We start from the raw sequence: 71466 nt of genomic DNA on the forward strand, positions 1-71466 counted from the left end.
CCATTTACTAGTGTTCAATATTTATTTCTGCTTAGCCCATGGCCCCATTTTTTGAAGGTTAAATATACACAGAGTGAAATGTGTACGTTCTAAGTGTACCATTTAATGATCTCTGACACATCCACATGTCTGCATAACTCAAATAGCTGTCCACATTCAAACAGTGTTACTAGCTTGGGAAACTCCTAGGTGCTTTTTCCTAGTATTTCCTACCCTACCCCACCAAGGGCAATAACTGTTCTCATTTTGTTCCTTACAGTTTATTCTGTTCCTGGTATTAGGACAAAGAATTGGAAATCTATATTTTTGTATGAATTATCTAATTTCAAAAGTTGTTAACACAAATGACAGAAAGCGTTGTGTGACCAAATATAGCATACCTGCTAGCCTAATGGAATCAGCAGGCTACTGATTTGTGAATTCAGTACACTCCATGTTCCTACCTCTCTCTGTATCCTAACTTTCACCACATCCACTGCCATTCTGATGTAATTTTGGCTTGGCTGCTCTAGTGTCTCTTTACATTGTTGGGTTCCCCCACTCTGCTCCCGCAGCTGACTGTTGCGTCCGTCCCTATTTCTTGGCTCACTTTCTTGAAGGGGTCCACTTCACTTTTTATGCCAGACTGTGGCGTTGGTTGCTGGCCTGTTTGTGGGTTGGCTGGTCTTGCAGGTAGTGTTGGCCAGTCCAATCCACTGTGACCGTGGAGGTCTGTGATATAAAACATGGCTACCTCAGGCTGCCCTGACTGAGACCTTCTGTTCAGGGCATGACTGCTTAGGTGTGATTGTGGGTGGCACAGGCAAGGTGGTTGACTGATACAAAATGGGCATGAAACTGATGTCTAGTTTTGGCCTCTCTGAACCTGTTACCTCGTCTGTAAAATGGTGATGGTAAGGAGGAGTCAGAACATTGTTACGAAGGTTTAGTCTATGTTTACGTGAACATTTGCACATGTGTTTTGGGTGCTATAGTAAGTCAGTAAGGCCTGGGTGAGTTAAACCACAGCATTCGTTTCTTGCAGTTCTGGAAACTGAAAGTCTGAGCTCATGGTGCCAGCACAGTCAGGTTCTACCGAGGACTCTCTTTTGGCTGCAGATGGCCGACACGCTGTGTCCACAGTGCAAACTTACTCTCTAGCTTCTTTGTATAAGGACACTAAGCTTATACATGAGGGCTCCACCCTCTTGACCCAGTCACCTCCGAGTGCCATCACATGGGCAATTTCATTTTAACATAGGAATTCTAAGGAGACACAAACATTCTATCAATCACAGTTTGTTGTATGTATTGCTGCTCTTTCGTTTATAAATTCATAAATATGCAAGGAGATATTTTTGGTTTGCCTTTCCAGACCCTGTGTGTACTCCCTGGGATGCACACCTGCATCAAAGGGTTTTCTTCCTTCTGGTGTTTGGTTGAGGTTGGCTCATAGCGATCCACAGCTGGAGACTGGAGAGGGGAATGAGCATGAGCCGTGGGGCCAGGGTGTCCCCGGACCCACCCCTGCAGGATTGGCCAGGGATGGCTGCCTTCCTGGACTAAAGAGTGAAATGAATCAGTGTTGTAGCCTCTCCACCCAAAGTGCTCCTCCCAGGGTTCTATGACTGCTCTCGCCCCAGGCTCCTTCAGGCCTGCAGGGGGCGCCTGGCACCTGGTCTAGAGCCAGGGCGTTACCCTTGTGAGGACCCTAACTTTTGCATCTGGGTCTTTAATTATCATTGTCTCTTCCAATCTTCAATTTGAGCATTCCTGGACCCTGTATATGATACCCTTATCTTTCTTTTTTATGAAAACGGCTTCCCTTCTCTCACCAAAGCCTTATACATTTATAAATGAGATCACTTTCTTATGTGACATTTCACATTTTAATTATTTTTCCAGGGAGCTGCATTTCATGGACAATGAGTGCTGGCTAAGCAAACAACAGGTTTCAGAGGAAGTATCTCATCGGCAGCCACTTAATTAGAACAAGATCTCATTTTCTTCCTAGCCAGCCAGTGCTGAGAAGAAATTCCTTCCCCTCCATGTCAATGTGTGTGGAAGAAATAGCAGAGTTCTTTGGGGGAAGACAACGATGACACTTCCTAGGCTGAGGCATGGTCATCTTGATTACCCAATGACAGCAGTGATTGGTTATTGAAGTCCTGCATGCCAGATACCGTGCTAAGCCACTCACAAATATTTATCTCAGTTGATTCATGTAAGAACTTTGTGAAGCTGGTGACAGTCTCTCCATTTTACAGATGAGGAAACAAGCTTTTGGGAGGTTAAGGGGTTTGCCGATGGTTGCACAGCTGTGAAGGTAAGGATGAGGAAGTTTACTAGTCAAGTCTCTGGGATGTAGAGCTGAGCTCTTGACTGGTGAGTGTTGCTTCCTAGGACAGAGAGGAGCAAGCAGTGGGTCATACATGTGCTAGCCTGGAAGGCTCCAGGTCACCACAGATTGAGCAGGCAGAGGGGAAAAGGAGAGGACCTGCCAGGGGAGGTGGCTGTGCCATGTCACCTAGGACCTCCCTTTGGGACTGTTTCCCCATCTGCAAAAAAGAAAAAAAAAAAAAACGATGGAAATGCTAAATGAAAATGCCCTTCAGCATCTACTATTTTGGATTTTACCCTTGAATTCAAGTCCTCCTTGTAGGTGTCTTTATCTACTTCTGGGTTCACAAGCCCAAGAAGGATCCTTCTATCTGTCCTGCTTTGTCTTCAACTGTTTTCCCTGTAATTCCACGCTTCAGCTTGTAAGTGGTAAATCTACCAAAAGCATCTAGAAAATAGCCCCTTAGTTTTACTCTTATCAGAATATGATGCATGCTTATTTTTAGGAAATTTGAGAAATAAACAAAAGCATAAAGATGGGGCTTTATGGTGTAGTGGGTAAGGCTGCTGCCTGTGCCGCTGGCATTCCATATGGGCAGTGATTTGAGTCCCAGAGGCTACACTTCTTCTTCTTCTTTTTTTTTTTTTTTTGACAGGCAGAGTGGACAGTGAGAGAGAGAGAGAGAGACAGAGAGAAAGGTTTTCCTTTTCCGTTGGTTCACCCCCAATGGCTGCTGCGGCCGGTGCACTGCGGCTGGCACACCGCGCTGATCTGAAGCCAGGAGCCAGGTGCTTCTCCTGGTCTCCCATGCGGGTACAGGGACCAAGCACTTGAGTCATCCTCCACTACACTTCTGGGCCACAGCAGAGAGCTGGACTGGAAGAGGAGCAACTGGGACAGAATCTGGCGCCCCGACAGGGACTAGAACATGGGGTACTGGTGCCGCAGGTGGAGGATTAGCCTACTGAGCTGCGGCGCTGGCCAGAGGCTACATTTCTGATCCAGCTCCCTGCTAATGTGCCTGGAAAAGCAATGGAAGATGTCCCATGGGTCCGAAGTGGAGCAGCTGGGACACAAATTGGCACCCATACGGGATGCTGGTATCACAGGTGCCAGCTCTACCCACTGCACCACAATACTAATCCCTAGATTTAATTAAAAAAAATTTTTTTTGACAGGCAGAGTGGACAGTGAGAGAGAGAGACAGAGAGAAAGGTCTTCCTTTGCCGTTGGTTCACCCTCCAATGGCCGCCGCAGCCGGCGCGCTGCGGCTGGCGCACCGCGCTGATCCGATGGCAGGAGCCAGGAGCCAGGTGCTTCTCCTGGTCTCCCATGGGGTGCAGGGCCCAAGCACCTGGGCCATCCTCCACTGCACTCCCGGGCCACAGCAGAGAGCTGGCCTGGAAGAGGGGCAACCGGGACAGAATCCGGCGCCCCAACTGGGACTAGAACCCGGTGTGCCGGCGCCGCAAGGCGGAGGATTAGCCTGTTGAGCCACGGCGCCGGCCTAATTTTAAATTTAATGATTATTAATACAACTGAGCCACCTAACACAAATTCATTATAAAATATGAGAAATAATTACAGGGTATCAAAAGTAGCATTTCACTGGGCTGTCTCTCTGACAAAGATGAGTCAGGCTTTAAAAACATGGCCTTTCAAAAGGAAGAAATTGCTTATTGCTCAAATGACACAGGGTTCAGCATTAATTCTGTTCTTAATTTTCATTTTTTATAGATGTAAATGCTCAGAAACTTCGTTCACACATGAATAACTTGAGGGAAATCAAAGAGTTTTGTTACAGTAATGTCATTCAATTAAGGTCCTTCTGAGTTATGTCAAAAATCAGATGATGATTTGCCATAAAAGTCTACTTTTAATGATGTATGAGTCAATTAAGCATGGCTGTGATATGTCAGAGGCAAAGGATTGGAAGTTATTGAGATGTAGGAAGATTTACCCCGTACATTTCAGGGTCCTTTATTTTCTCCACGCTTGCTCCAGTGCTTAGAATGCTCCTCTTGGGCGATGTCTCTGGAGTTCTTGTGCTTGGGGACAATGCATTAAAGAGTATTCACTCAGGATGGGAAGAAGTAGGGAGGAGAGGGTGATTGTGTGAGGGAGGAGGGAAGAAGAGAGTGTATGGGAGGCTCAGAGCATCCCTGGGCAGAGCATTTTCTTGGATATGAGATTTGAGAACCTGTGCATTGATTTTTTTCCCCCAAAATCATTCTGAAAGGCTGAACTTGAGTGTTCATGGTACACCCACTCCAGGTAGAAGATTGTTGTAGGAGACAATGATGTGAGGTCAGAGCTGAGCAGGTGGGGGCAGGGAGTTGGGGGTTTGCCAAGGTAGCTGGACTTTGCTGAGACCCAGGTGAAAGGGGTGCAGTTTGGATAGTGAGGAGAGGGAGAAAAATATGAGCTTTGCAGTTAAAACCCAGCTAAAATCCCAGCCCCTCCAAGTGGGGATAGATTTTTGGAAAGTTCCTGGCCCTGGTCAGTCTCTCTCACTTGCCAAGAGGGGACAAAATGAGGTTCACAGCTGTAGGCTCCTTGCAAAGCCTGACCGAGATAATGGAAGACAAGTGAGTTCAGACTAGCATAGTCCTGAGACCCTGGCGAGAGTGGTGGCAGTGCCCAGCAAGATTCTCCTATCTCTGGCAGTTGGATCTACTCTGGTCCTCTTTTGACTGATTTGGGGCATAAGAGCCGTGACTACCCTGGCCCAGACCCTGTCTCCTTCACAATCTTTGGGTATCAAAACCTGGAAGGAATTCTGAGTTTGTAGGTCTCCAAACCTTCTTCCAAGGCCTCAAACCTCTTCTCTGGTCCACTTCCCTCAAATGTATCATTGCTGGGTTCCTGCAATAGCAGGACAGGTGGCTGAGGCCCTTCAGGGTTGCAGAATTGAGCCTGGAGAGGGAAGAACAGGGGGCAAGCTCAGGAGTCTTGTCAGTGGGGCTGTGGGCCTGGGCGCCTAGTGGGCAGAAGGTTCTAGTCTTGCATGCTGTATGCACTTCCACGTAACTGTATAGTGAGGGAGTTGGGGAGCAGATGAGCAGATGAGGGGAGGGGTAAGAAACTTCCCTTCTCAAACAGAGGAAAAGGAAAATGGCCTCTGGGTTTCATGAGTGAAAGGAGGCTGAGGGAGCAGAAAGCATTGGCAACCTCATCCATCTTCCCATCCCAACCCTGCCCCAGGAGCAGATCACGGACTTTGGCAGAAGACAAACCTTATTCTGAATTTGTTCTATTCATAGTCCTTTTTACACTGTGTTGTTAGGTGGGTATATTTGCCCAGTCTGGAGGATGAGACTCATTCTATTTAACAGTTTGTTGCTGTAAACAATAACTTCTACGTTTACAGAGCTCAGTTTGTATCTTGTCCCAGGTTCTGCCAATGCTGGGGTCAGAACGATTTCTTGTGTAATACGTATTTTCTTCAAAAAAACTAACAAAAAGAGGAGGTGGGCAGCTTGTATTAAAATATAAATCACCCCCAAGTGGAGGCCAGTCACCACTGTACAGGGAGCAGGCAGGCTCCAGCTGCTTGTCAATCCTGGAGACCTTTGGTAATGACTGACGCTTGGATCCTACCCCGAGACTTGGGTTCATCCCTCTAGGACGAGAGCAGGGCATCTGGAGATTTACAGGCTGCCCAGTGGTTACAGTTTACAGTCAGGCTGAGAACCAGGGGCTAGAGAGCCTCAGTGGGCTTCAGATGAGATGAGGCAAGGCTTACGTTTCTGAGGTGGGCCGTGTTAGAATGTGGACATTCTGAGCAGTGTGCAGCTGCCTTTGGAGCAGCCTCCTCCTGGCTATGTGTTTGACCTCTGTGAACTTCAGTCTGCCCATCCCTTCGGTGGGGGATAGTAATAGTTGTTTACCTTTTAGGGTTGTCCTGGGGATTAATGAGAGATTTTTTAAACCGTTTAGAACAGTTGCTGGTACTGTGCAAGGGCTGCTCAGTGCTTTTTCCGTAACAGGCAATTTGTTCCCAATGCACTCAGCATGAATCATTCCTCTGCAACTCGCGGGTCTGTGGCAGATCTCCAGGCCTGGGTTCATGGACCAGTCTCCTTTAGCAAACTTCCCTGTCAGAGGTACACCAGGTAGCTTGATTTGTTTCTGAATGTTTACCTACAAGAAAACAGACACATGGCATAGTTCAATCTGTACCAGCTCGATGATGAGGGAGATAAAAGGAGCATTTAAGGCACAGAACCAAGTATAATGAGCCAGATAGGCAGCATTGTTGGGTTCAGCATTGGCTTTTATAGAGTTTTTATTTTTCTGTTTATTTCAGGTGACGACGATGGGATTGAAATATACAAAATAATATGGAGAATGTCTGCATCAACACAAAGAATGCTTTGTCTCCTGAAGTCAGGGACAGCTTCAGGGGCACAGGGTCTGTGCAGTTGCCCAGGTATCTGAGCTTAAAGGGGGACTGCATTGTGTCCGTATTCTGCCTTTGCTGTCTTGAAACCCTTAGCAGTTCTGTGTTTGCACTTGTGTTTCTTAAGTGTAGTCTGATGGGACAATGAATGTATGTGCGTGAGCAGGGGAGACCCCCACAATATGCATCTACATGGCAGTTCCTTACTTGCACAAAGCAGGCACAGTTCCTCCGAGCATGTCCCTCCAGCACGGCCTCCTCGCTGGGGAGTTCAGTGAGAATCAGACAGTGCAAGACTGGCGCCTGGCATCTACCACCAATAGATGAGAAACAAGTGACTAACATCTTTACCTTTCCTACCTCAGCCGATCACTTATGCTGAAAATCATGCCATGGGAGGACAGCAAAGGCCGGGCAGCCCTTTCTGCCTCATCAGTAAGCCGAAGGTGGACTGGGTTGGTGAAACATGTACCTATTAAGAAGGGAAACAAAAAGTCGAATTTGTTTTGTGAGAAAGAAATAATATGAACATATGAACTACACAATACAAACTGTGTAATTTGGTGATTCTGCATGAACTGGCGTTACATGATATAAAAATAAACAGCTGGTGGTATGGCATGGAGGGGTGAAATCGCCACGTTCAGCACTAGGATCCCATACGGGTGCTGGTTGCAGTCCCAGCCACTCCACTTCTGATCCAGCTCCTTGCTAATGCACCTGGATAGCAGCAGAAGACGGCCCAAGTGCTTGGGACCATGCACCCATGTGGGAGACCCAGATGAAGCTCCTGGCTTTGGCCTGGCCCAGCCATGGCCATTGCTGCCATCCAGGGAGTGAACCAGAGGGTGGAAGGTCTCTCTGCCTCTGTGTCTCTCTCTCTCTCTCTAACTCTGCCTTTCAAATAAATAAATAAATTTTTTTAAAAAGAGTAAAATTCATGCCAGTAATTTAACATTTAATTTGTTTTTACCCAGAACAACATTAAATAGTGAATGCAAGACACCAGGGCAAATTGAGAGAGCACAAAGAAAGGAAAACATTTTCTAATTTAGTACTTTGAACAGCGTGTCCCTTCTACTCTTTGAACAAAGCAGCTCGCATTTTTATTTTGCACAGCCGGCCTTCTCTGAATTATGAGGCAAGAACCTGTCAGTGATTGGCAGAGGTGTGTCTTTCTGTACTGGCTTCACAGCTGTTAAGCTCCTCTTAGGTGGGCATGCAAAACAGGTTGCTGAGTGAGGGGTTTTGGAGGCATCTTGTGGTGAACACTGTTTGCCTTCTGAGCAACCATTTCTTCATTTTCCAACTTTGTTCTGGCCCTCTACTCTCATGTCTTCGCTGGTAGGACCACAACCACAGTTCAGAGGTAGAGCACATGACCTAGCGATCAGGCTATCATAATTTCTTGGCCATAGTGATTGGCTCAGAAGTAGGCATGTGATCCAGTCAGAGCCAATGACATGCAAGGGGTCTCAGGCTGGGAATCCTGGGAAAGAGACTCACTCATATTTGAACCTGGAAGTGAGTTGGCTACAGGCTGCTGCCATCTTGCCACAGTGGATAACCTGAGAAAGAGGCCAATTTATGGAGATGGAGGAAAGCCAATTTCTGTGACAACGTCTGCCTTATTAGAAAACTTCACCTAAAGCTAGAAGTGGCCTTCTCAGGCACACAAGCAACGAACTCTCTGGGCATTAGCTGTTTTCTTCTGCTACATGAAAAGTAGATGCTATGTTATTCAGTTAATTGAATTTCTAGAACTTGTAGCAATAAGACAATATAGATTACAATTTAAACTTTTTCCCATTCAGGCAGGGACAACTTCTGCGTTTTCCTTTTCTGGGGAGGCTTTTGGTGGGTAGGAAGCTGACACTCCCAAAGGACCCTTCTCTCCATAGATTTTTTTTTCCAAAGCCTAAAATACCAGGGTCACAAACTGGGAATCACAGGGCCTGTTACGACCTACAGGATATTTTTAATTGACTTGAAAAATATTTTAAAAATTGCACAACTTTATCTAAACATCTAGATTTCTTTGATCTTCAGGAAAACCAGATTATCTGGCAGCTCCAGATAGCTCTTGTCTGGTGCTGGGAAGTGGCGCCATACCCTGTGTGGCCTTCAGGTTGCCCTCCATTCTCTTTTACTTATTCCCTAATGATTCCACTCATTTTCAAGCTCACGTGGGCCCTGAAGGGGTTTGACACTATGCCAAGCCCCTGAAAATGAATGAGCTTGATAGGAGAGAGGGAAGGCTGAGAGGGGCAACACGAAGCCAGGTGAACAGATTCTGCAGATTTGAGAAGCTGGGGCAGAGAAAGCAATCCTTGGGCCTCAGAGTCCTGGGATTCTGAGCCTGCTCCCTGGAGTTGAACCCCAATGTGGCAGGACCTTACAGAGGATTTTTTTCCCCAAAGAAATATCTGATTTAATGAGTATAAATTTCAAAAGTACAACTTTAGGAATATAATGATTCTTCCCACCATACCCACCTTCCCTCCCCCACTCCCACCCCACCTCCTCTTCCCTCAAATTCTGTCTCATTCTCCATTAAGATTCATTTTCAATTAACTTTATACATAGAAGACCAACTCTATACTAAGTAAAGATTTCAACAATTTGCACACACACACACACACACACTATATATATATATATATAACTGAAAACAAGTTTTACAGTTAATTCTCATACAACTCATTGAGAAAAGAGGTCCTGCATGGGGAGTAGGTACACAGTGAATCCTGTTGTTAATTTAACAATTAACACTCTTATGTATGATGTCAGTGATCACCTGAGGCTCTTGACATGAACTGCCAAGGCTATGGAAGCCTTTTAAATCTACAATCTACTTCCATATTTAGTTAAGGCCATAAGCAAAGTAGAAGTTCTCTCCTCCCTTCAGAGAAAAGTACATCCTTCTTTGATGGCCCCTTCTTTCCACTGGTGTCTCTGTCACAGAGATCCTTCATGTAGGACAATTTTTGCCACAGTGTCTTGGCTTTCCATGCCTGAAATGCTCTCATGGGCTTTTGAGCCAGACCAGAGTGCCTTAAGGGCTGATTCTGAGGTCAGAGTGCTACTTAAAGCAATTGTCATTCTGTGAGTCTGCTGTGTGGGCTGCTTCCCATGCTGGAACATTCTCTTCTTTTAAATTCTATCTATGATTAATACCAAGCATTTGATCTTATTTATATGATCCATTTAACAGTTAATCCTATTTATAGGATCACTTTAACACCTGATATTGTCATTTTAATACTTAGGAAGGCATTTTTACCACCCAGCTTAATAGAATTTGGGGTCCCATGGCAAGTTGTTAAACTGTACCTATAGAACTAAGTCCGTAGGAATGTATGCAGAACTATACAGTTTTACAGTTACAACTTACAGAGGATCTTAGAGAAGGTGGCTGTGTTTACCCCAGGGGCTCCATCTTAGACGGGAGCCAGAAATTCCCATCCTCACCCTTGACATGGACCTCGTAGATGCAGAACCTGAAGATAGCGGGGCCAGGAATGGCCGTCTCAGCTGCAGCTACTATGCACTACCAGGCCCTCTGCAGCTTCCCCATTGGTGCAGGTAATTTCCCGCACCTGTGTCTTGTGGGAGACTGGTGATGTCCGTGAAATGCCAAGAACCATCAGGGCTGAATTTCTCACCAGCTCAGCAGAATGAGGGCTTGGATTCCAAATCCATTTGTGGAAAATAAAGAACTCCACTATTGTTTTTGCATATGTGGGTCTTTGGAGAATGAGAATCATTCTTGAAATGATACAACCCTTTCTGTTTCAGCTTTTTTTTTTTTTTTTTCAGTGTTGAAGTCTCCAGCTGCTGTTTGGGAACAAGCTACGAAGGGTTAGTTTTGAATTTCTTTGTGATTCAGTCTCCTCACATGAACTGGAGTTTGTAGCCCTGAGTTAGCATGTGCTAATTCTGAGGACTAAATATCAATGAAAATGAAAGCACTTATCTCAGGGTCTAGCACATAGACACCCAGTAAACAGGACTACTTCCTCCTAGTCTTTATTCCTACATATGTTTTTTTTTGAAGCAAATATCTCATAGTTACACTTTTAGGGTTTGTATTTTTCCATTTAGTATACAAAATTTTCAAAGTTGCTGCCTAGTCTGATTTAACACAATTAATGTTTGCACAATGCTTCTCAGTTCTCAATGAGCTGCACACTATAAATTAATTAGTTAATTAAACAGCCAGCTCTCACCTACCATTCTCTCCCCAAATGACTACAACAGTTGGGGCTGGGCCAGGCTGAAGACAGGAAGCTGAAACTCAATCCCAGTGTCCTGCATGGGTGGCAGGAACCCAACCTGAGCCATCAACTGCTGCCTCCCTGGGTGTATTTTAGCAGGAATTTGTACTGGGAGTGGAGCTGGACTTGAACCCAGGTACTCTGATATGGAAGTACCAGGCTTCCTAGGTGAAATTTAACCGTTGCATTGAACACTCCAGATTTTTTTTTTTACTTTAAAAACATACTCAAAATTTTAAAGTCAGTTTTAAGACGGGTTATATACTGATGTGGTAATCAGTATGAAGGTAGTAAAAGATAACTTGGCATGGATAGGCTTAATGGGTAATAACAGACGGCCAAGGGAGACTTGGCTTTAGGGTTGATTTGGGTTGTCTGCAGCTTGTGTTTGTTCAAGCTGGCTGTGGGATTCTGGGAGCTAGTGGGAATTTCCAAGAACCGAATCTGGTTCTGGGTGTGAGGAGGGAGTGGAAGCTGCAGGTGGCATCCTGACAGAATGCGACTGTGCTGGAGATCCCCAGGAGAAGTGTTGGATGGGTCGGTTTATGTGTGATTCTTGGCCAGGTCTTCCAGACAGCCCTCTACGGGGCTCTTCTGTTATCCCTGCAAAACTGTGCTTGACAAACTCATGAATGCAGGGGAAAAGCTGTTCTCCCAAATGCCAGCACCCAGAAGGTGCTTATATGCCTCGTTGTTGGAACCGCAGGTGGTCATGGAGGCATCTGTGAACTTGTGAGTTCTGGTTGTGGGAGATGTGGGCAAACACTACACCCACTCGCCTGTTGGGCTGCTTGCTGTGTGGCATCCTCTCCTACCATAATTGTTTTGGGTGAATCATGTCCACTTGCGTAAGTTTTAGCCAAGTTGCCGTAGGTAATTTTTATATATTTATGGGACCTTCCTGTAATTGTGACTCACGGTCATGCTTCTACTCAGAATTTTGTTAAAGCTGAGCATTGCAGGGAGAAAAATGCCTGAGTGATGCTAAAGGTTTTCAGAGAACTCAATTAAGGAAGGGATGATGGTCAAGGCCCTCATATGCTGCAAGTGCCCTTAGCCACTAAAGCTCCAGGGGCACCGCTGCTAATTACGGCTCTTTTATAGTCCCCTTCATTTTTTCTGGGATCAAAAAACAATAACACACATTTGTCAGAATACTCAAATGTTACATAAATGTGTAAAGCAAATAGTGTATGTTTTCTTACTTCTTCTCTCCCAGATATTTCCAATCTGTAGAAGTAACCACAGACAACTCTTTAGTAAATATCTTTCTAGAACTTTCCGTGTGAGCACATACTTAAAACAATTTCTTCAGCAATTATGTTTTTCCTTAAGTGATACATGTATGAGAGGAATATAGAATAACATTTTAAAAAACATCTTTCCACATTTGGGACAGGATATGTGCTCTTAGAAAGTGGTGTCATACAATGACCCTGTGGGTGGTAGTACTTTGATACATCTTCCAGATGAAGATGCTTAGAGATAGTGAACACCTCGCCCCAGGTCACACAGCCACAGGTAACTCAGGCCTGACTTCCAAAACTCTGTCTGATAACAATGCCATACTATCGGCTTTTCCATGTTAACAAAGAGGATCTACCTGCTTTTTTCCCCCCAATTATTTATGGTTTGAGAGCAAGAGAGGGAGAGGGAGAGGGAGCTCCTATCTGCTGGCTCATTTGTTGAGTAGCCAGGACTGGGTTTGGCCAAGCTGGGAGTTGGTGACTCCATCCAGGTCTCCCGCATGGGAGGCGGGGACCGCACCACTTGAGTCATCACCTGCACCTCCTGGATCTGCATTAGCAGGAAGCTGGTGTCAGGAGCAGAGCTGGGAATTGAACCAGGCACTCTGACATGAGATGCAAATGTTTTAACCAGCATCTTAACTACTAGGTCGAGTGCCCCCCTGCCCCAGTTTTAATGGTTCCAGAGAATTGTCTGGTATAAATACACCACTTTAAATTTTTTTTTCACTTGGCTAGGCATTTGCCCTAGTGGTTGAGATGCATGCATTCCATATTGCAGTGCCTGGGTTTGAGTCCTGGCTCTGCTCCCGACTCCACCTTCCTGCTAATGCACACTCTGGGAGGCAGCAGGTGATGGATCGAGTACTTGGGCCCCTGCCCTCAATCTGAGTGACTTGTATTGAGTTCCCAGCCCAGGCCTGACTGTTGCAGGCATTTTGAGAGTGAACCAGCAGATAGGAAATTCCTCTCTCTCTGACTTTCAAATATAAATAAAATAAAATAAAATAAAATGAAATACTGTTGATTGCTTTTCAGATGAACTGAACAGGACTGTTTCTGGGTTTGCAGGAAGAGCCCTGGTGATCTGGTGTGCAGTGTCCCCACGGCTCAAGGTAAGAGGCCGTCTCAGCTGCTGCCAGTCAACTGCTGTTCCCCTGTGCTCTGCAGAGCCCTGTGCAGCTGCAAAGGAAACAGTGGCAAACTGCACTGTGACGCTCACACTGGAGAATGGGGGCCTCGACGTCCTGATCCCCATGTGTGGTTTTCTCCTCACTTACCTTATGTTCCTCCCTCTGTCCTGTTTTCCTACTTCATTTCTATCCTCCCTCTTCTGCTCACTATGCGGGAAGTTATTTTTAGTAAAAGGCCTATGGTTCAGAAGCTGTCACCTGCAGTTCCACCATCCCATATGAGCCCCAGTTGGAGTCCCAGCTGCTCCTCTTCTGATCCAGCTCTCTGCTAATCACTTGGAGAAGAAGTGGAAGATGGTCCAAGTGGTTGGGCCCCTGCTAACCACGTGGGAGATCAGGATGAAGGTCTTGGCTCCTGGCTTCAGCCTGACCCAGCTCCAGCTGTTGGAGTCATTTGGGGAGTGAACCAGCAGATGGACGATAGATCTCTTTCCTCTTCTCTTTCCTCCTCTGTCTCCACCCCTCTCTCTGTAGCTCAGCCTTTCAAATAAATAATAAAGCAACAAAATAAGTAAGAAGCCTATGGACTGGGGTCACCAGTGGCCATGTTTAACATGTAGTGACTGGAGAATTTCATCTCTCTGCCTTCTGCTTTGGTTTTGTGTGTGGTACAATTTCATTTGTTGACTTGGCTGGATTCTGGTGGCCACATATTTGAAGGGATTTTAGGATGATATTTGAATTGGTAAATTCTGAGTAAACCAGGTGACCTCTCCCCTGCTCCCTAGTGTGGGTGGATCTCATCCTGTCAGTTGAAGGTGAGGAGAGAAGGCTGCCTTTGAACTTGATCTGCAGCTCTGCCGGCCCACTCCATGGAGCTTGCACTTGCTAGGCCTCTCCAGTCGTGTGAGACAATTCCTTAAAATAAATCTCTTTCTCTGTATACACAACTTCCATTGGCCCTGCTTATCTCGGGAATCCTGCTTAATACATATGGTGACTGCAGACTTTACTCTCCATTCTGGGCCACTTAGCTTAATCACCTATTAAATACTTTTGATTTGATCTTTAATAGAATCCATATTTTAGTCTTGCCAACTGACCCAATAAAGCCCTTTGCTGCATTCTTTCCCCATATGATATAAACGTTTGTTTTCTTTCTTTTTTTAAAAAGATTTATTTTATTTATTTGAAAGACAGAGTTACAGGGAGAGGTAGAGACAGAGAGAGAGGTCTTCCATCCGATGGTTCATTCCCCAGATGGCCACAATGGCCGGAGCTGCGCCAATCCGAAGCCAGGAGCCAGGAGCTTCTTCCAGGTCTCCCATGCAGGTGCAGGGGCCCAAGGACTTGGGCCATCTTCCACTGCTTTCCCAGGCCATAGCAAGAGCTGGATCAGAAGAGGAGCAGCCGGGACTAGAACTGGCGCCAATATGGGATGCCAGCACTTCAGGTCAGGGCGTTAACCCACTGTGTCACAGCGCCAGCCCCCAGAGGTTTGTTTTCATGCCTCCCTTTTAATGGTTACTTATTTGGGTTTTTCTGAGATTTCCTTGTAAATAAATACAGGTTTGTGTCTCTGCAGCCAGGATACTACATAGTGATATCTCCTTCTCAGGTTTTACCGTCTAGAGACACTTGATGTCCATCTGCCCCTCATTAGAGATGTCAGTCTTTATCTCCTAGTTGAAGTGTTATCTGATTCCTCTGCTGTGCAGGATAGATCTTACCTTCCCTTTGCATTTAAAAGGTACCCCTTCTGATCACACAGGTGTCCTGTGTCCCATCACAGTCCCCGAGGGCCAGCGTTCTTGGATGGGTTTTGTCTGAACTAGTCTCTAATTTGATGGTTGCAACACAATGATTTTGCAAATCTGCTACTTCCCCCACATTTACCGGGGGTAGTTAACATCCTATCATAGATTAGAAACCAGTATTTCCTTTTATCTTATTTTTGTGTTTGCTTATTTCTCTGTTTCTCAGCAAAATGGTCCCGTGGATCCCTGTCTTCCCCATGGCTTATACTTCACTGCTGTCCTTAATCATTTGGGGCTCAAGCCATCCTGGATTTAACTTAGTGGGAACGACTCCTTTGACATGTTCCCATCAAGCACTTTCTGTTTTCTGGCATAATAAGATGTTCCAGATTTACCTTGTACTCTCCCTGCTCCAGCCCTGAAGTCAGCCACTTTTTCAAAGGGCTCTTGTTCCTTCTGGTGGGAACACACACACACACACATTTTAGTGATACCTCCATTCCAGCGCATCCCTAAAGTTGATCCTTGCCTTTCCTCACTTGGTACTTATGTCTCACACTTTTCAGAGTGACAGAAGGCACTGTCAGTCATTCCACAGGTACAGGTGGCAAGGAGGATCCCAGAGCTGGGTGTGAAGCATTTGCCAGCTTACCACTACCTCCACCCTAGTCACTCTCAGGGATAGAAACTGGTTTCTCTCTTAACTCTTGGTAATATTTTTGCTGACTTATTTGGTTGTATAGGATCCATGGAGTTGAAACATTTTTCTGGCTTCTTCCTGCTCTGTAGCCTGCACCTGTCACAGTAATTGATGTGAATAGGAGCTAAAAAAAATCATTTAACAAAAGATCTAAGAGTTACATATAATCAATGCCAAAGTCATGATCACCAGTTCTACTGACATCAGCCAAGACTTCCTTTTGAGGGGGGCTTTCAGTTAAAAAGTTCTTAATTAAGAAAGATAGGGTATTTGTCACAGTGGTTAAGATGCTGCCTGGAACACACACATCCCACATTGGGGTGCCTGAGTTCAAGTCTGGCTCCGCTTGGGATGCCAGCATAATGCATGTGCACCCGAGGGGGCAGCAGGTGATGCTGCAAGTAACTGCTCCCCTGCTGCTCACATGGGAGACCTGGATTTGATTTGGAGAGTGAACTAGCAGATGGGAGCCCACGCTCTCCTCTCCTCAAATAAAAATAAACAAATTTAAAAAAGAAGGAATGGGGCTGTTTGTGGTCCAAAATCACCTCTGAGCTCCCAGGGAAATGCAAGGCCTTTGTAAATGTTGTTTGGTTTTCAAGGCAGATTTGATTTTTCACTCACTCTCTTGAGAGGGATTTGATGTGTTAAGCAGTAGGATTTCAATTTTCCATTAAGGCACAAATGCCAATAATTATAAATAGAAACATTTTTAAAATATGGCCTTTTCCTACACCTATTGAACACTGTTTTCTGGTTAGCACATAAAAGCATTTTGCTGCTTCCATTTCAGACATTAAGGGACACTGAGGGGGTTGCTAAGTGAATCATCATCTTCCTTATCCCAGGGTCTGGAGCTGTGACTTTATAACAGAAAACATCAGTGGTTATGCAGGGGCGAGAGGAGGTGGTTCATTTCCTTACCCATCCTGAGGGTCCTGCTCGCCAGTCCTAAACAGAAGCTTTGCAGGTTAACAAGAGAAAAGCCGGATAAATTTACCTTCTCAAAGCTTGCGTGACATGGAAGGCTTCAGAGAATAAGACCCCAGAAACCCGGAGAAAACTGTATTTTTATGCTCGGGTTTGATGAAACATGGTCAGCCCTGCAGGGTTGTGACTGGATGGAAGAGTGCAACTGAACGGTAATACCTTGGGGTGGGGGGCAGCAAGGCCTGGGAATTCAGCTCCTTTGCAGCCTCTCTGCATAGCATTTCTTCTCCCAGGTGTTGAGTAGGACCTCTCTGGAATAAGGGCCTTCAAGGGAGAGGACAGAAGGAAGAGAGGGACCTTTCTAGGTTTGGGGGCTGACTTTGGGGAGAGGAGTTCTAGTTGCTGTGACACACCTTGAGGAAGAGGAATTCTTTTTTTTTTTTCCAATGATCTAAAATTGGATTTTTTAAAATTTGAAAAAGCCTGCAAGAGATTTCTAATCATATTAAAGTGATAATTCACATTTACAAGTCTCTTTTTTTTATCAGCTTAAACAAATTGTTTTTTCTAGCACTCAAACACTAAATTCAATTTTATTCTAAATATTAACCTTTACAGATGTATTATGGAGCATTGTTATAGTCAGAGGATTATTATATTCATTATGACAAGTGGAAAAAATTCAAGTGTATAACAAGTTGGTAATATTTTCTTTTTTTTTAAAGATGTATTTATTTATTTGAAAGTTACAGTTATACAGAGAGAGAAGGAAAGAGAGGGAGGGAGGGAGAGAGAGAGAGAGAGAGAGAGAGAGAATCGGTCTTCCATCTGGTGGTGCACTCTTCAATTGGCCACAACGGCCGGAGCTGAGCCCATCCAAAGCCAGGAGCCAGGAGCTTCCTCTGGTTCTCCCATGAGAATGCAGGGGTCCAAGGACTTCTACTGCTTTCCCAGTCCATAGCAGAGAGCTGGATTGGAAGTGGAGCAGCCAGGACTCCAAATGACACTCATACGGGATGCCTTTACCCACTACGCCACAACACCGACCCAGGCAATATTTTCATAATTTTTATCTGGTCGGACTTAATGAAAGTTAAGAACACACTAGATATTATTGAAAATATTTTGTTTTGCCTGCCTCAATGTAATCCTCTAACATTTTGAAATTTATCTGCTTGATTAGTTAAGGCCAATAACTCATACATAACCCAGTGGTGCTATCCCTATGTACTTCTATTGTTTAAAATAAAGAGCTAAAGGGTCAGTTACACAAATCTGTGGTTGAGTTAAGATGCTAGCCATTATATGCTGTATTTACTCTTGAAAGTAGCAAACTTCTCAAGCCATAGACAAAAATTTATGTGATAAATTTATGGTGCACAAGTTTGTGATAGGGACGGGCATTTGACTGTGGCTAAGATGAGTGTTAGACAGCCTGTGTCCCATGTCATACTGTCCATGTTTAATCCTGGCTCTGCCCCCTGATTCCAGCTTCCTGCCAGTGCATGGGAGGCAGCAGATTATAGCTCAAGCAGTTGGGTCCCTGCCACCCATGAGGGAGACCTGGGTTGAATTCTTGCCTCAGTACTGGCTGTTAAAGGCATTTGGGTAGTGAAGCAGGAGATGGGAGCCTTCTCTGATAAATTAAAAAAATTTAATTTTAATTAGTTTTTCTTTAATGGATTTAATGTGATTTGTAGATATAATTCTTTTTTTTTGGTGCTGAATTTTTAAAAAAATTTATTTTGGTTATATAAATTTCATATATTTCATATATGCATATTTAGGAACAAAATGGGGCTTCCCCTCCCTTCTGCCCACATTCCACTCCCTCCCCTCAGATTCCCATTCTTAATTTTTACAATGATCTATTATCAGTTTATTTAGTGGTCATATAGTTAACCCTTCTCTAAGTAAAGGTGTTCAGCAAATAATATGAAGAGAAAGAAAACAAAACAAAATAAAACTAAACAAAATATTGTTCCTTAATGGAAGAGACAAGGGCTATAAACAACCATCCATTCTCCGAATACATTACATTCAGGTATTAGTTGCATCGGATTAGGGAGAACATATGATATTTGTCTTTTTGGGATTGGCTTATTTCACTAAGTATAATGGTTTCCAGATGTGACCATCTTGTTGCAAAATACAGGATTTTGTTTTATTTTTTTTTTTACAGCTGCGTAGTACCGTAATGTATATAGACCATAATTTCTTTATCCAGTCAGTAGTTGATGGATGTCTGGGTTGATTCCTTATCTTGCTATTGTGAATTATGCTGCAATGGGGGTACAGATAACTCTTTGATATACTGATTTCTTTTGGTTTGGGTAAATTCCCAGGAGTGGGATGGCTGGATCATTTGGTAGGTCTATATTCAGATTCTGAGGTATCTCCATACTGTTTTCCACAGTGGTTGCATCAGTTTATATCCCACCAGCAGTGGGTCAGAGTACCTTTTTCCCCACACCCTCACCAGCAATTATTGTTTGTTAATTTCTGTATGTGAGCCATTCTAATTGGAGTGAGGTGAAACCCCATTGTGATTTTGATTTGCATTTCCCTGATGGCTAGTGATCCTGAGCATTTTTGCAAGTGTTGGTCATTTGAATTTCCTCTCTTGAAAAATTCCTGTTTAAGTCCTTTGCCCATTTCTTTACTGGATTGTTTGTTTTGTTGTTGTTGAATTTCTTGAGCTCTTTATATATTCTGGAGGTTAACCCTTTATCAGGTGCATAGTTTGCAAATATTTTCTCCCATTCTGTTGGTTGCCTCTTCATTTTGCTGGATGTTTCTTTTGCAGTGCAGAAGCTTCTCAGTTTGATGTAATTCCATTTGTCAATTTTGGCTTTGACTGCCTGTGCTTCTGAGGTCTTTTCCAAGAAGTCTTCTTCTTTTTTTTTTTTTGTTGAAGATTTATTTATTTATTTGGAAGAGTTACGCAGAGAGAGAAGGAGAGGCAGAGAGAAAGAGAGAGAGGGAGAGAGGTCTTCTATCTGCTGGTTCACTCCACAGTTGGCCGCAGTGGTTGGAGCTGAGCTGATCTGAAGCCAGGAGCCAGGAGCTTCTTGTGGGTCTCCCACATGGGTGCAAGGAGTTGAGCCATCTTCCACTACTTTCCCAGGCCACAGCAGAGTGCTGGATCAGAAGTGGAACAGCCGGGACTCCAACTGGTACCCATATGGAATGCCGGCACTGCAGGCAGTGGCTTTACCTGCTATGCCACAGCGCCAACCTCCCAAGAAGTCTTTGCCTATGCCAATGTTTTGTAGAGTTTCCTCCATGTTCTCCAATAATTTGATGATATTGGGTTGTAGATTTAGGCCCTTTATCCTTTTTGAGTGGATTTTTGTGTAGGGTGTAAGGCAGGGGTCTAATTTCATACTTCTGCACGTGGAGATCCAATTTTTCCAGCACCGTTTGTTAAAAAAGAGATCGTCTCTTCTCCATGGATTGATTTTAGCTCCTTTATCAATTATAAGTTGGCTGTAGGTGCATGGATTGATTTCTGGAGTTTCCATTCTGTTCCATTGGTCTATAAGTCTGTTTTTGCTCCAGTAACAGGCTGTTTTGATCGTAACTGTCCGGTAGTATGTCTTAAAATCAGGTATTGTGATGCCTCCAGCTTTGTTTTTGTTGTATAAGATTGCTTTAGCTATTCCAAGTCTCTTGTGTTTCCATATGAATTTCAGTATAGTTTTCTCTAGATGTGTGAAGAATGTCATTGGTATTTTGATTGGGATTGCATTGAATCTGTAAATTGCTTTTGGTAATACGGACATTTTGATGATTTTAATTCTTCCAATCTGTGAACATGGAAGATTTTGAGGAAGAGGGATTCTGATCTCTCTGACTTGTTTAGGGGAAGAAGGAGGGGCAGAGACAAAAGGCTGGGCAGTGAGAAGGACTTTGCTTCTGATGCCCCCAACTTCTTCAGTTCAAGGTACTCAGTCCACCTTGGGGATTCGTGCGGTGAGCCCCGAGAACTGTCCCAGCCCAAGATCAGAGTGGAGGCTTTCATTGCCTTGAAACTCGTTATTCAGCTGTCGTTGTCTCGTGCTCTCCCCTTTAGTGGAGTTTGCAGTGTGCCGCAGCTCCTCTTAAATCAGCCTTGTCTCGCACCTCTGCTTCAGACTCCACCTTTCGTTCCTCTTCATCCCTTTGGGTTTAGGGCCTTGAGTTACTCCCATATCTCTTGTGGTTCCCCTGAACTTGTAGTTTGCAGACAGTGCTTCTGTGAATCAGTCCTGTTTGAGCTGTCTTCACCTAAGATGCCGGTCTGTTTTCTGCGAGGGCCCTGACTGCGGCACCGAGAGACGTGTATCGTTCCTGTAGTGGGGTTTCCCTCATTCAGCAGATTCACCAGGGTCCTCTTCTGTCTGAAATCTATGGTGGAATCTAATAGGGGTGAATCACAGTAAGGTTTCTGCGTGTTGATTGCGTCCATGAAGATTCCCCTGGACGAGCTCTCTGCTGCGCAGTGAAGTGTGCATCGTTTTGGAGTTTCTCACCCAGATGGCTTCACAAGGCTTCTTCCCTGTATGAGTTTTATGACCCCCAGAGAGATGTGATTTCTGGCTGTAGGCTTTCCTGCTTTGACTACACTCACAGGGCTTGTTGCTCTGGTAAAACTTCCTTTCTTGATGGGAAATGTGCCATCAATAATCTTCTCTCTCAGATGGCGGTTTTCTCTGTTATGGATTCTAAAGTGAATGATGAAGTCTGGTTTTGATGGAGGGCTGATTACCTTCCTGAGGGCCTGACTGTAATGTTGGAGGAGCTGCAGCAGGATCGTTTTCCACCTCCGTGGCCGATGACTCCACCTTTGCACAATTTCCCTCATGATTTACCAAGTCTAAATTATGTTTCAAATTCAGTCTAAATGAATCTCATGGATGGGATTTTAGTTCTTGGGGTGATTGGAAATTAAACCAAAATGTTTTCCAGCACTGTTACACTCACTGCGAGTCCCCTTAGCCTGGACTTTCCTGTAGGTGGATGCTGCTTGTATGGAAGGCCTGCCTGTTTCCTGTTGCCAATCTGTTAGGCTGTCGTCTTTGTGTGCAGCTTTTTCTAAAGTAGAGTAGAATAAGTTGTTCCTTTTGAATCTTTCCACTTCCATGAGGAATAGACACATCTTGAAAAACGCTTTGCTGTGGTTGGCTTCTTAGTTTATACTTACTCGTTAGCCTTACAGTGATCTGAAAAGCAGATCACCTACCTCCACCCCTCATTCAGAGAAGGAATGTGTGGGATAGGGTCTTCTTGGATTTCTCCCTTTCTTTTTCTTTTTTCTTAAAGATTTATTTATCTATTTGAAAGGCAGGTTTACAGACAGAGAGAGAGAGAGAGAGGCAGAGACAGAGAGAAAGAAAGATCTTTCATCTGCTGGTTCACTCCCCAAATGGCCGCCAAGAGCCAGAGCTGGGCTGGTCCAGAGCTAGGAGCTTCTTTTGGGTCTCCCACGTGGGTGCAGGGGCCCAGTGACTTGGACCATCTTCTACTGCTTTTTCAGGCCATAGCAGAGAGCTGGATCAGAAGTGGAGCAGCTGGGACTCGAACAGGCGCCCATATGGGATGCCAGCACTGCAGGCAGCGGCTTTACCCACTGTGCCACAGCACCAGCTGCTGATTTCTCCTTTTTTCAAACTTTTTTAAAAAAGTTTTTCTACCACCCTGGTTTTTTTTTTTTTTTGAGTCTTTTTACAAAAACTACACTAACACAAATACTGTAGACTTCTATATTCAAAGAGCAATTAGCTCAATATGGACAACATCCATGTGCTATAGCTAATTTTAGACACAAACCGATGGCTTCAAACATGCTCTTTTAAAATAAGAATATGCCACTTTTCAAAATTTTAATTTGGTTAGGTTTTCTTTTAAAATAAATTAAAATATATGTAATGTGCATATGTATATACAACATTAGAAGAGTGTATGTTGCATATACACTTACTTGTTACACACATGCATGCACGCACACAAGTATCTACAGCAATCACTGAAGAGGATGCAAATGTTCCCTCCCGGATTTAAAAGGCCATTCCCTACTTCAGTATTACATTCAACACCATTATAATCGCCCTTCTGCTAGAGGTAACTTGCTACACTTATGCTGGATGCTATTAGAGTCATGAACCAAGAATTAAACAGTAATTCCTAACTCAATGTAAATGAAATAGTCCAATTTAACATTCTACTGAAAATTACAATAGTGCCAATGTAAAAATGAGCAAATTTGGGGAGATTTATCAAAGAAATTCTTTCCTCTTTCCTACTCAGTGTTTAGGTAAAAGTATATTTTATAAGTGGGAAAAAAACTCCATCTGGACAAATTATTATACTCTATCCAGTTAACACTAAATTGATGGATCTGAAAGGTCGCAAGGCACAACTTGCTGTCTTACTCCACCAACTGTTGTTCAGCATTGAGTGAATTTTGCTTTTAAACAACCTCTAAGATCTTTTGCAGCCTTATTTTCTAAAATTTCTTTTGTAAAACCTCCCTATGTTCAAATTAATGGTAGGAGGATAGCAAAAAAAATTGAGGTAGTATATTAAAAGTTGAGATGAGTCACTCTGAATAAAATATAAAAGGTAGACAAAAGTGACCCCTTTGACAAATTCTGCTTTAAAAAATATGCTAGAGCACTGAAGGAATAATTTACAAAAACAATAATTTTTATTTATTTATTTACTTGGAAGGGAGGGAGTGAGAGATGGAACAAGGGGAAAGACATATTCCTTTCCATTTGGTTCACTCCCCAAATGCCCATAACAGCCTGAGCAGGCCAGGCTGAAGCCAGGAGCCTGGGTCTGGGTCTCCCAAGAGAGTGGCAGGGACTCAAGTACTCGAGCCGTCACCTGCTCCCCTCCAGGGTGCACATTAGTGGGAAGATGGCACTGGGAGTGGAGCTGGGAGTCCAACCCAGGCACTCTGGTAAGGGATGTGGACACCGCAAGCAGTGGCCTTTGTGCCAGACACCTGCCCCGATTTTCCTCCCTGTTTCTGCTTCAGTTCACATCAGTTTTCTGACTTAATACCTCATGGAGACAAGGCTCCATCAGCTGCAGCATCTGGCCTCTGTCTCTGGGCTTTCCCCACCCCCATCAGGTGGAATCCATAGCTGCATTTGTGAGTGTAATGGGTACCTGGTTCTTCGTCCTTTCAAAGTCTCCTTGGGAAAGAGAAGAATCCAGTGAAGATGGAGCTGGCTTGTCCAACATTTGGGTTAAACTCTCTGCATTGCCTTGTTGTGGAGACCTCATGGGAGCCTTCCTTTCTTTGAACATCAAAGACAAAGGCAAGATCAGACCCCTGAACCTTGGGATACTTCTTGAAACTCTAGGCTCTGTCTTGAAGTCTTGCTGCAGGTATCGGGGCCAAGAGGGTCTCCTCTCCAGAAAGGTTCCTGCTAAGAGTCCTGGTTTTTGGGTTGTTCTCCCAGCACTCCCTTCCAGCGAGTTCAGTATTGGAGCTTGCCTTCAGCCCACTCTACAGTCCCGCTGCCTGTGCCATGCAGTGCTTTTCTGCCACGAGGCCAGATAGCAGTGACCCTGGGTTCGTTGTCTATGTATTCTCATTCACTACTTAAGTGGTTCCTAAAAACATGTATTTATTTATTGCTCATGCATCTGAAAACTGGATTCTGTCTAACTTTCAACCTGTCTCCATTTATCTTCTCATTCCTGGACCCAGGCTGAAGGAGCAGCCCCTATTTATGAAATACTGTTCTGTCAGAGATAAAAGTCCAAGAAAGTGGGGTTCAACTATGATAAAAAACTTAACGCTTATCTTTGGATATGAAAAATGTATCTGCTCACATCCCTTGGCTAAAGCGTGACACATGCCAGAACCAGAGTCCAAGGGCTGGAGAATCTGTTCTCTTCCTATGGGGTGCATGAGCAGGTCATACACCAGTAGTAGGGCTATGTAAGCTTATTACAGAGAGGGAGACAGTAGTTACAAACATAAATCTGATACGAATACATACCAGTTTAAATTTTTTTTTAAGATCTCCATCTTGGGGACTTTCATCCTCCCAATCCGGTTTTAGCCTGCATAGCTGTCATCCTGAGAGCTCCCTCATGGAAGGCGGAGACTCAACCCCTTGAGCTGTCACCTGCTTCCCAGGGAATCAGAAAGGGGCTGGGACCTGAGCCCAGGCTCTGCACTATGGCATGTGTGCATCCTGACCAGCACCTTAGCAGCTGGGCCCAAACGCCCGCCCTGTCATCACTTACGTTACTCACAGTTTTAAAGCAACCCCAGCCTCTGGGTGCTGTGCGTTGGAACCACCTCTGTCCACTGGCTGCCTCTTTGGCAGGCCCTCGGGTTTCAGTTCTCACCGCCTACTGAGCCACCAGTTACCTGGTTGACTGCCTTTTGGCCCCCTGAATTGAGTTGAAATCTCTAGTGTGCTATGTTCTCTTCCTCCCTTTTCTTCCCTTGTGGCTTCTACATCCTGCCCGCCTTTCCTTTTTTTCTTTTTTGAGAGGCAGAAAGAAAGAGCTCCTAACTGCTGTTCACTCCCCCCTCAAACACCTGCAATGGCTGCAGCTGGACTGGCCAAAGCCAGGAGCTGGGGACTCAATCTGGGTCCCCCACATGGTTGGCAGGAGCCCTGTCATTGAACCCTGTCTATCACCTGCCGCCTGCCGCCTCTCAGTTCACATTTATGGAAAGCTGGAATCAGGTGCTGGGAATGCAACCCAAGCAGTCTGATATGGGATGCACGTGTGCTGGACCTTCCCGTCACTAAGGGAGGTTTCAGGCGAGGGGGTGGGGAACACAGTTGCTTGTGATCCAGGTACTGGATTTTTTTTATTTTTTATTTTTAGAGATTGATTATATATTTGAAAGGTAAAGTATCAGAGGGAGAGACAGGGATATTCCATCTGCTGTTTCACTATGCAAATAGCTGCAACAGCCAGGGCTGGGCCAGGCGAAGCCCGGATCCTGGAACTCCATCAGAGTTTCCCACATGAGTGCAAGGGCCCACGTAGTTGGGCCATTTTCTGTTGCTTTCCCAGGTGCATTAGCAGAGAGCTGGATTGGAAAGAGGGCAGCTGGGACACGAACCAGTACCTATAGGGGATGCCGACGCTGCAGGTGGTAGCTTAACCACAATACTGGCTCCAAGGGCTGGTTTATTTGAGGCTTCTCTCTTGGATTGCAGATGGCACCTTCTCCCTGTCTTTACTTGTCCACCTTCCTGGGGGTATGTCCTATTCACCTCCTAATAAGGGCATCAGTCATACTGAATTAGGGCCACCTGTTAATCTCATTTAACCTAGTTACCTCTTTAAGGGTCTCCAAATACATCTGAGGTACTGGCAGTAGGACGTCAGCACTGAATTTGAGGACACGTGATTTCATCCATAATGTGAGTATGGGGGAAGAATTCCAAACTGATTTGGTGACTCCCAGGGTAGACCTGATTCAGTGCTCATCTTAGTGTTCTGGAGTCTGTTTGTCTACATGTTCACCCTATGGGAGGTCACTCTTTTCCTCCCCGGAGAGGGTCCTCGTCCAGGGTGCTCTGAGGATCCCTGGTCTGAGTGGACCCTGGGGATCTGTTTTTGCTCTCCTGAGTATGCCCGGATCCCATGGCAGGCACTCGGTTCAGGGGACTGACCGGGGATCCCTAATGTGTACACACGCGCCCTCCTCACAGCCATGGCGTCCACAACAGCCTGTGTCTGCTGACCGAGGTTATCCAGAATTGTGTTTTTGAGCAGTTTGTGTGTGTTTTGTGACTTCAGGTAAAGTCACATAACCTTAGTGGCTTTCACCTGCTGTGGAGCGGTGTCGTGAAACCTCAGGGGCATGCAGTGAGCGTCACTGAGACCAGCACCCTTGCCTCTTGGTGCCCACACTGTGGAGCTGCTGATAGTGGGAGCTGTGCGACCGTCAGGTGGCCTCGTGTTCGTTTTCATTAAAATCACGGCAATCACACAGGCAGATGCAGTTATAAAGCTTCCTGAGATTTGGGCAACATGGAGCGAATGATGATGTGAAAGCCCCCTCTTGCCCACCTCCGGGCAGGGGAAGTTCATTGCCAAAGTGTAGATTTTTAGACCCCTTTTGACTAATTTTCATATTCATGAAAATATACAAAGTATTGGGTTTCCTTTGTATGTATTTAATGCAAGTACTATGGACCTTTTTGTGCAATTCAGTTTTTTTTTGTCACTTAACTTGGAGTTCTGCTCGTGTCAGTTTGTAGTTCTTGTCAATGACCAAGCCATGTTTCCTAGTACTGGGGTGTTAGTGTTCATGGACGCACTGCCCTGGTGGCTCCCGTTGGTGGTGGTCCTGAATTTTCACTGCAGTGGGCACTGCTGGAATGAATTTCGCCCCTGTGCCTCCTTGCACACTGTCGCTCCCCCTCTTCGTGGAGGAACGACACAGGACCCTGCGCTGTTCTTTTGTCTTCTCGGCCCTTCCCGGGTTGGCTGCTGTCCCTCCACCTCCGTGGAAGGGCGGTTCCCCCTGCCACTTTCCCCACTTCCGCGGGGGAGCGGCACACCGCCGGCCAGCTCTCTCGGGGGCTGCACAGGTGTTCCTCTTAGATGTTCCTGGTGCATGTTGTCTCTCTCCTCCTTTATAGTCCTCTTCCACCAATCCCAACTCTGCTACCCACACGCAGAGCACGCTGCTCTCCTCCAATCAGGAGCAGGTCCTGCTGTTTATTGGTTGAACTGGAGGCAGCTGCGTAGAAGCTGTTTCCTCCTCTCCCAGCGCCATATTGTGGGAGAGCAGATGCATAGAATAAGTCTTAATTCCAGTAACTTAGTCTAGTCTCAGTTGCTCCCCACAGCACACGTGGGTTGGTGGCCACACTTCAGCTTCAGCAGGAGCTGAGCTCTTCTCCCTGCAGTTCATGCTGCCCTGGACAGAGGGCCCCTGTGCCCGCCTCCCATCCACTCTGCAGCCTCACACATCCCCCAGCTGTTCAGATGGGCCCAGTGTCGGGGTGGAGGATGGTGTTTTGTTGTGCCTCATTCAGCAGTTTGTTTTCTTAAGAGCTGATACAAACTTTTCTTCAAGGGAGGGAGAGGCAGAGTAGCACTGGCTGAGAGAGGCTGCTCCCATTCTTATGCCAACTCCCCATCCCCTCACTGGTTTAAAAAGCTCTTTTGCCCTTGTGTGTGGAGCAAAAACACCTGAGAGTAAATACTCGGAAAGCCCTTGGGACTGTGCCTGACTCTGGTAAGGGCTATGCAGTTGTGAAATTGTTTTTCTAGCAGGATAAGGAGGGCCTCACCTTTGGGGTGTCTGGGATGTCTTAGCTTCAAAGCCCAAGAAATGCCTAATCCTTTTCACTTTCCGGAACCCGTGAAGGTCAGCCACCCTCCTACCCAAGGTCACACATCGTCGTTGGTCACTGCCAGACCCTGCCACCTAATTCCGAGCCCTGTGTCTGTCTCCCCTCATTCCTGACATCCCTCAACTCAACCAGGTTTGTTTGTGGTATAGTCCCAGGAGAGGAATCCTTGCTGCCAGTGACTCAGGACTTGGCTGAGGGTTTTCAGGACAAAGCTCATGTGAGGATCTGCTCAGTGGAAGCCCAGGGATCCCCAGGAGTGCCTCCTGTCTGGGACTGCAGAGGGCCTGCCAGTGGGATGACTCGGATCAATGGGTTTTCCTTTGGGACAGGTGTCTGAGTACTGGGTGAGGTGGGCAGGGGGAGAAGAAGCCACAGTGTCTCTGGGGTAGCCTCTTTGCTCTTACGACACTGTCTGATCCTGGGGTTTGTTCTTGTCCAGTGTGTGGCTCTGTTCCCTGCACAGCCTGTTCAGGACACGGGAGATGAAGGCACTAGAGCACAGAGTGGCTTTCAGAATCCATCAAAACACCAAAGCCAGACCTTGGCTGCTGGAATGGCTAATGACTCGTGTGACGATTTCACTGGGGTGGACAGTCTGACCTTTCTTTTTGAATGTGTAATTACTAAGTTTTTTTTCTCCCCGGCACGTCTTGTTCCATTTAATTTAATCCGTTGGTTTGATGGGTGTACTGAACATCTACTCATTATCCAGTAACAGAAGTGTAAAGCCAGATGAGTTTTGCTCTTTTTCTCTCCGAAAGTCTCGATTTACCTATCAAAAAGACGTACCCAGGCAATCAGAATCGCTCCTGGGTACGAGGCCGACATTTTAGATTTTGAGGTTTGGGATTGTCTTTCCTGAAAACATGATTGTTTTCTCTTTGTAAACAGTCTCGGCTTTCCGACCCCTTGTCTGTATTTTACGGTAAAGCCGCGGTGATCCCTCCCTAGCTGGGTCTCGCCGGCCACGCCCTTGTGCCCCTATGGGAACGGCTGTGGCTTCGGGCTCAGACCCGTGTGTCCTGGCTGTGTGGCTTTCCAGCTGTGTGGCTACGTTGCTTGCCTCTCTGAACCTCAGTGTCTGCATTGGGGAAATGCTGATGATTTCTGTATTTTTGTTGTCTTGAAGATGAGGCAAAATGAAAAGGGGACATGACATGGTGGCTTCAGGTCTGTGCAGGTGGCAGCACGGTGAGTGCCACGGAAGCAGGGACTGTTGTGGGTGGTGCTGAGCCGCTGCTCCATGGAGGAGCCCTCTCCTAGCTTCCTGCTTGGCCTCCCTGCAGGCCCCCACCTCCTCCCTGCCAGTCTCTCTCCCACTTTTCTAGCATGGTCATGGGGATGTCTTCTCTCTATGCCGTCACCTGCATGAGTCTCCTGGGGCTTCCCTGACCCGCTGGCTGCAGTCAGCAGCAGGTTCTCCTCTCAGAGTTCAGAGGCTGGGCATCTCTGGTGAGGAGCTTGGCAAGGCTGAGCTTGCCTCTCCCAGCCGTGGGTGCTGGCGGCCGTCCTTGGCGTACCTCGGCTTATGGCTGCAGCACTCCAGTCTGTGTCTTCACATGACCTCCTCCCCATGGGTCTCTGGGTCCACACTTCCCTGTCCTTTCTCTTATAAAGACTCCAGCCATTCCATAAAGCACCATCCCTAACCCCACTTCACTTCAAGGTCCTTGTCATGCTCACCTCTGCAAATGCCTTTCTTATACATTTGGAGGTTCCAGATAGATGGGGACTTTGGGGGTGACACTGTTTATCCCAGCACCCACCCAGGTACGGCTGACAGTGAGGAGAGCCGGGGTGCAGAAGGCCTCCAGTGTGGGGCCAGGGCTCCAGGACTGGGGTTTATGTGCATCTGACTGGTTTAATATAAAAGTGAAAATCCTCCCTCCCCCATCTCATATTTCAGTCGCATCAAAACTACCAAAAGCCATAGCAAATTTGTCCTGTGAGCTTTGTGGTGTGAAGAGTGCGGGGTCAGTAGGTTAGTGCCTAATGGTGCTCACGAAAGGACAAGGACCCTGTGGGGAGCCTGCTTTGGACTATCCCCAGATGGGAAGATTTCGGTCCTGGGGTGATTGCCAGACCACAGCTGCAGTGAAGAGCAAACAGATTGGCTGGTTTCTCAGTTGTTCTGCAGGAGGCTTGGAGACACAGGGTGGAGTGCGGGTGTAGGGGGTGGGGTGGGGGGGTTTGGGCACTTGGTGAAGCATGGACTATTCTGGATCTCTTCTTCTGCCCTGGCTGGCTCTCACTAAGGGCTCTCAGGAGTTGCATTCATTCTCTGTGTTTGGAGGAGTGTTTCCCACACTCCTTGGATAGCACAGTCTTGGATTGTGGATCTTACAGTTCCGCCACTCCATTCTGTGATTTCAGAAGTGAGGCCCAGACCCAGAGGCTGGGTTTGTGCTTTATTTATGGAAACCCCACTCTGTGGATCACAGCTGCCTCCTATGGGCGTCTCCTGTGTGCCAAGCCCCTGTAGGCACTTACCTCAAAAGGTCGTGGAGAAAAGGGGTTAAAGGATGAGTTTGTTTTGAAATCCATGTATATGAGGGGTCTTTAAAAAGTTCATAGAAAATGAATATCTTAAAAAAAGCTTTATTGGCTATAAAAATATTTTGTACCAAAACAAGCTTATCTTTCAATTCCATTTCCATGAATGCTTAGAAGTTCTCTTGTATTTAATCCTCACAGCAATCTGAGGGCATAGACATCGTAGTTATGTGCAGTTTAAAGGAAACAGCGGTGAGTCGCTTGCCCAGATCAGCCAGGTAGTGGGCGGGGGACTCACGGTTGAAATGCCCCATACTCCTGGGCTGGGTTCCCATAAATCAGTGGCTGATTCTCAGAACTTGTGGTCAAGAGTGTGGCCACCCACTGTTTCCTGTCTTTGGCACAGATCCATAACCACTCTGTGCCTCAGTTTCCTTATTTGTAAAAGAGGTACAGTAACGACTTTTTGCCTCCTGGGATGTGTAGGGGACTTAACTAAGCATGAAACTGGACAAGTTAGCACAGGTAAAGCCTTGGAATGTGTCTGGTGCACAGGAGGCCCTCTGGAAATGTTAGTTCTCTCTATAGTTAATGTTGTTGCTGTTCCTTGTGGCCTCTGACCTCGACACAGAGTGAGATCTCAGAATCATGCCTCCCTGGTTTCTGTGACTTTCTGAGTCTTGATCTTCCTGTCTGTAGAACGGGAACGGTATACCCACTTTGCAAGGTGGCCATTGGGATTAGAAGTGACACCCAGTCCCAGCCCGGCACCATGGCACACGTCTAATGCTTTAGAAACCGCAAGCATTTGTGCTGGCCAGTATTCTCTGAGCAGACAGAATGTACGTCAGAGGATTTTGTTTGTGTGTTCTCCCTCAGCAAGGGAGGCTTCCAGACTCTATTCTTTGAAGCGCCTTTTAGGTAAAGCAGTGCAAGGAGCTGTGGCTTGCTCAGCGGAAAAAGAGAAAATGGCATCTTTGCTGGATTTGTTCCTCTCTTGGCAGGGTTGAGCTTGGGGGAGGGAGGACCACTGAACCTAGGGAGCCCTGGAATCTTCTGGAAGGGCAGAGCTGATAACACCATGGTTTCTCCCTGCGAATTTAAATTAGGGAGACTTACCCTGCTTTGGGGTTGGAAAGAGAAAGAGTCATGGGAAATGAAACAGCTGTGGGAGTAGTGTGCCAGGGCCAACAAGTAAAAACATGTTTACATCATCTTTTTTTTTTAAGAATTATTTTATTATTTGAAAGAGTCACACACAAAGAGAAGGAGAGGCAGAGAGGCAGAGGGGCAGAGAGAGAAAGACAGAGAGAGAGAGAGAGAGAGAGAGAGATCGAGAGAGATCGAGAGATCTTCCATTCTGCTGGTTCACTCCCCAAATGACTGCAATGGTCAGAGCTGAGCTGATCCGAAGCCAGGAGCTGGGAGCTTCTTCCAGGTCTCCCACGCAGGTGCAAGGGTCCAAGGACTTGGGCCATTCTCTGTTGCTATCCCAGGCCATAGCAGAGAGCTGGATTGGAAGAGGAGCAGCTGGGACTAGAACTGGCACCCATACGATGCCGGCGCTGCAGGCTGGGGCTTTAACCTGCTACACCACAGCGCCGGCCCCTGTTCACATAATCTTATTCATTTCCGTTGTCGGGTTTCCAGGTAAAATAAATGACAAAGAGTTGTTTAATATAAGTGTTCCCTGTGCAATATTTGGAAAATATTTATTCTGAAATAGATTGGTTATCTGCAATTCCAGTTTGACTGGGCACACTCTGTTTTATCTGGCAACCTACAGAAGGGGTGAACGAAATGACCCCCAGGAGTTGGATCTGACACAGACCTGGGATAAATCCAAGTGGCCAAAAAGGAGGACTGAGGAAGGTCAGGGCCCAGGGAGTTGGCCATGTGCATAGGTGGAGGAGCCTGAGTAACAGTGCCTGGGGCCCTGGGCTGCTTTGGGGGTGGCCTATGACACTGGGGCAGTGGGGTTCCACACTGGTTGTCCCTTACCTCTTTGAGCTTGCGGCTGATTTGTCCTTGAGTTAGGTTGTAAGCAGAACTGAGCTCTTCCTCCCTGGGATGCTGATGCAGGAGTTGGAGTATCTGGAAGGTGGTCTGATCTTGCTGCTCACAGGGACAGGTGGGGCCCTGACTGTAGCTTTCTGGGGCAGCACCTCATTTGTCCATTTCTTCTATAGGTTTGCCTTTTCAAACAACTTTACTGAGGTATCACTTATGACCATAAAATCACCCATTGAAAGAGTGCAATCAATAGTTTTTGACAACATCACTGAGTTGTGCTGCCAGCCCCACATTCCAATTTTAGGCCAGGCCCATCACCTTCGTAAGATTCCTTGTACCCATTTACAGTCATTCTCTGTTCACACCCCTAGTCCCAACCCCAACCCACACCCATAGGCCCAACCCCAGGGGACCACCCACCTACTTTTTGTTCCCACGTGTTTGTCTTTTCTGGGTGTTTCATGGAATCATATGACACCTTGCTCTTTGTATCTGGCTTCTTGCCCTTAGCGTTGATGCTTCTGGGTTTGTCTGTGCTGTCAGCGGCACTCAGCCCTGTTCATGGCTGAACGTTATTTCTTTGCACCAACATTCTGTTTTCGTTTATCACTTCACCTGCTGATGGACACCTGGGTTTCCCAGTTTTGCAGTTATGAATAATTCTGCTAGGGCATTTGCATGCATGACTTATTTTTATTAAGTAACTACATGAGTTGGAGGGGAGAAGATTTTTTTTAACTTTTATTTAATGAATATAAATTTCCAAAGTACAGTTTATGGATTACAATGGCTTTTTCCCCCCATAACTTCCCTCCCACCCGCACCCCTCCCATCTCCCGCTCCCTCTCCCCTTCCATTCACATCAAGATTCATTTTCAATTCTCTTTATATACAGAAGATCAGTTTAGCATATATTAAGTAAAGCTTTCAACAGTTTGCACCCACACAGAAACACAAAGTGAAAAATACTGTTTGAGTACTAGTTATAGCATTAAATCATAATGTACAGCACATTGAGGACAGAGATCCTACATGAGGAGTAAGTGCACAGTGACTCCTGTTGTTGACTTAACCAATTGACACTCTTGTTTATGTCGTCAGTAATCCCCCTAGGCTATTGTCATGAGTTTCCAAGGCTATGGAGGCCTTTTGAGTTCTCCGACTCTGATCTTATTTAGACAAGGTCCATAGTTAAAGTGGAGGTTCTCTCCTCCCTTTAGAGAAAGGTACCTCCTTCTTTGATGGCCTGTTCTTTCTACTGGGATCTCACTTGCAGAGATCTTTCATTTAGGTGTTTGTTGTTGTTGTTGTTGTTGTGTTTTTTTTTTTTTTTTTTTTTTTTTTTGCCAGAGTGTCTTGGCTTTCCATGCCCAAAATACTCTCATGGGCTCTTCAGCCAGATTCAAATGCCTTAAGGGCTGATTCTGAGGCCAGAGTGCTGTTTAGGACATCTGCCATTCTATGAGTCTGCCTGCTGTGTATCCTGCTTCCCATGTTGGATCATTCTCTCCCTTTTTTATTCTATCAGTTAGTATTAGAAGACACTAGTCTTGTTTATGTGCTCCCTTTGATTCTTAGTCCTATCATTATGATCAATTGTGAACAGAAATTGATCACTTGGACTAGTGAGATGGCATTGGTACATGCCACCTTAATGGGATTGAATTGGAATCCCCTGGCAAGTTTCTAACTCTACCATTTGGGGAAGTCTTATTGAGCATGTCCCAAATTGTACATCTCCTCCCTCTCTTATTCTCACTCTTATATTTAACAGGGATCACTTTTCAGTTAAATTTCAACACTTAAGAATAATTGTGTATTAATTACAGAGTTCAACCAATAGTATTAAGTAGAACAAAGGCCGGTTCCATGGCTCAATAGGCTAATCTTCTGCCTGCAGCGCCAGCACACCGGGTTCTAGTCCCGGTCGGGGTGCTGGATTCTGTCCCGGTTGCCCCTCTTCCAGGGCAGCTCTCTGCTGTGGCCCAGGAGTGCAGTGGAAGATGGCCCAAGTTCTTGGGCCCTGCACCCGCATGGGAGACCAGGAGAAGCACCTGGCTCCTGGCTTTGGATCAGCGCGGTGCACCGGCTGTAGCACGCCGGCTGCGGCGGCCATTGGAGGGTGAACCAATGGCAAAGGAAGACCTTTCTCTCTCTGTCTCTCTGTCACTGTCCACTCTGTCTGTCAAAAAAAAAAAAAAAAGTAGAACAAAAAAATACTAAAAGGGATAAAGTATTAAGTTGTTCTCAACAGTCAGGGCAAGGGCTGATTAAGTCACTGTTTCTCATAGTGTCCATTTCACCTCAACAGGTTTCCTTTTTGGTGCTTGGTTAGTTGTCATCGATCAGGGAGAACATATGATATTTGTCTCTTTGGGACTGGCTTATTTCACTCAGCATGATGTTTTCCAGATTCCTCCATTTTGTTGCAAATGACCAGATTTCAATGTTTTTGACTGCTGTATAGTATTCTGTAGAGTACATGTCCCATAATTTCTTTATCTAGTCTACTGTTGATGGGCATTTGGGTTGATTCCAGGTCTTAGCTATTGTGAATTGAGCTGCAATAAACATTAAGGTGCAGACCGCTTTTTTGTTTGCCAATTTAATTTCCTTTGGGTAAATTCCAAGGAGTGGGATGGCTGGGTTGTGTGGTAGGGTTATATTCAGGTTTCTGAGGAATCTCCAGATTGAGTTCCATAGTGGCTTTACCAGTTTGCATTCCCACCAGCAGTGGGTTAGTGTTCCTTTTTAGGGGAGAAGATTTTTAAGATGGACGTCACCTTAACTCATGGTATTGTGAAACCGAGGACAAGACTGGCAATGAGGAAGACACCACTGAGCAAACTACCTTATGCCAGCCCTAGGTGTGGGAAACAACTGGAAGCCAAATGTGTAGGAATAGCCCACTAGAGCGAGGCATCTTCTCTGTCATGTACATTTATGGTTTTGTACACAATCTTTTAAAGACATTTCTGTGTTTTGAATGGAAGCACTGGATAGCTACCTAGAAATTACCAGATGATTTAGGGGAAGACAAAGAACGCCTGCAGCCTGCAAGAACGAGTGGATTGTGCAGCTCGGGCCCCCAGAGCCGTCCTAGCGTGACTGGGAAAGAGAGAGGAGGAGGTGTGGCTGAGGTTTGTTGCCTTCCTCTTGGGCGGAGGGTGGAGGGTGGGAAGGGAACTATCAGGATAGAGCAGCAAGTTTCTCTGAGGTTCCTGAGCACGTGGCACGGAAGCCCCACACTGTTGGGTATGCTGTGCACAAAGAACGGGCTTAAGAGAGAAGCGGTGCAGAGGCAATTCGGGGCAAGCGTTTGCCCTAGCCGTTGAGACACTCTTTAGGACGCCAGTTGGTGTACTTGGTTTGCTTTCCAGCTCTGGCTGCAGATTCTAGCTTCCTGCTAATGTGGACCCTGGCTCAAGTGGTTGTGTCCCTGCCGCCCATGTGGGAGATGAGACCCCACTGAACTGCTGGCTTCTGCCTGTGCCAGCCCTGGCCACTGTGGGTTGAAGTTGAAAGATTCTTGATTCTGCCTGTGTCTGAGATGAATCAAAGCCATCAGCATCTAATTTAAAGAGAGTGCCTCGATGCCTCTTGCTCCTAGTGGTGTGGAGCCTGCCTGGCTCAGGTGTGGCTTGCTGGCTGTTGGCATCCAGGAAAGGGTTCCTCCACCGTGGCCCTGAGTATTTTTTTCAAGATTTATTTATTTATTTGAAGGTCAGAGTTATGGGGGAGGGGAGAGATAGCTTCCATCCACTGGTTCACTCCCCAAGTGGACGGAGTGGCAGGGGCCTAGGTGGCAGGGACCAAAGCACTTGGGCCATCTTCCACTGCTTTTCCAAGGCCATTAGCAGACAGCTGGACCAGAAGTGGAGCTTTTGGCACTTGAACCAGTACCATATGGAATGCTGGTTTCACAGGTGGAGGCTTAACCTGCTATGCACAATGCCGGCCCCTGCCTGGGCTGCCGTGTTCACTGCTACATCCTGAGCTGGTCCATTAGACACCTGGTCTGTGTAGGCACCTGGTCCATGTAGGCACCTGGCCATGTAGGCACCAGGTCCATGTAGGCACCTGGTCCATGTAGACACCTGGTCCATTAGATACCTGGTCCATTAGATACCTGGTCCATGTAGGCACCTGGCCATGTAGACACCTGGTCCATGTAGGCACCTGGTCCATGTAGACACCTGGTCCATGTAGGCACCTGGTCCATGTAGACAACTTGTCCATGTAGGCTCCTGGTCCATGTAGGCATCTGGTCCATGTAGGCACCTAGTCCATGTAGGCACCTGGTCCGTGTAGGCACCTGGTCCATGTAGACACCTGGTCCATGTAGACACCTGGTCCGTGTAGACACCTGGTCCGTGTAGGCGCCTGGTCCATTAGACACCTGGTCCATGTAGGCACCTGGCCATGTAGGCACCTGGTCCATTAGATACCTGGTCCATGTAGGCATCTGGTCCATGTAGGCACCTAGTCCATGTAGGCACCTTGTCCATGGAGGCACCTGGTCCATTAGACACGTGGTCCGTGTAGACACCTGGTCCATGTAGGCACCTGGTCCATGTAGGCACCTGGTCCGTGTAGGCGCCTGGTCCATGTAGACACCTGGTCCGTGTAGACACCTGGTCCGTGTAGACTCCTGGTCCATGTAGGCACCTGGTCCATTAGATACCTGGTCCGTGTAGACACCCGATCCATGTAGGCATCTGGTCCATGTAGGCACCTTGTCCATGGAGGCACCTGGTCCATGTTAGATGCCTGATCTGTGGTCACAGAGCAAAGGGAGCTCAGGCCTGGAGAAGAAGAAAATGTCAGCTCAGAAGGAAAGTTGGGGTTTGTGTGCTGCCTGGGCATTGCCGAGAACAAGCACTTGTGAACTTCTCCGTTGTTAACCTGGACCCAGCTGCACACAAGGAATAAGTTACAGAAGACGATGTCCTGTTCTGACGAGGAAACCATTTTCCCAGGAGAGCTCTGTGTTTTATCCTGAAGTTGGTTATCATGCCCATTTTATAGGAGGGAAGCTTGAGGCTCAGAAGGGTGACCATCACCTAGCCCTGACAGCTTTTCCAAATGTCCAAAATGTCACACTGGAGCTTTAAAACAAAGCAGATCCCTGCACTTCCCACAGAATAAGTCAGGTTCTCTGTTAGGGCAGGACCAGGCTTAGCATCTTTGTCATTCTGCAGGTGCCCCCAGACTTGCAAACAGCTCTGAGCGGCTCTAGTCTGCCCTGAACCAGTGGTGCTGGTTCCAGAGGCCTCCCTCACCCTGTCTGTCTTCCCGCTGCCCCATGCCTTGCTTGCTTAGTAGCTTGTTTTTGTTCCTCCTGGAGTTTCTGGTGGGCCTCCCTGCTGATGGGGTCGTCTCAGCGTGGGTGACTCAGAGGGTGGACTGTCTGCCGATGATTCATGCCTATGTCTGCAATGCCAGTGGCTCACCTGCTTACTGCATTTCATCCCAAACAAGGGGGTGCCATGCGGAGAAGCTGAAAAAGCTGAGGGAAAAGGGGAGGAAAGGTAATTCCTTGCAAAAAACTCAAGTGACATCAGTTAACTTTGATCTCCTTTTGCTTTCTCAAGACTTTTTCTTTGGCCTTACCTCCCTGCATTGCTATGATTGCTTTGTGAGGAGGCCGCTGTTGCTGTGACCTGCAGTGGGGGGAGAAGCTAGCTTAGCCTGTGTCCTGATGCCTTTTGTGGGAAACCTCACAGTGTTGGCCTCAGAGCTGCAGCACCTGTTAGAAATGCAGAGTGCCAGGCCCCACCTCAGGCCTTCAAATCAAACTGCATTTCAACAAGATATTCAGGGATTTGGGGCACATCCTTGCTGGGGATGTAATAAAGTGACTCATTAATATTTTAATATTGTTAGCAATAATAGTCAGCGGGTGGATATTTGGCCTAGCAGTTAAGATGCTTGCATCCCATATTAGAGTGCCTAAGTTCAAGTTCAAGTTCTCCTGATTCCAGCTTCCTGATAATGTGCAATTGGGAGATAGCAGGTGATTGCTCAAGTACTTGGGTCCCTTCTACCCACTGGTAGACTTGGATCAGTTTCCTGCCTTCTAGCTTTGGCCTGGCCCAGCTCTGGCTGCTGCAGGTATTTGCAAATTGAACAAGTGGATGGGAGCTCTGTCTATCTCTTTGCCTTTCAAATAAATAAAATAAAATTTAAAAGAATAATGTTAACGAGTGCCATGAGCAGCCTTATGTGGACTCTTGCTGAAACATCTCAACCACGCAGGACCCCTCCATGCTGGGGAGAGGCAAGCACAAGCAGAGCCCGGGGTCACATTCAGGCCTTGCCTCCTCTTAGATTCATGGTAGCCTCTGTATTCTGTTATTGGTCTGAATGGATCAACTGTGTCTGCTCACTCACTGCTCAGTTCTCAGACATTTTTTGAGTGCCGCCTTGGACCAGCTGTCTGAGCTAGGAGGGGGAGCAGATGGAGCTGACCGCTTCAGGACGCTCCCAGTTTAGAGGGGCCCTGGGAGGAGAGACACTGAGGAGAGCCACTGCCTCTGGGCGCCCCCAGTGTTTGCTTGGGGGCAAACCTTGAACTTGAATTCAGCACTTTGTTGCTGCTCTCCAAAAGAGTAACTCCGTGGCTCCAAGCACTAGTGACTGACATGAGTTCCCGCAGATCTTGTGGGGATCTTTGCAGCCACACACAGAGTCAGCTCCTTCTGTCTTTCGACCTTCTCCCTGTAGCCCTGGAATCCCCCACCCACCCCAGTCCCTCCTGCCACAGACTCCTCAGGCCCTGTGGACGCAGCCTCCTGCTGAGTTCCCCGAACCTCCACCTAACACGAGTGTGTCGTCCCCACAGGACTTGGCTGCCGAGAATAACCGGCTGTTCTGCTCTCTGTGTTTTGAAGTCACAGCAGTAGGCAAGGAGCCGTATAATGTAGTTCTGCCCAAAGATCAGGGGGCACAAGGGAGGAGGGGAGTGGCTTCACATACTGGAGACGCTGGTTTTGTTATCCAATTTTTCACCTTTGCTTGCAAACTTTAACGAAAAATGTCTCATTGGAGCTCTGCCTGTCCTATTCTTACTAAAATGGGATGGTCGGTTGGCAGTTAGCTTGAGTTGTCTTTTCTCATGATGTGGTTGTGTTTAACTTATTTTTCAGCTCATTCTTTTTGCAAATGTGTAAACTCAATAAGCAAACCAGATCATTCCCTCCCTGATAAAGAGATTCATTCAGAGCCAGTCTGTTGGCGCTTCCCCCTCTGGACCGTCTGTGACGTGGTTCCTCTGGTCCCTCAGATGCCGAGTGAGATGCACCAGCACAGAGTCACTGGGATCAGCACGAAGGATTCCCCCACAATCAGAAGCAAAGTGAGGAGGACTTGTGTGGGATGGCACGTGTGCCGTCTCCAGGAGCGGGCCTGTGCTCTGCCCAGTGTTCAGGACAGCATGCTGCATGCTGGGATGTGTGTGTGTGTTTTTGCCATGAGCAGGCGATGTCATCAGCCAGAGTGTCTACCTGCACTCGGCTGACAGTGCAGGGGCAGATACAATTTTTGTGTGACCCAGTGAATCAACACGACAAAGAGGAGACTTTGAATGTCTCTGTATATTTGGGACACTTCAAGAAAAAATGCACAAATAAAGCTTGGTGAATTCTTACAGATGGGTCAAGAAATGGAAGGCTACCAACCCTCTCCCTCCTGAAGCCCCCATGATGCCAAATAAAGAAGATTTTAATTATAAAATAAAATCCCAGTTGGGTGGCTGCCGAATTTCTTCTTCTTGGTTTATCAGGATGTACTGTGTGTCATTTTTCTTTGGTGATTAGTTCTCCCAGTGAGCGTTTGTTGGCCAAGCCTAACATTCTTGGCTGAGAAGTTCTGACCACCAGGGGGTCATGTCCACAGGTTTGGTTACAGTCAGTGTTAGATACATGGGCTGTGTACCTGTTCTCTGTCGGCTCCTATGTGAGTTTTTCACTTTTATCTTAATTTGCTTTTTAAAGTTCAGCTTACTTATTTGAGATGGGGAGAGAGTGTGTGTGCTAGCTCTTCCAGTAACTGGTTTATTCCTCAAATACCCACAACAGCTGGGATGGAGCCAGGCCAAAGTCAGGAGCCTGGAACTCAGTCTTGGTCTCCCATGTGGGTTGCAGGAACCCAGGGGCTTGACCCTTTACCTGCTGTACTCCAGGTGTGCATTAGCAGGAAGCTGAATCGGAAGCAGGATGGAGACTCCAACACGTGCACTCCAGTGTGGGCTGCAGGCATCCCAAGCAGAGTCTTAACCCCTGCACCAAATGCCCACTCTTCGCTTTTTAGAGCAGCCTTGGAGTGTGCTGAAAAGTCGTTGTTATTGCACCATTTTACAGATGAGGAAGGTGAGCCGCAGTGGCCGTCACATAGCAAACAGAAGACGCGAGACTTGGACGTGGCTGTGTCTGGCCTCTGGCTGTAGAATAGATTTGGGAGGGGCCTGGGGTAGCAGTTTTCTGGTGCCTCTGTGCTGTTCATTGCACACTCCCACGTCAGAGGCCCACGCTCACGTTTGTTGAGTTTACCGGTTCCCTCATCTGTCTTGCTGATTTCAGTTTAGTTCAGAGCCTGGTAGAAAAGTGAGAAAAAAAAAATTGAAAGTGCGGTTCATTCCCTGACAGGGAGGTCTATGGGGGCTGGGAGCTTTGCAGAGCCCTTCAGCTCATCCTTGAGGGTGTGGGGAGTTGGTTGAATTAAGCGACACAGGCACCAGTGCGTGCGAGGTATTCACCTTGAATTAACAGACGGTTTGACCTGGGGCGACCGTCCAAGTGCTGTTTTCTAGGCACACCGTTGGTTGTGGTCACCAGCAATGCAGCAGAGCTCTGAACTTACCCCTCCAGTCTGAGGGGAACTTTGTATCCTAAGCTCAGCCTTCCCACCCTGCCGTGCCCCCTCTTCCACTCCTAGCTTCTGGTAACCACCGTTCTACTCTGTTCCTGTGAGACTGGCTATTTCAGATCCTGCTTGTGAGTGAGATCTGGCAGAATTTGTTTTTCTGTGCCTGGATCCTCCATCTATGACCCCTGAGGAGGGAGTGGGTTCAGGGCAGCAGGGCAACACCCTGTAGGGTTAGTGGTCATTTTCCCATTGTCCCAGCTTTGCCTGTCACCTGCTGAGCAGTTTGGGTCAAGACGATTAACCTCTGTGGTACAGAGATTCCTTTTCCTATTGGACAAGAGATAATAGTGCTGCCTTCATGGGGTTTTGGTGAGGATTAAATAAGTCAACATCTAAGTGCTCCCTGCAGTTATCTGCCACATAATAAAAACCATATAATGCCTTTCTTTATTGTTTTCGTTACTTAGGCTCCCACAATAGGGTTCTTAGATCCGAGAGGCTGTTTCTCAATGGGAAGCTTTCTCTTTTGTTCTGCCTTTTGATATCTAGTTCTTCCCAGTTTCTGGGTTTATGTTGGTTCTTGGCTAATCCAACATTAAGGTACTTGACATCCTGATGAGAAAGGTTGAGAGGAAAAATTGCTGCTGTCCAACTGGGTACCCACATGAAGATGTACAGGAATGGTCATGGAGGAGACTAAGAGGTCTTGGTTTCCAGGCTTGCTTACCTGAGATGTGGGTGCCAGGAAAAGGCATCCGTGGACTGTGACTTACCCCTTCGACGCACTCTTCAGGGCCACTGGTACCAGTCTTTGGAAAGGCAGAGCAAGCAAAATAATTGTGCCCCTTGATTATTTTCATGCTGGCTCCCTGGAAACTCTGGCAGGAACTTGCATCAGAGTCTTTCCCCAACAGTAGCACACCCCTCCATGTCACCAGCTGCACTGTCCACACTGCTTCCACCAGAGGCACTAGGGATGCTGGGGTTGGATGTGAGAGTGTGGGTTGGCCTGCCTGAGTTTGAATCTCTACTTCTCCACTTGGCTGATTGAATTTCCACAGACAGCTCCTTAAGCCCGCTGAGTTTCAAACATCTCATCTGTAAAGCAAAGATAATACAAGGGGTAGACCTTGTTGGGTACCTTGTGGAGTTCCAAGCAATGTGAGTACTTAGCACGATCTGGGACCAGCACTCTGTGCAGATAGATGAGTACTTGGGCTACACATCGGGCCCGTTTGGAGTCCCGTTAAATCCCTTCTCTTTAAAAGGTGGTCTACAGCTGCAGCCACATCGCCAGGGGGCTCCTCTGAGTCCAACCTGCTGACTTAGATTCTGCACTCGAACAGAGCCCCAGGTGATCCTCGCAGGCGACCTCTCTTAGCTCATAGTGAGCTAAAATGTACAGGGCAGGAGGCTGGTCCTCACTGATCATGGAAAGCTGTGGGCAGCAGCAGGTTTGGTGCAGAAGGAAGGAAATCAGTATCAGGAAGCAGACTGTCCTGTGCGTCTCAGCTGGACATTCTTGGACAGTGACATCACCCCCAGGATGGAATTTCTCCCGTGAAAATGACTCACCTATTTTAGAGGTGTGTTGACAGGACAAAATGTGAAAACTCACATGGGAGTCAAGAATAAGTTATTTTTATCTTGTTTATGTAGCAAAAGGACATCATAATTCCTATAGCTGTTAACATAATTTTCAAAGAATTCAGCTCCCTGTTTTCCACATTTACTTGCCGAGTGGAGATGGATGAGTCATGTTAGTTGCTGTCCTGGTTAAAACAGTGGGAATGACTGGTCCAGGAGCCACAAGCCTGGTAGTTTTGGACACTGAATGGGAGAGTGTTGCAGTTTGCTAAAAAGCATTGCCCTAGAAAAGACCGTCATCGTGACCAATGGGACTTCCACTCCATTTGCAAAACAGCACCATAAGTGCACACAATGCACACCGGCCATGTGCAGAAGCCACCAGCGGGACTCCAGGTGCCACATTTCAGTGTCAGACACATTCAGCAGTCACAGAAGCCTTTTATTATTTCCAAATTTCACAATCAAAGCAAAAAACAAATCATTTTGCTTATATTAGCAGAAAATCTCCAAGTACAAAAAAGCCACAATATTTTCCAGAAAAGCACATAACTGCACACCAAAGATACTACATAACACTGAAGTCCAGGATGGGGGGCAATGTGAGGAACCCAGAAGTTACAAACTGTAGTTACCCAGGCAGGGCTAGAGCTGGCGAATGTGAGTCCCACTCAGGCAGTCTCCCTCGGTGCTCTCAGGAGTGGATCGCATCACGTGACCAGGCACAAGCATTGATAATGGGGCTCCCGGCTTTAACACCTAGTCACACAAAAGGAGCGGTGAGCCACAAACCATTCTCATTCACAGACGATGTGCAAGAGGTCATGTGACAGTGACATGATCATTACAAGCAAATAAACAGTTCCCAGGAATGGCACCCAGTCAATTTCGCAATTCCTCAAACTATTTGAAAGACCGTAAAGCAATTTCTTGTGGTCCTGCCACCCACAGTTCCCTCTCGTTTTAAAAGCAGAAAAGGAATATTAGAAGTCATATTTTACAATAAAATAAAAAGAGGTACATCGTGAGATAGCAAGGTTTTAAAATCCAAGAACACAGACATACTCTGATAATCCAAAGCACTTTGTCTTTTGTTGGAATTTTGAAGGCTGCCTTAGACTTAAAGCACAGCAGCATAGAATTGACTCATCTACAGGCTGGAGGGGAGGCTGGTGGGGGGCGTCGGGGTACGAAGTGAGAACAACACAGCGTGGCCGCCTTTGCCAAGGGTTACATGTGTTGGGAGAACGCTTTCCTGTTCACAGATGGGCAAGTAGAGCTGCAGTTGCCCGTGGACTAAATGCAAAGCTGTGTACAGTGCTGACCCCTGGAGGCTGTGAGAGTTTTGAGCCACTCATGTGGCTCAAGAGGGTGCTCCAGTCTGGTCTGACTTGAAGCACGAAGACAGGAGTGTGGGGGCAGGCGGCAGGCAGCGGGCAGGCGGCAGGCAGCCATCACAGACCCTGGCCGGTGGGAATGCATGCAGACAGCACCCGGGGCAGGCTTCGCCGACTCGTGGGCAGTGACCGTTTGGGAAAGGACAGTGTGACTTACCCACATTGGAGTCCTATTGGAGAGCCTATCGTGCCCTATTTTCCCCATCAGCTTAAAAACTAAAGGATGATCATGGCTGTGAACCTGTTGTTTGCATCTTCCAAGACTTCTCTCCCCTTTTCCTTCCTGAACATCTGGGCTGGCTGGAGGGTCAGAGGAGACCAGGCTGGTGACCGCTTCCGCTGGCCCTGGCACCCTAGCCCAGGTTCATCCTGTTGCAGCCACAGAGGATCTCCTTGAAGGTGTTGCGCAGCTCCAGGCTGTGGAAGGCGTAAATGAGGGGGTCGATGACGGAGTTGCACATGATGAGAACCAGGTAGGTGTTGAAGTGCGCCGTGTAGCAGATGCAGTAAGGGTTGGCGGGGCAGGTGATAATGAGCACCAGGTGGAGGAAGAAGGGGGCCCAGCAGAAGATGAAGACACCCAACAGGATGGTGATGGTGACAGCCCCCTTCATACATGAGTGCTGCTGCGGGGCCACCCCATCAGCGGGTGGCAGAGCCGCGATGCGCTTGATGTGCAGCCGGGCGAAGAGGAACATGTGCACGTACAGGGTGCCCATGAGCAGCATCATGGCAAAGAACATGGTGATGAGGCACACGATGACCATCTTGCTCTCGGAGTAGACGATGAAGACCACGCCGCAGACGCCACAGCAGACCCAGATGCCCACGATCAAGGTGAGGGCCTTCCGCACGGTCATGATGCTGTGGTAGCGGAGTGCGTAGAAAATGGTGACGTACCTATCGACGGCGATGGCCAGGAGGTTGCAGATGGAGGCCACCAGGGAGATGCAGATCATGGAGTCGAAGACGTTGTCCATGTGCTGGAGGAACTGGTCCTCGAAGGTCAGGTAGTTGCTGTTGACCACGCCGATCATGATGGTCTCCAGGGCATTGGACACGCTCACCAGCATGTCAGCCGCCGCCAGACTGCAGAGGAAGAAGTACATGGGCGAGTGCAGGTTGCCATTGCGGACCACGGCCAGGATCACCAGGATGTTTTCCAGCAGGCTGAGGACGCCGAGGGCCAGGAAGACCCCCGGCTTGATGAAGACCTGCTCGCAGAACCTGCTGCTGCTCTGGTTGCCGAAGGAAGGGGCTGCCAGGTGCTCTGAGCCGTTGGTCAGCGTCAGGTGGGCAGAACGCAGGCCACACGACGCATTCATTGCTCACGGACTGGCTGCTCCGAGCTGGGGCTGCTGCACGGTCTGCAGGAACCTGCTGGGGCTGCTGGCAGGAAAGGGGAAATCTCCTTCCGGATAATTCTTTTGGATGCTTGTCCAGAGCAGAGTTAGAGGTTGTTCTCCAGAATAAAAGGGAAAGAAAGGTGGGAGGCAGAAAGTTAGCCACTTGGAGACACGCGGGAAACTTTCCTCTGTCCTGGGGGAGCTGCTTATTAAAGACTCTCATCAGCCGCTCTCTGTCCCTCTGACCCCCGAGCGCTCTCTTTCTTTCCTTGCTTCCCCGCCTGTCACTGGTTGCTACAGCTACCGTTCTTTCCAAAGCAAGCCAGAGATGTGGTGCCTGTCACTGGCAGTGAGGGGAGAGCACTCAGGTTTTATACATCGGCGGAGGGCAAACAACTCCTACCTAATCTTCAGCGCAGCAAAATGACCACTGAGCATCAGGCACCTCTCTGAGTGACAGCAGGTTCCTGGCTGCTGGGCTCTGCAGAGACTGGGAAGCAGGCTGGCGCCCTCTGTAGGCCAGACCCGTCCCCGTCTTGCTGGCGCCGCTGAGTAGTTTGTATTTGTCATGGAAACAGCCGGCCACAGGCATCTGTCTGTTCCTCTGTTCATTCATTTGTTGCCCCCCCCCCTTTTTTTTAATAGACACATATTGAGCACCTACTATGTGTCAGGTCTCTGCTGGGTGCAGGAAATACAGGACAGAGCAAGACAGCTGCTCTTTCTTTTCCTAGTCTTTCCCAAACCCAGTCTGGGGTGGAAGCAAAGTCAGCAGTTGCAAGCAAGCCTCAAGGATACTGCAGCAAAGGGGATGTTGCAATACAGAGAGCCACATGAAGATTTCGGTTTCCCAGTCGATATAAAAGCTTTTTTTTTGGACACCCTAGTGGAGTCTATTAAGCATGGAATAGTAGTCTGTCTAAAAATGTACACATCTCAGTTTAAAAATACTTTTTAAAAAAGATTTATTTTATTTATTTGAAAGACAGAGTTACAGAGATAGGTAGAGACAGAGAGAGAGAGGTCTTCCATCTGATGGTTCACTCCCCAGATGGCCACAATGGCCGGAGCTGTGCCAATCCAAAGCCAGGAGCTAGGAGCTTCTTCCAGGTCTCCCACATGAATGCAGGGGCCCGAGGACTTGGACCATCCTCTACTGCTGTTCCAAGGTCACAGTAGAGAGAGAGATGAATTGGAAGAGGAGCAACTGGGACTAGAATTGTCACCCATATGGGATGCCGGTGCTTCAGGCCAGGGCTTTAACCCGCTGAGCCACAGCGCTGGCTCCAACTTAAAAATACTTAATTGTTGGCTGGTGCTGCATCTCACTAGGCTAATCCTCTGCCTGCGGCGCTAACACCCCGGGGTTCTAGTCCTGGTTGGGGCGCTGGATTCTTTCCCAGTTGCTCCTCTTCCAGTCCAGCTCTCTGCTGTGGCCTGGGAAGGCAGTGGAGGATGACCCAAGTGCTTGGACCCTGCACCTGTATGGGAGACCAGGAGGAAGCACCTGGCTCCTGGCTTTGGATCGGCGCGGTGTGCCGGCCATAGCAACCATTTTGGGGGTGAACCAATGGAAAAGGAAGACCCTTCTCTCTGTCTCTCTCTCTCACTATCCACTCTGCTTGTCAAATAAAAAAATACTTAATTGCTAAAAAATGATCACAATCATTTGAGCCTCCTGTGAGTCATAATCTTTTTGCTATGGAGGGTCTTGCCTTTGTGGTGGTGGCTCCTGATGGGTCTTGGAGTGGTTGCTGAAGGCTGGGGTGGCTGTGGGTATTCCCTAAAATAAGACAATGAAGTTGGCCTCACCAATGACTCGCTCACTCCTTCTTTCCTCCCTTCCTTCCTTTCAAGATTTACTATATTTTATTTGATAGAGTTACAGAGAGGGAGAGGGAGAGAGACAGAGAAAGATAGTTCTTCCATCTGCTGGTTCACTCCGAAGGTGGCTGCAGTGGCTTGGGTGGGACCAGGCCATAGCCAGGAGCTTCCTCCCGTCTCTCATGTGGTTGACTGGGGCCCTGACACTTATGCCATTCTCTGCTGCCTTTTCCAGGCCATTAGCAGGGAGCTGAACCAGACGTAGAGGAGCTGGGGCTCGAACTGGTGTCCGTATGGGATGCTGGCATCGCAGGCGCTGGCTTTAGCCACTTCACCACGATGCAGGTGCCACCTCCTTTAATTTTCCTCTGTAGATGCAATGCTGTTAATAGCATTTTCACTCAGAGCAGAACTTCCTTTAAAACTGGAGTTCACGCTCACCAATTCTGCTCTTGCCTCATCAGCTCAGTCCATGTCACACAGTATCACAGCATGATGCGTGCCTGAATCAGGGCTGTCCAGGGTATGGGGAGGCATGGGAGGGCCTTACTCCTGCAGGGTCAAGGGGAGTTCCAGGAGGAAGGAGATCCTGGCTTAACGTCTAGGAAGAAGAGGTGATATCTGTTGGGGTTTGGCATGCGGGCTGAGGCTGAAGGGGGTTTAAGAAGGCTCCAGGTCGGGGAGGGGGTAATACGCCTGCAACCTGGAGGCAAAGAGCATCCTGGCCCATGGGTGCGGGGAAGCCTCCTGGCACTGGCCCCTCCATGCCTCACCTACCCCCCAGCTGAATCAGAACACTGGGGCAGGGAGGGGTAGGACCTGGACAAGTGTTTTTTGATTTTTGACAGATGAGCGAGGAGGTTTGCTAGGTTTGAGATTGACTAAAGAGGAAACTTGGAGATTCTGAAGCACAGGAAATGGTTATCTCTGGCCACAGCATGGAACTGGGAGATACGATCTGAAAAATGAGATTTCACTAAAAGGAGAGCAGTCCTGGCTTCTGGGGGACAGCATCAATGGTTGCAGGGGTGTGGGCTATGCCCTGGAAGCAATGAGGGTGATGGGAGATGCTTAGGTAGGGCAGGGTGAGATGGGGTCTGCATTTTAGAAAGATTCTGTTTGCAGAGTGGGGAATGTATTGATAGGGGACAAGCCAGGGATCCCAGGGTGGTGGTTGAGGCAAAGATGGGTGAGACAGGGTGGTCTGGAGCAGGAAGGTGTCCATAGAGGAGTGGACAGAGGTACTCAGGGGGTAGCATCATGGAGATCAGAGACTGCTTCACTCAGGGAAAATGGGATAGGGAGCTACCAGGCAGCACTCCCATTTCCCTCCTAAGTAACAGAGAATGTGGGTGACATTTTAAGCTGGAAAATGTGAAAAGCAGAATTTAGCAGGTGTGGGAATGTGGTGCCTGGGAATATGGTTTAGCATATGAACCATATGTGATTTTGCATATGTGTTGAATGAACTTGGAAAACACCAAGTCAGTCCCCTTGCCTCTACACATACAAGCACAGACTCCAAATGGGCAAGTGGTTGGTCCACCCACCAGCTAGTGTGTGAACGAGTGTGGGTGTTTGTGAAATAGAAGACATATGCACGGAAATAGAAGAAAATGCGGAATACTTACAAAACCTCGAGGTGGAGAGATCTTGAGCAGGATGGACAACCTAGAATTTAGAGTAGAAGAAGGCACCCTAGCAAAATCAGAAGACAAACAGCAAGAAAGCATCTGCTGCAGGAGAAATATCGTGTCTCCTACATGCAGAGGCCACTTTCAATCCATTAGGAAAAAGATGAATAGCCTCATAGAAGGTTGGGCAAAAAATATGAATATTAAGTAATTCACTGAATGAGGAAAATGCAAAAGGCTGATAAATGTATGAAAAGATGTTAAACCTTGTGGGGATCCAGGGAAGTGCAAATCAAAGTGAGATTTCAATACCATTTTCCCAGTTAGATACCATATTTTGGAGAGAATGCTGGGAGACAGACTTGCACGTGTGCCAAGTGTTTGTGAATGGTTTCACCATTTGGCTGCTTCTACCAACATAAAAGCTGCCCATGGGTACAACTGTCAGCCTGTGACCTGAGTACCACTTCTGCCTGTTTTCCGGAGAGCAACTTGATTGCTGAGGCTTGAGGACCCTTGGCGTTCCAGGCTTGAGGAAAGCATAGTCTTGGTCCTCTGGGCACTTTCCCTCACCCCAGGGTCCCATCCCCAGATGCATTTATGTGGTCTTTGGCACGTGGATTCTGGGGCACTGTTTTCACTTGCAAAGCCAGTCGGTGAGGCGGGGACAGCTCATCGTCCTCCAGGCCTTTCCCTGCTCTGGGTGTGGCTTGGGCTAAGCTCGGTGGCTTCCATCTTCTGGCTGTGTGCCTCTTTTGGAGAGAGCAGACGGGACTTGGCGCTCCAAACCCCTATCCACAGAGGGATCCTCCGTGCTGACAAGTGCTGGTTCAGCTTTTTCTGCACGTGACTTCCTGCATTCCTGGGGGAGCCACACGACTGCACCCTTGCATTTTAGTCAAATGCTCCATAAATGAACTGGCTTTATTCTCAATAATTGAGAGACACAGCTGTCTCTGTTGGGGTTTACCATATGTTGTTGGCACGTGTGGAGTGCCTGATTTTAATCTGCTATGATAAATTATAGCAAGAAGGGATAATCCATGCAGGGGTCCCGCTGCCTGAGAAGCTTCTGTGTTTGTGCCTGGTGCACTCCTCTTATCCTTCAGGATTCAGCTTAAATGTCAACTGCTTTTCACAGCTTTCTTCAAATTTCATACCAGTTTCCCACCCCCAACGTATCCCCTGCCTCCAAGCAGATGAGGTTCAGCGTTCCTTGCTCACTTAGAAACATAAGGATGGAAGAAAACAAATATGATTTGGACTTCTCCAAAACTGAAAATTTTTTATTTTAAAAGATGCTACCAAGAAATTGAGAAGTCAGCCAATAGAATGGGAGAAAATAATTCCAAATCAAATATCTGGGAAGGGACTTGTAAAGAGAATATGTTAAGGATCTTTGCAACTCCAAAAAGATAAATTACCCAATTAAACATAGTCAGCAAGTTACCTGAATAGACATATCACCAAAGAAGAGGTCCATTGTCCAACAAACACATGAAAAAGTATACAAAACCATTAGCTGTTAGGAAAATACTGCAACATACTAGAAACCATTGAATTGTACACTTTTACAATATGGTAAATGAATGTTATCTCAGTAAATCTGTTTACAAAGTGAGGTGCAGAATGCTGTGTAACTAGAAGTCACATCCACACTGAAGAAAGGGGCAGCACTGGCCGTGGTCGTCTTGGAACACGTGGTTGTGTTATCACCAAGCTGAGCTTTCCTGTGGAGCAGAGGCCCCTCGCTGGACACTTCCCGGTTCCCGCTCTGAGTCAACTCACTTGTGTATTCCAATATAATGTCTCCATCCATGTTCTGCTGCAGGGTCCGCCCTGATCTGTGTGTGTGTTGTGTGTGTGTGTGTGTGTGTGTGTGTGTGAGAGAGAGAGAGAGAGAGAGAGAGAGAGAGAGAGAGAGAGATTTCTCACCTGGCAATTCAGCCTGAGATTGAGAGGGACTTACAGCTCTTTCCTAACGAGAGCAGAGCCTCCTATCTGTCCTTTAGGTGGGCAACAGCAGATTCTGAATAGCAAAAACCTTCATCTGTTTTAATTTTGTTCTATGCATTCTTTTTTTTAAAAGATTTTTTTCTTTCTTTTTTTTAACTTTTATTTAATGAATATAAATTTCCAAAGTACAGCTTATGGATTACAATGGCTTCCCCCCCATAACGTCCCTCCCACCCGCAACCCTCCCCTTTCCCACTCCTTCTCCCCTTCCATTCACATCAAGATTCATTTTCGTTTCTCTTTATATACAGAAGATCAGTTTAGCATATATTAAGTAAAGATTTCAACAGTTTGCTCCCACACAGAAACACAAAGTGAAAAATACTGTTTGAGTACTAGTTATAGCATTAAATCTCAATGTACAGCACACTAAGGACAAAGATCCTACATGAGGAGTAAGTGCACAGTGACTCCTGTTGTTGACTTTACAAATTGACACTCTTGTTTATGGCCTCAGTAATCACCCTAGGCTCTTGTCATGAGCTGCCAAGGCTATGGAAGCCCCCTGGGTTCACTGACTGATAATTTTGTCGCTCCCCCTCTTCGTGGAGGAGCAACACAGGACCCTGTGCTGTTCTTTTGTCTGCTCGGCCCTTCCCGGGTTTGCTGCTGGTTCTTCCCGGGTTGGCTACCGACCCTTCCACCTCCGTGGAAGGGCGGTTCCCCCTAGCCACTTTCCCCACTTCCGCGGGGGAGCGGCACACCGCCGGCCGGCTCTCTCGGGGGCTGCACAGGTGTTCCCCTTAGATGTTCCTGGTGCATGTTGTCTCTCTCCTCCTTTATAGTCCTCTTCCACCAATCCCAACTCTGCTACCCACACGCCGAGTACGCTGCTCTCCTCCAATCAGGAGCAGGTCCTACAGTTTATTGGTTGAACTGGAGGCAGCTGTGTAGAAGCTGTTTCTCCCTTCTCAGCGCCATATTGTGGGAGAGCAGATGCATAGAATAAGTCTTAATTCGAGTAACTTAGTCTAGGTCCGAGTTGCTCCCCACAAATTTTTAGACAAGGCCATGGTCAAAGTGGAAGTTCTCTCCTCCCTTCAGAGAAAGGTACCTCCTTCTTTGATGACCTGTTCTTTCCACTGGGATCTCACTCGCGGAGATCTTTCATTTAGGTCCCCCCCCCCCCCCCCAGAGTGTCTTGGCTTTCCATGCCTGAAATACTCTCATGGACTTTTCAGCCGGATCCGCATGCCTTAAGGGCTGATTCTGAAGCCAGAGTGCTGTTTAGGACATCTGCCATTCTATGGGTCTGCTGTGTATCTCACTTCCCATGTTGAATTGTTCTCTCCCTTTTTTATTCTATCAGCTAGTATTTGCAGACACTATTCTTGTTTATGTGATCCCTTTGGTTCTTAGTCCTATCATTATGATCAATTGTGAACAGAAATTGATCACTGGGACTAGTGAGATGGCATTGCTACATGCCACCTTGATGGGATTGAATTGGAATCCCCTGGTATGTTTCTAACTCTACAGTTTGAGGTAAGTCAGCTTGAGCATGTCCCGAATTGCACATCTCTTCCCTCTCTTATTCCCACTCTTATATTTAACAGTGATCACTTTTCAGTTAAGTTTCAGCACTTTAGAAGAATTGTGTATTGATTACAGTATTCAACCAAAAGTATTAAGTAGAACAAACAAAGCAATACTAAGAGGGATAACATATCAAGTTGCTCATCAACAGTCAGCGTGAGGACTGATCAAGTCACTGTTTCTCATAGTGTTCATTTCACTTTAACGGGTTTCCTTTTTGGTGCTCAGTTAGTTGTCATCTATCAAGGAGAACAAGTGGTATTTGTCCCTTTGGGATTGGCTTATTTCACTCAGCATAATGTTTTCCAAATTCCTTACAGGGATCACCTTTCAGTTAAAATTTAAACACCTAAGAATAATTTTGTGTTAATTACAGAGTTCAACCAATGGTACTAGAACAAAAAAATACTAAAATGGATAAAGTATTACATTGTACATCAACCGTCAGGACAAGAGCTGATCAAGTCACTGTTTCTCATAGTGTCCATTTCATTTCAACAAGTTTCCCCTTTGGTGCTCAGTTAGTTGTCGCCAATCAGGGAGAACATATGATATTTGTCCCTTTGGGACTGGCTTAATTCACTCAGCATGATGTTTTACAAATTCCTCCATCTTGTTGCAAATGACCGGGTTTCATTGTTTTTGACTGCTGTATAGTATTCTATAGAGTACATGTCCCATAATTTCTTTATCCAGTCTACTGTTGATGGGCATTTGGGTTGGTTCCAGGTCTTAGCTATTGTGAATTGAGCTGCAATAAACATTAATGTGCAGACAGCTTGTTTGTTTGCCAATTTAATTTCCTTTGGGTAAATTCCAAGGAGTGGGATGGCTGGGTTGAATGGTAGGGTTATATTCAGGTTTCTGAGGAATCTCCAGACTGACTTCCATAGTGGCTTAACCAATTTGCATTCCCACCAACAGTGGGTTAGTGTCCCTTTTTCCCCACATCCTCTCCAGCATCTATTGTTGGTAGATTTCTGAATGTGAGCCATTCTAACTGGGGTGAGGTGAAACCTCATTGTGGTTTTGATTTGCATTTCCCTGATTGCTAGTGATCTTGAACATTTTTTCATGATTTTTTTTATTTATTTGAAAGTCAGAATTACACACACACACACAGAGAGAGAGAGAGAGAGAGAGAGAGAGACGTCTTCCATCTGCAATTGGCCCCAATGGGGGAGCTGAGCCAATCTGAAGCCAGGAGCCAGGAGTTTCTTCCAGGTCTCCCATACGGGTACAGGGGCCCAAGGACTTGGGCCATCTTCTACTGCTTTCTCACGCCATAGCAGAGAGCTGGATCAGAAAGAGAAGCAGCCGAGACTTGAACTGGTGCCCATATGGGATTCCAGCACTGCAGGTGGCAACTTTACCCGCTACGCCACAGTGCCGGCTCCTCCATGCATTCTTAAAACAGCTCCTCCACTCTTCCCCCTCAACAGCAGAAGCTCTGGAGAGAACCATCAGTAGCCATTTCTTCCATTCCTTTACATCTTATTCCTGAACCCATTCACTCTCAGCCTCTGCCTTAGGAACCTCATGGTAACAGGGTTGGAAAAAGGGCACCCATGACTGTGTGCCATGGGATCTGGTACACATTCACTCTTCTTAACAGGGTTTGGCATTGTTGACTACTCCTTCCTTCTAAATTCTAAATCCAGCACTTCTCTTGACTTTTGTTGTGACACATTGTGGTTTCCCTCCTGTCCCCATGGCTGCTGCTGCTTCTTCCTCTTCTGCAAGCCCATACTCCCTACTGCACCATTCAGTGTGGAGGCTCCTCATAGCTGACTCCATTGCCTTCTCTTCTCAAGTCTTTTCTCCCAGTGTGGTCTCAGCCTGCCCACCACACCAATGTTAAGCCATTTGCCATTGACTCCCTGATATATGCCTCTAGGGCAGCCTTTGATGAGCTCTAGATCATTCCTGTAATTGACATCTTGACTTGGGTAGCTCAGACTTGGATGCCCAGTATTGAATTTATATTCATCTCCCTTAGATGAGCTTCTTCTCCAGTATTTACTTCTCTGTGAATAGCACCATTATCCATTCAAGAGTGCAAATCAGAGACTCTGGGTGTATTGGACACCTCCTTGTCCCTCACTTTCAGTATCTAGGCCATCACCAAATCCAATTGACTTTACCTTCAACATGGCTTTAAGATTCCTCTCTACTTTCTCAGTTTAAGCTACTGTTCTGTCTTGTGTAGAACATCACAGCAGTGCCTGCCTCTACTAGTTTCTCTGCCCCTTTTCTTGTTCTTGATTGTTTTCTTGATACGGTAGTCGCAGTGCCCTGTTCCAAACCCAAATCTGATCAGGTTATTGAGGGGCTTAAAGCTTTTCAATGTGCTCCTGCTTTTCGTAGGAGAAGCATCACTGTCATTGTCAACGTGGCAAACCTTCACTGGCTGACCTCCGTTGACCTGATACATTCAGTCCCCCGCCTCAGTCCCCTACTTCTCTGCAGTCTCTCTCCCCAGATCCACTAGCCTTCCGTCAGTCATTGGAGTGTACCATGTTCCTTCTGCCACAGAACCTGTGCACAAACTGTATGCTAGACCAAGAAGATTCCCGCACCTGCTGCTTACAATGCTTCACCTGTGCGATCCTGGCTCATTCCCTGGACTGCAGATCAAGAGCTCTTTGCCTAGACCATAAACCCCCATGTTCCCCATTCCTGAACAGTACTGGTCAGGTTCATTTCTTACCTTTATGTGCTTCAGTGCAGCCACGTTTCTGGGAGATGTAACTTAGTTGACTTTAGCTTCATCAGTATGTTTGGCTGATGTCATGTTCTCCTGCCATCCAGAAGCTCCACAGGATCAAAAAACAACCTCCTTTTGTGCACCTGTGAATCCTCAGCATCTTTTTTTTAAGTTTTTTGACAGGCAGAGTGGACAGTGAGAGAGAGAGACAGAGAGAAAGGTTTTCCTTTGCCATTGGTTCACCCTCCAATGGCTGCTGCGGCTGGCGCACGGCGCTGATCCAATAGCAGGAGCCAGGTGCTTCTCCTGGTCTCCCATGGGGTGCAGGGCCCAAGCACCTGGGCCATCCTCCACTGCCTTCCCGGGACACAGCAGAGAGCTGGCCTGGAAGAGGGGCAACCGGGACAGAATCCGGCGCCCCGACCGGGACTAGAACCTGGTGTGCCGGCGCCGCTAGGTGGAGGATTAGCCTAGTGAGCTGCGGTGCCGGCCAATCCTCAGCATCTTGAACATATTGAGCACAAATAGTTGTTGGAATACCAATCATGACAACAGCAACAGTTGGAGGACAGCACAGCAGAGTCTTGAGGAAATAAGGTGGAGATGAGTGACAGCATGTGGGGATGGCAGAGTCCCTGGCAGGTGGGGCTGCAGCATTAGTTAGAGGTAGGAACACTGGCTTGTCTGAGATGTCAAAGGCAGTGTTTTCTGAAAACATTAGCAGAGGTTTCTCACTGAGTTTATTTAAAAAAACCAACACACAAAAATAACAACTGAGTATACCAAAAATAACTTGCTCTGTCTGGTGTCACCAAAAACCTATGCTATGTGGGGGTCTTTGTCCACAGGAAGAATGGGAATAAGTGAAGGTCCTCATCTGGAATCGTGGTGCAGCTGGTCCATGTGCCAGGACGTGACTTGTGATCAGTAAAGCTGGGGATGGGGATGGGGTGAGGGGTGTGGGAAACTGAAGCTTTTTGGAGTTTCTTTCCCAGCTCTTTTTGGAGTTTCAGTCCCAGCTGCTGATTTAGTCTGTAAGAGGCAAATTGGTAGCAGAAAGAACTGATTTGGCCCTCCCCTTCCCTCCCCTATCACTGATTCACTTTTCTAGAGAGGAGTTGGAAAGTTGGGAAATGCCCCAAAGAAGAAACCCAGGAGAGAGGAGCAGAGTCTGATTCAAAATGCGTCTTGGGAACAGGTTGGGAGGAGTGCGTCCAAAGAAATGGGAGCTCTGTTGCTTCCATTGATCGACGTGGTGTCTATTGAGTTTGTCCCAGGGACTGTTCTAGGTCCTGGACAGATCAAGGATGGAGGGATGCTCACCCCTGGCTCTCTCCCCACTTTCATTCTAGAGAAGAAAAAAGTGGCCTTGAAGCAAAAAGAGAACTTGCCACATTTTGGAAGAAATGCACTGGCCTGGTGGCTTTGCCTGCCCTTCTTTTGATCTTGACACTTCTATTCTCTATTTTTCTTGCCTCTCCTCATTCTTTGTGGTTAGTGGGGGCCTGATAATGATTCTGGCTTGTGTCTCAGGCCTGACTACTTTCAGGGCTGTTTTATCCACTATGGTAGCCATCAGCCTCATTGTCTAGTTACATTTAAATTAACAGTAAATAAAATTTCAAATTCAGATACTCAGCCACAGTAGGCACATATGGAGTGCTCACAAGGCGTGTGTGTCTGGTGGTATTGTGTACTGAACAGTGCAGAAGTAGGAGTGTCCACCCACATAGAAAGTTCTCTTGGAAAACACTGGTCTAAAGCATTCCACCCCTCTAACCACAAGGATGGGTCAAGTGTTCTTCCCAGAGCCAAAATTCAGCTGATGAATGCCAGGCAGTCATGGTGGAGTTAACTACAAGCGTGGTTACACAACCACATCACTCGAAAGGTGAAGGCACCGGGGTACCAAGAGAACGTATAATTTGCCGAAAGTGATGTGCAGAGAAGAGGACCAGCTCAAGTCTGGCTGCTCAGAGAGCTTTTAGTGATCTAATGCTTCTCTCGGCATTGAAAGTACCCACTCAGAACACGGATGTGGGATTTTGTTTCTGTGGACCTTCTGGGAAGGGGCGGCTGCCTGAACATGAAGACTGTGCAGGGAAGATGGAGCACAGGGATGAGAGACACTCATGGTTCTCTGTGAGCCTTTGGTGCAGGCAGGTCTGAAGCTTAATCCCCTTGACTTTCCAGTCACAAGGATCAATGAATCCCATCAGCCCAATTTTTAAAATCAGTTGTCTTTTGCAACTGATCAACACATTAACATCCTGATGGTAAAAAAGACCTACTTAATGTGAGACTGGAGTCCCTCATAATCATCGTGAGTTGTCATCTGTACAGCAAAGAGAAGAGAGCCCTTCTTGTGCCTGTGTAATCAAGGCCACTTCTTTTCTCCCTAGTCTCAGTTTGCTTGGATTCACAATTCAGAGAGTAGGAGGAGAGAAACACTAAGAGACTGTGAGAAAAACAGGACCTATTTCTATAGTTCAGGTCTGTCATGATCGTTGCATTGACAGAGCAGGTGGAGCCCTGTCCACGCACCCCTCCCCTGTGGCTGATGAGGCAGAGGCCAGCCTGGGACCCTCCATCCCTGAGCGCCAGGTCCTCAAGGGGCTGGCAGCCTCGAATCATGTTTCCATTTGTTGAGCTTTCATATTCAGCTGCTCTAAAGAGGTCTCATTTCTTTTGGATGAGTACTGTTTTTATGGTTGAAATTCTCCCCAGGAGGCTGACTTGATAGGTCTCATTTCTCATTTAGGCACCCTGCCCAGAGAGGAAATTAAAATATTTGTTACATTTTTGCTCAACTTACAGGCTATTATTCTTGTGTTACAAATACTTGTCAGATCCATGGCTAGGCCATTGTCAGTGTAAGGAGGACATAGCAGGAGACTATGGCCACATGCATGCACCCAACACTGGCCGACAGGTTGAAGTTTGTGGCCACATAGCAAAGGCAGAGCAGCACTGCCCCCACTGCATGCTATTTTGGTCAATGATAGACTGGGCATGAATGGTGGTCTCATAAGATTTTACTGCTGGGGCTGGCACTGTGGTATAAAGGGTTAAGCCTTTGCTTATGATTCTGGCATCCCATATCGGTGCTGGTTTGAGTCCTGGCTGCAAAAGCAGCTGTCTCCAAGGTCAGCCAAGGTCTCCAGGGCCCTGTGCAGTTGGAAGTAAGGATATAAAGAGGTCTGGGAGGGAGGGTGGAGTGGGAAGCATCATTATGCTCTTAAAACTGTGTATGTGGGGCCGGCGCCGCTGCTGACTAGGCTAATCCTCCGCCTTGCGGCACTGGCACACTGGGTTCTAGTCCCGGTTGGGGTGCCAGATTCTGTCCCGGTTGCCCCTCTTCCAGGCCAGCTCTCTGCTGTGGCCAGGGAGTGCAGTGGAGGATGGCCCAAGTGCTTGGGCCCTGCACCCCATGGGAGACCAGGAGAAGTACCTGGCTCCTGCCATCGGATCAGCGCGGTGCGCCTGCCACAGCGCGCCAGCCATTGGAGGGTGAACCAAAGGCAAAGGAAGACCTTTCTTTCTGTCTCTCTCTCACTGTCCACTCTGCCTGTCAAAAACAAAAACAAAAACAAAAACAAAAACAAAACAAAACAAAAAAACAAACAAACAAAAAAAACAAAAAAAACCAACAAAAAAAATAAACCTGTGTATGTGGAATACCTGAAGTTTGTCCCCTTTATATAAATTTTAAAAAAGTAAAAACAAAACAAAAAAAAAAACCCAAGATTTCAGACCAACACGTAGTATCTGTGCATGGATGAACTGGAGGTAAAATTAGTGATGGACATTAACCAAGGGTATACTAAGTGCTGGGCTCCATGCTATCCTTTTCACAGCTGGGAGTTAAAATGAGAGGATACAGCCATGCTACAAGGTTGGTTACACAACCACTGTCACTCTAAAGGTGAAGGCACCGGGGCACCGAGAGAACGTATAATTTGCCAAAAGTGATGTGCAGAGAAGAGGACCAGCTCAAGTCTGGCTGCTCAGAGAGCTTTTAGTGATCTAATGCTTCTCTCGGCATTGAAAGTACCCACTCAGAACACGGATGTGGGATTTTGTTTCTGTGGACCTTCTGTCCCTGGAATAACTGCTCAGGTTAAGGCAAGTCTTGGGCCTGTTCAGGGCAGGGCTTGGGATGGTGGTAGTGATGAAGACATGCAAGATAGGATCAGTGGTGTTTTACAATAAAACCACTCATTGATGGAGAAAATTAACAGTTCTGCAGACATGCTTCCTTGGCTTAAATCCTTATGCAGTATTACCAGCAGTATTCATTACCTCTTTGTTTAGTAGAAGAAATCTCAATAATAGTTTGAATCAGGCACAAGGTTGTTCAGAAACTACATTTTCCCAGCTCCTTTTGCAGCAAGTTGACCATGTAACTGGTTTCTCATTCATGGATATAACAGAAGTGGACATACCTTTTCTGTGTTGTGCTGTTCAAAGGAATGAACATTTTGATTTTTGCTTTTAACAGATTTTGTACTTGAGGGGGTAAGGTTGGGGTGGAGGAACAAGAACGCTGTTGACCCAGGAATGGAAGCCAGATGTTGTAGATGGCTAAACTGTCTTCTTAGCCTTGAACTTCTGAGGATGACCACAGGAAAGAGCGAGAAACTTCCACTTTGTTAAAGTTACTGAAAATTGCGGTCATTTTGTTGTAGAACTTTAGCCCATGCACTATCTGACACATAGTATAGTGCTGCAGTTTTGTTCTCCCCACTGGAAATAAGGTACAGAACAAAGTCATACTTTCAGGTACCTGCTGAATTGTAGCGTGACTTCTGCATGCTAGATGTTGGTGATATAATGATGAACAAAACGCAGTTCCTGTCTTAATGGAGCTCACTGTCTGGTGGGAAAGACTGAGCTGATGGGGAAACATGATGATACAGAGGCATCAGGGAAGCACTAGGAGGGGTTGCAAATCAGCCAGGCAAGGCTTCTTAGGAGAGGAGACATACGTGTCTTCCACCTGAAGACATGCGCGGCTGCATCTGTCTTCTTTGACTAATGTGGGTACATTCAGGCACAGCTGACATAAAGTGGCCACAAGGGAATATTGCAGTTGGCTGCACCGGTAGAGGAGGGATTGCAGGCTGAAGCAGGAAGCACTCATGAAGAAATGACTTCCGCACTTTGAGAGCCTTTCTTGCAGATGGCCAGTTGGCTTTCCTACTGCCAAAAGCTGTACAGCTTCTTCCATCACTAATTACGCAACAGTCTTCCTCCCGAGGAGTTTATAGGATTATGGGGTGGAGCAGAGCTTCTGGCAATGAATTCAAAATGGTTTAAGCAAAAAAGAAAAAGGGATTTACTTTTTTGTTTCACATAATGGAAATCTCAGGGGGTATATGGGTTCAGGCATAGCTGGATTTAAGGCTTGATGGATATGATCAGGATCCAGAGGGTCTTAGCTCAGGCTGCCATAACAAAACATCACAGTCTGCGTGGTGTTTACAAGACATTTATCTTCTCATGGTTCTGAAGTCTGGGAGGTCCAAGATCAAGGTCTGGCAGGGTTTAGTTTCCTGGGAGGTCTCCCTTTCTGGCCTGCAGATGACCATCTTCTTGCTGTGTCCTCACCTGGTGGGAAGAAAGAAGGGAACCAAGCACTCCGGTGTCTCTTCTCAGACGATGCCAATCTTTTTTTTTTTTTGACAGGCAGAGTGGACAGTGTGAGAGAGAGAGACAGAGAGAAAGGTCTTCCTTTGCCGTTGGTTCACCCTCCAATGGCCGGCGCACTGAGGCCGGCGCACCGCGCTGAAGACGATACCAATCTTGTCATGGACATCTCACTCTTGTGACTTCACCTAAGCCTCGTTATCTGCTAAAGACCCATCTCCAAATACTGCCATGCCGGGAATTAAGGCTTCAGTGTGTTTGGGGTACTCAGTTCAGCCCATAGCACAGGGCCTCTCCATAGCCTGGCCCTGACTTCCTCTGTATTGTCTTCATTCCTAGGTTCCACATGGGGTCAAGGTGCTTGTAAGCTACCAGGCCTGAACTCTCTGAATTCAAGTCCAGCAGAAAGGCATGGGGGCCTCCCTCTCAGTAGATGCTGGCCTTCGCAGATCACATCTTCCTGAATTTGATGCAAACAGGAGTTGGATCCACCTGACTCCTATGATTTAGAATGCAGGAGAGGGTGCCTCACCTGAGGAGACCGACACTATTCCTGTAGGTGCTGGGGCAGCCCAACCCATGTTCCCTGTACTAATTAGTACTCTCCACACTTTTCTCCTTATATCAACAAGGATTTTCAGAAAGCTACAGTGAAGGTATTGACAGAGTGGCTCATTGATGAGATAATTTTTTGGATTTTAAAGAGTTTTCTGGGAGGATGAGGGCACATTGGAAGTCATTGCCTCTTCTGGATTTGGAAGCCAGCTTTGCCACAGTGCAGTTGTGTGACTTTGGGCTGGTCACTCACTACAGCTCTCCCAGCCTCCATTTGCTCATCTGTAAATGGGTATAATTGTAGTGCATGTTTCATTGGGTTTTTATGAGGAATAACTGATCTCATGCTTATGATGTGGTGAGCACAAGCTAACTATTAGTCCTTGCTAATATAATGAGACAGGGGAAGCAATTTAAAGAGGAGGTCAAAGAGTATGCTACATCTCTAATTCTTAGAAAGATATCTGACACTGAACAAGTGTCTGTTGAGTGGGTGAATAAGTGAATGCGTGGCCAGTGCCGCGGCTCAATAGGCTAATCCTCCACCTTGCGGCGCTGGCACACTGGGTTCTAGTCCTGGTCGGGGCACCGGATTCTGTCCCGGTTGCCCCTCTTCCAGGCCAGCTCTCTGCTGTGGCCAGGGAGTGCAGTGGAGGATGGCCCAAGTGCTTGGGCCCTGCACCCCATGGGAGACCAGGAGAAGTACCTGGCTCCTGCCATCAGATCAGTGCAGTGCACTGGCCATAGTGCGCCAGCCGTGGCGGCCATTGGAGGGTGAACCAATGGCAAAGGAAGACCTTTCTCTCCGTCTCTCTCTCTCACTGTCCACTCTGCCTGCCTGTCAAAAAAAAAAAAAAAAAAAGTGAATGCGCAAAGGGAGCACAGGGTTACAGTGAGTGTGCTCTAGTCTTAGGTTGTTGGATTGATTCAGGAGAATTTGGACGACAGCTCTGGGTTTTGTAAGGGAAGCCTTTGTGAATGGATAGTTGTGAACCACACGTGGTGATACACCTTCTGATGCAGGTGCTGGCTCACGCTTGACTTTTCACCAGTAGTTTGCAGCTGCTTTCTTCCCTTTCTGTATTAGGGTACACAGGACCCAGAAAGGAGTTACGTTTACCTTACTACAAAATACTCATTATGCCTGGTTAGTTTGTGATCTAATTGCCTTCCTAAAGTGATGAATAACCAGAATTAGAAATGTCTAGGTAGCCATTTTCCTAGCAAACCACACGAAGTAATTTGTGTTTCAATGTACTTTGGTAATAGGGATATCCTGCTCAACTAACACATTTCTGTGTTTTGAGAACTTTCTGAACAAGAACTGTTGGTGTTTCAAAATCTGTCAGACACTGGTGGAGAGCCAAGGGCAGGTTATGGGGCCAATCCTCTGTCCTCTGCCCACAGCGTACAGCTGCTCTCACATGTGTGTCAGTCATGGCCACATTTCTGAGACAGCCTTGGCTCGGTGTGGAGTGGGCAACTTTCATGTTCACTTCCAGGGCTTGGTGATCAGTCACAGTCCTGGCTGTCCGGTACCCAGGCTCTGGGAGGAACAGCGTAGCAGGCTTCACCAGGGCTTGGAAAGGCCCAGTTGTGTCTTTATGAGATTTTTGGGGACATTGGATATGAAAAATTAGAGCATGCTCTGTCCTGGGCTGGTAGGCAGTAGGCATTCAGCAAATCCTGGCTTCCATTTTCTTTACTCTGTTAGGGATGTGTTCTGTTGCATGTAACAGGAAATGACTGTACTGTAACAAATGAAAGTTTAGTTTTCCACATGTGATGTCCAGATGCAGGTGGTGGCTGTGTTGGTTCAGAGGGTCAGCGGTTTTGGGGTTACCATCTGTACCATGCTGTTGGCATTTCTCCTGTGCATGTCACTGAGTGGTCACATGATAGTAGCAGCTCCATGTCACACCAGTCACAAGAAGAATATGGAAGGCCAAAGGGCTACGCCAGTGGAATTTGTCCCCCTTTTATGGAAACAGAAAAAAAAATTCTTCATTTTGTCCCTCCATCCCCCAAATAGAATTATGATGAGCCTCGTGGGCTACAATGGGGTCGCACGATCATCTTAGCTGCAAGGGAGGCTGGAAATCAGATCAAGGATCCTATACTTGGTTGTGCTGACAGGCTGTCCCTTCCCCTGCCAAGAAAGATGTCACAGACTGAGTTCTCCACAGCAGATGCTGAGCTGGAGAGGGGTATGTGGGGAGTTTGTTAGGGATCAAGGGAGAAAGAAGAACTGGGCAGAGGAAGAAACTGAACTGGGGCAGGCCTGACAAGGTGTCCACTGGCGTGGGCAGCTCTTAAACATATACAGTCCATCAGAGTTGTCCTCGTGGGGCTGAAATGGCTGAACCTTTATACTCACCACACAGTCACTGGATGTATGTTGGGGCATGGGGAGGCAGAGATCTTGGGCAAGATGGTGTCCTGTAGCTGAGGCAAACACTGAAAGAACTAGAACTGGAGGCTTCCTGCTTACCACTGGGACAGGAAGTCCTTCCTTGAAGAGGGCCTTGGGTGGGGGCGGGTCCTTGCTCACCACCAAAGAAGAGGTGAATTCATGCCAGCACAGGGATGAGACTGGCCATGTTGACGGGGTGTGTGCTTCCTACTGTGAACCTGGGGAGCTGAGTTTTCTGTGAGTCGCAGACATGAGGGAGAGCTGGTGATTTTTGGTCCTGGCGCCTCTCATGGACTGTCACATAAAGGCCACCTACATGCAGGTACTGACTGTGGTACTTCCCGTGACTAAGGCACTAGGTTGAGTCTGTGCTTGGCTGGAAGATCCTGTGATTATGGTGAGTGGTTGGAACAAGCGGAGGCAGGGTTACTCACTGTCCAAGGACGAGTTGACAGCAGGAGCAGCTACTGGGAAGGAACAAAATTCAGCTCACCTATGAACGTTGTAGGGAAGGTTGGGACACATTATGATGATCTAAATCTAAACGTTTTCAATATCCAATCATGACATACTCATAGTGGCCAGCCACTGTGCTGTATAATAATTTTAAGAAATAATTTATATGTGTTCTGTTTTGGTATATTCTTAGGTTTATAGCAAAATAGCAAAGACAGTACAGAGTGTTCCCATGGATCCTTAATCCTATTTCACCCCTTGCTAGCATCTTAGATCACTATGGTACCTTTGTCAAAACCAAGAAACCAAATTTCTATTAGCTAAGCTCCAGACTTCATTTTTGTCTCAACAGTTTCCCATTAGTGTCCTCTTTCTTCCCAGGATCCCATCTAAGATGTCACTTGTACCAAATTGTTACATCTCTTCAATTGATCTTCCCTTGTTTTTCACAGCTTTGGTAGTTTTAAGGTAAATGGCTCAGATGTTTTGCACCTCAGCTTGGATGTATTTTTCTCATGATTAGCTTGGGTTTATGGATTTATGTGAAGAGTCATACAGAAGTGGGTGCCTTCCCATCACATCATATTGGGGAGCACAGGAGACATGCTGTTGGGATGATAGCCTTGATCACTCACTTAGGATGATGTTATACAGTTGAGCTTAACTTACCCAAGATTGGCCCTGAGAGCCTTAATACACACACACACACACATATATATATATAGATCCCTGCTGTTACTCAAGGAAGGGACATGGGGAAGTGACATGTAAATAGAACTAGAACACAGCTATAATACTGATGAAAGGACAGTTCCTATATGGGGGTCCAGCAGGCTCTTGCTGTTGCTTCTCACATTCTCCTTCCCACCCCTTTCCTACCAGAATCAATAGTACCAAGTGCCCAAATGTCTACCCTGCTGTGATAAGATCAACAACATCGAATATTCTTTTTTCTAAAGATTTATTTGTCTACTTGAAAGGTAGAGTTATAGAGAGGCAGAGAGAGAGAGAGAGAGAGAGAAAGAGAGATCTTCCATCTGCTGGAACACTCCCCAAATGGCTGCAACAGCCAGGACTGGGTCAGGGTGAAGCCAGAAACCAGGAGCTTCTTCTGGTCTCCCACATGGGTACAGGGGCCCATGTACTTGGGCCTTCTTCTGCTGCTTTCCCAGGTGCATCAGCAGGGAGTTGGACTGGAAGTGGAGCAGCAGGGACTTGAACCAGCACCCATAAGGGATGTACGCACTGCAGGTGGTGGCTTTACCTGCCATGCCATAGCACCAGCCCCTTGAATGTTCTTTTTAATATAGATTTATTTTTATTTATTTCAAAGGCAGAGTGAGAGAGAGAGAGAGAGATCGATCTTCAATCTCCTGGTTCACTCCCCAAAGGGTTGCAATGGCCAGGGCTGGGCCAGTCTGGAGCCAGGAGCTAGGAGCTTCATCTGGGTCTCCCATGTGGTTGCAGGGGCCCAAGTACTTTGGCTGTTCTCCACTACTTTCTCAAGCACATTAGCAGAGGGATAGATTGGGAGTAGAGCAGCTGAGACTAAACTGACACCTATGTGGATTATCGGCGTCACAAATGGCAGCCTAACCCACTACACCACAATGCTGGCTCCAACTTATTAAATATTCTAATGTGCCAGGCACTTTGCTTGCACTTCCTGTTCCGGCTGCTCCTGGACCCAATCCTGATTTGTTCCCAGATGTGACCTGCACTGTTTCTACCTCTGTTGCTTGTGGGGAGACTCACCTGATGGTAAGTGTGTGGAAGAAATAGTGAATACAATACTAGCACATCAACCCCTAGATCACTTTCCGGCCATCGGCTCCTGGAACCAGCTGAGAGGCACAAAGAACTCTGGAGGGGCTGGCGTCATGGCTCACTAGGCTAATCCTCTGCCTGCAGTGCAGGAACCCCGGCTTCCAGTCTTGGTTGGGGCGCTGGTTCTGTCCCGGTTGCCCCTCTTCCAGTCCAGCTCTCTGCTGTGGCCTGGGAAGGCAGTGGAGGATGGCCCAGGTGCTTGGGCCCTGCACCCGCATGGGAAACCAGGAGGAAGCACCTGTCTCCTGGCTTCGGATCGGTGCATCGCGCCTGCTGTAACAGCCATTTTGGGGGTGAACCAACGGAAGGAAGACCTTTCTCTCTCTCTCTCTCACTCTCACTCTCTCTCTCTCTCTCTCTCTCTCTCTCTCTTTCTCTAACTCTGCCTGTCAAAAAAAAAAAAACTAGAGGATATGAAGACTACAGTCACTCAGAAAAATATTCCTTTTCATAATAAAAAGGGCAGAGACAAGAATTAGATGAACTTTGCCATAGCATTATGATATGGCAAGACATATACAGCCATCACCGTTACTATCTCTGTAAGAAATACGTGGGGGTAGGTCAGAGGCTAAGCTGAAGGGGATGTGCCTGGTACCTAGTGGGAGGTACTCAGTAAGCATGTGTTGTTTGACTGGAGAACCATGATATACATAGTCTTTGTTTAAAGAAAAGAAATAAATATTTTGCTTAAAATCTGAGAAAAGGAAACTCCACTCAGAACATTGCTAATGCTTTTCTGTTGGGTGCTTGTTGTCTTTCTTAGCACTCTGGCTTCTCAACCCTCTATCACCTGAGGCTGCCTGTCCACGGCTTCTCCCGGCTGCTCCTGGACCCGATCCTGATTTGTCCCCAGATGTGAGCCCACTCCTTCTTCTTTAGTCCCCAAGACATCACTAACAGAAGCTCCTGTGTGTAATAGTCTTTATTAAAAGTGGCAATTGACCTAGCAGTTGGCATGCTGATGAAGGTGCCTGTGTCCCACACTGGAGTGCCTGGGCTTGATGCCTGCCTGGCTCAGGCTCCTGACTCCAGCTTCCTGCTAATGCAGATTCCATGAGGCAGTGGTGATGGACCAAATGGTAGGTTCCTGCCACTCAGGTAGCAGACCTGAATCCAGTTCCTGGCTCCTGGTTTTGGCTGCCTGGCCATTGCAGGCATCTGGAGAGTGAACTAATGGACTGGAACTCTCCATCTCTCTCCCATCTCTCACATCAATAAAACATTTTTAAAGAAAGTATGAGGGAAGTAGAGGAGGATTACATAGCTCTGAACAGGCGTGTGGTTCCTCGGCACGTTCCCTGTTAGGAGTTCTCATTATGGTGGATTTCTTGGGTTGTGGCTTGCCATCTTGTGGGCTAGGTCTTTCCTTGAGCTCCAGGTTCCAATGTTTTGTCTCTAAGAGCATGGCTGGGATAGGGAGGGTGTTAAGAAAGAAACATTTCTATAGTTTTGATGAGTTTCATTTATTTTTACTTGTTCTTAACTTCTACTTTGCACACTATGTGTAGGATATAGACAGATGTTTTGTGGGCAAGCAGCCCATCCTAGTAGATCAATCCTGTCTTTCACAATCATGAAGATCATTAGCACTGTTTTTTTTCTTACATGATTTGCTATTATTATTACATTTTAATTTATTAACATATAAAGAACAGATTTCATGAATTTCATAGATATGATTCCAAGTATACAATGATACTTTCCTCCCTTCCTCCCTCCCCTCTCTCCTTCATTTCTTTCCTTCTTTTTCTTTAATTTTTTTGAGATAACATACTTTGAATTTGTTTGATAAACACAGGCTCAAAAATGCTTCTCTGAACAAAGAGCTCTAAAAGTAAAAGTAGATCAACTGTTATTCCCTAAGAGCGTTGACAAGGGTTACAGACAGCAACCAAATCACAAGATGTCAGTTTAGCCTGCTATACATTAAGTTTTTCCCCCTACTCTATATTAGCTACAACCAAACAGAGAAAACATGACATTCGTCGTTTTGAGTCTGCTTTATTTCACTAATCATAGTGGTCTCCAGTTGCATCTATTTTATTCTAACAGGATTTCATTCTTCCTTATGGCGGAGTGGTATTCCATTGTGTTTATGTCCCATTTTCTTATCCAGTCATCAGTTGATGGACATTTGGGTTGATTCCATATCATTGCTGCTGTGAACGGAGGCAGCACTAACTAGCTGGGCTCCTTGTGGCTTCCCTCAGGGCCAGGTGCCAGTCTCTAGTGTTTGGATTTCTGAAGAATGACCTCCGGGGGTCTGAGCTTCTCTCCAGACCTGGGCCAGAATCCCCTTGGGAACTGCAGTTGCTGTCTGGCTGTTAGCATCAGGCTGAAAGTCAGAACTGCAGGTGTCACTGAACAGTGGGGCGCCCCCTGGGCAAGCCCAAGGAAGATGGGAAAGGTTTCAGGGGTCCAAGAATCTGGTTCTGAAGCTCAGGGGGCTCAGCTCTTGGGAAAGTATTGCCAGGCTGGGAAGTGCTTCTCTCCCATTTTAAACAAATCCTTGCTGAAAGTGGTGCACAGCCTTGAGTGGATTCCACTTGGGTGCGGTGTGGTTCTCCTTCATCAGCTATGCCCCCTCCCATGGGGTTGAGAACAGAACAGCTTCGTCCATTCGGTTGTCTCCTTTTCTCTGGAGCTGGGTTCCCCACACACTGCCTACTGCAGATTGGTTCTCCAGGATGGAGACTGGCAGGATGAAGTTTGCTGGGAGTGTCCTCATGGGATCAACATCTACTTGGGGGAGTGTGGAGAGTAGCATGCAAGGGGGCAGTCCCATGAGAATCCCCAGCCAGTCCTGCAGCAGCTCTGGAGCCAGGAAGGGCCTGTAGAGTTGTGATCACTTGGGAGCAGAGGCATCTGGCTCAGAGCCAGCACAGAGCAGCCTTAGATGTGGGAGTTCATGCCCACTTCCGAGGCTCAGTCGAGACTTCTCTCTGAAACTGAAGGCAAGGGAGGGGGACTCTGCTGACTGCTGTTGGGCATCAGCACTCCCAGCAGCTACAGAGAAGTGGCCCTGTGAGACTCACACCTTGTTGTATTTCCTTCCTCCAAGTCCACGTTGAGTCCTCTTGGAGTGGTCAGGTCCTAACATTGGATATGAAGAGAAGGTCAGGGGAGTTAACAGTACCCGCCTGACCCTGGGGAGCTACCTATGCAAGGAGCAGCCATGGGAATGGAAGCCAGCCGGAGACAGAGGAAGCCCATGTCTTTCTTGCACCTCATAAGCACTCACGCTCTTAGTGTGCTGACAGTCACACAGCAGAGAGTCTCCCCCACTGTTGTGATGGTTTTCCTGCAGAGCATGACGGAGCACGTGTAACTGAGTTTGTGTATGCGAAATGCATGTGTTATGTGACTGTGACACAACAATGCTTTCTTTATCATCATCCTGCCCAGGACTTTCTTCATTGTAGAAAAATGATCCTTGCAGACTCTGCCCTGAAGAAGCAGGGAATTAGTTATGCAGCCGGGAGGAGGTGCAATGCAATGAATGTGATAGAACATGGCACACGCTATAAAAGCCTCACAGTCCAGGCCAGGTTGGAGGAATTAATTTTGATGGGCTGACACCCTCTGTGTATATTGGGCCTGATTTATTTACTCTGTGGTGAGATTGTGCAAATGACACACACAGCCCTGGAAGTTTCCTTTTCCTAAGATGTATAAATCACAACCTTTATTGTCCTTCAGAAACCCACAGAGTTGGCCATGAAGTTCAGAATTTAAAGGAACATTGGTTGACAAAAATAGATAGCAACAGTGCATGAAGTGGATGGGAGAGAAGAGAATTAAGTACTCTAAGGACAGTGGGGGTGACTTTTGCTGCTACTGCCTTACTCCTTGAAACCGAGGGAGAAAATAGCTCTGTGTGATCCACAGTAATACAAGTGTGCGTATAAAAGATTTATTTATTTTATTTGAAATTCAGAATTAGAGAGAGAGAGGGAGAGACAAAGAAAGAGAGATCTTCCATCTGCTGGTTCACTCCCCAAATGGTCACAATAGCCAGGGCTGGGCCAGGCCAAAGCCAGGAGCCAATAACTTCATCCGGGTCTCTCATGTGGGTACAAGGGCCCAAGCACTTGGGCTGTCTTCCACTGCTTTTCCAGGCACACTACTAGGGAGCTGGATGGAAAGTGGGGTAGCCGGGACTTGAACTAGTGCCCACATGGGATGCCAGCACTGTGCGTGGTGGCTTAACCCACTGCACCATAGCACCGGCCCCCGGATGTATGTGTTTTTAAGTTTTATTCCTTTGATTTATGTATTTGAAGGGAAGGGAGGCAGAGATAGAGATCTTCCATCCACTGGTTCAATCTGCAAATATTTGGCAATAGCTAAAGCTGGGCCAGGCTGAAGCCAGAAGCCAGAAACTCAATCCAGGTCTCCTATGTGGGTGGCAGGGACTCAAGTACTTGGTCCATCATCTGCTTCCCATGGTGTGCATCAGCAGAAACTTGGAATCCTAAGTAGAGCTGGGACTCAAACCCACGCACTCTAATATAGGCTATAGGTTGTCCCAAGGGGTATCTTAATGCTTACCCCCTGAGTGTTTTATTTGCTAGGGATGGCTTTATTTGTTTATTTTAAGCAAAAGCCTTTATAGAAAATATTTCTTTCAAAGAAAAAGGAAGAGTGAGCCTTTGGCCGGCAATTCATAGTCTTGATTGTGCCTGAAAAGCGCCCATACTTTTTAGAGAATGAAGGTTTGCTCCGTGTTAAGTCTTCCACATGGGAGCTGCTATGAAGTCCTGACTTCAGGGTTAGGTGGGTGTATCCACCATGAACACACGTAATGACTGAGAGCAAGGTGTGAATCAAGTGCAGTCCTCGCTGGCTGTCCTATCTTTCAGAGGGTGCTGGTCACCTGCATGTGCGGAATGAATGTTTGTTGTAAATCCTCAGCTCCTGTAGTGCTTGAGAGTCGCCCACACTGGTGAGCTGTTTCCCTCCTGAGACCAGGGGCGAGCTTTGTAGGTAAGGTGCTAGAAGCTGAGTTGCATGAGTAGGTTAGAGTGTTTCTTATAGGGT

General features: G+C 47.0%; 1 protein-coding gene and 1 long non-coding RNA gene across 2 annotated transcripts; one reads left to right on the forward strand and one right to left on the reverse strand.

Annotated features, from left to right (window-relative positions):
• The first annotated feature begins 4446 nt into the window (after positions 1 to 4446).
• LOC103352232 (uncharacterized) lies at positions 4447 to 40350 on the forward strand. Its single transcript, XR_011379817.1, has 5 exons — positions 4447 to 6752; positions 10542 to 10583; positions 13285 to 13361; positions 26083 to 26158; positions 39897 to 40350. It is a non-coding gene; the product is annotated as an uncharacterized lncRNA (long non-coding RNA).
• Positions 40351 to 43356: 3006 nt separating this feature from the next.
• MC3R (melanocortin 3 receptor) lies at positions 43357 to 46243 on the reverse strand. The gene has a single exon (XM_051832671.2). The coding sequence runs from the start codon at positions 45783 to 45785 to the stop codon at positions 44814 to 44816; it is 972 nt and encodes a 323-aa protein (XP_051688631.1). The 5' UTR covers positions 45786 to 46243; the 3' UTR covers positions 43357 to 44813.
• Between the last annotated feature and the right edge of the window lie 25223 nt (positions 46244 to 71466).

The sequence above is a fragment of the Oryctolagus cuniculus genome, chromosome 11 (genome assembly GCF_964237555.1).
Source record: "Oryctolagus cuniculus chromosome 11, mOryCun1.1, whole genome shotgun sequence".
Lineage (NCBI taxonomy): Eukaryota > Metazoa > Chordata > Mammalia > Lagomorpha > Leporidae > Oryctolagus > Oryctolagus cuniculus.

What these genes read in the sequence shown, in the direction of transcription:
- MC3R (XM_051832671.2), bottom strand. Translation starts at nt 45,785, where the DNA reads ATGAATGCGTCGTGTGGCCTGCGTTCTGCCCACCTGACGCTGACCAAC.